This window comes from Trichomycterus rosablanca, chromosome 19, assembly GCF_030014385.1.
Source record: "Trichomycterus rosablanca isolate fTriRos1 chromosome 19, fTriRos1.hap1, whole genome shotgun sequence".
Taxonomy (NCBI): domain Eukaryota; kingdom Metazoa; phylum Chordata; class Actinopteri; order Siluriformes; family Trichomycteridae; genus Trichomycterus; species Trichomycterus rosablanca.
The window spans coordinates 21,718,505-21,790,593 of NC_086006.1; the positions used below are offsets into that span (position 1 = coordinate 21,718,505).

General features: G+C 38.7%; 5 protein-coding genes and 1 long non-coding RNA gene across 6 annotated transcripts in view; 5 read left to right on the forward strand and 1 right to left on the reverse strand.

The window, feature by feature from the left end:
- Nucleotides 1–930: 930 nt before the first annotated feature.
- hnf4a (hepatocyte nuclear factor 4, alpha) lies at nucleotides 931–7,662 on the forward strand. The gene is made up of 10 exons (XM_063015504.1): nucleotides 931–1,070; nucleotides 2,735–2,909; nucleotides 3,032–3,126; nucleotides 3,797–3,903; nucleotides 3,996–4,151; nucleotides 4,881–4,968; nucleotides 5,075–5,227; nucleotides 5,478–5,714; nucleotides 6,287–6,409; nucleotides 6,701–7,662. Exons 1-10 carry the CDS (start codon nucleotides 956–958, stop codon nucleotides 6,841–6,843), a joined length of 1,392 nt encoding a protein of 463 aa, XP_062871574.1. The 5' UTR covers nucleotides 931–955; the 3' UTR covers nucleotides 6,844–7,662.
- Nucleotides 7,663–11,494: 3,832 nt separating this feature from the next.
- On the forward strand, nucleotides 11,495–12,027 carry LOC134333715 (uncharacterized). The gene is made up of 3 exons (XR_010015406.1): nucleotides 11,495–11,561; nucleotides 11,792–11,882; nucleotides 11,975–12,027. It is a non-coding gene; the product is annotated as an uncharacterized LOC134333715 (long non-coding RNA).
- A 7,141-nt stretch (nucleotides 12,028–19,168) lies between these two features.
- On the forward strand, nucleotides 19,169–21,419 carry LOC134333907 (ubiquitin hydrolase B-like). The gene is made up of 8 exons (XM_063016073.1): nucleotides 19,169–19,182; nucleotides 19,289–19,388; nucleotides 19,653–19,735; nucleotides 19,853–19,966; nucleotides 20,187–20,245; nucleotides 20,627–20,667; nucleotides 20,829–20,892; nucleotides 21,041–21,419. The coding sequence occupies exons 1-8, from the start codon at nucleotides 19,169–19,171 to the stop codon at nucleotides 21,181–21,183; spliced, it is 618 nt and encodes a 205-aa protein (XP_062872143.1). The 3' UTR covers nucleotides 21,184–21,419.
- Nucleotides 21,420–31,692: 10,273 nt separating this feature from the next.
- ttpal (tocopherol (alpha) transfer protein-like) lies at nucleotides 31,693–35,153 on the forward strand. The gene is made up of 4 exons (XM_063015564.1): nucleotides 31,693–32,147; nucleotides 32,386–32,579; nucleotides 32,670–32,780; nucleotides 33,438–35,153. The coding sequence occupies exons 1-4, from the start codon at nucleotides 31,706–31,708 to the stop codon at nucleotides 33,702–33,704; spliced, it is 1,014 nt and encodes a 337-aa protein (XP_062871634.1). The 5' UTR covers nucleotides 31,693–31,705; the 3' UTR covers nucleotides 33,705–35,153.
- Nucleotides 35,154–36,795: 1,642 nt separating this feature from the next.
- pkig (protein kinase (cAMP-dependent, catalytic) inhibitor gamma) lies at nucleotides 36,796–58,615 on the forward strand. Its single transcript, XM_063015796.1, has 3 exons — nucleotides 36,796–36,980; nucleotides 55,822–56,003; nucleotides 58,006–58,615. Exons 2-3 carry the CDS (start codon nucleotides 55,850–55,852, stop codon nucleotides 58,083–58,085), a joined length of 234 nt encoding a protein of 77 aa, XP_062871866.1. The 5' UTR covers nucleotides 36,796–36,980; nucleotides 55,822–55,849; the 3' UTR covers nucleotides 58,086–58,615.
- A 6,552-nt stretch (nucleotides 58,616–65,167) lies between these two features.
- ada (adenosine deaminase) overlaps nucleotides 65,168–72,089 on the reverse strand; it is a 23,140-nt gene continuing 16,218 nt past the window's right edge. Inside the window, exons 8-11 of the mRNA XM_063015518.1 lie at nucleotides 71,497–71,598; nucleotides 70,103–70,170; nucleotides 66,083–66,212; nucleotides 65,168–65,906 (exon numbers count right to left, since the gene is read on the reverse strand). Coding sequence (XP_062871588.1) covers nucleotides 65,802–65,906; nucleotides 66,083–66,212; nucleotides 70,103–70,170; nucleotides 71,497–71,598 — 405 coding nt within the window. The 3' untranslated portion in view covers nucleotides 65,168–65,801. The remainder of the gene's footprint in view (nucleotides 65,907–66,082; nucleotides 66,213–70,102; nucleotides 70,171–71,496; nucleotides 71,599–72,089) is intronic.

Below are 72,089 nucleotides of genomic sequence, written 5' to 3' on the forward strand. Positions count from 1 at the left end.
TTATACTTATGAGCAATCAGTGCTGTCTAGAGATTACATACACTGATCCTGGACTGAATTTGATGGGATGCCCAGTCCTGAAAAAAAAACTGCCTTGAAGGTTCTCAGTTTGTTAACAGTTCTTGTCACTGTGGATGATATTGTCACCCACTGCTCTTCATTATTCCACTATCTCTCATGCAGGCGTCTTGATCATATATGCAAGTGGAAAGTTAATGAAACCACAAATCGTCCATAGACAGACATGTGAAAGGTAGCTAACAGAGAAGCCAATAGTCACTTAAAAGAGCTGCAAGTTACCAATCACCTGACCTAAATCCCATTAGAAATTTATGGAGGATTTTAAAATGGTAATTCCATCAAAGGAATCCTTGTAAACTTGAGGAATTTAATGCCATTTGCCAAGAGGTTCAAGCCAAAAGAAAATCACAATGCTGCAAAAAGGAAATTATTTTTTTACCATCTAAGTCTTAATACTATGCACTTTCATAAATGGTTTGTGCTGTCAAAACACTTTATTTTTATGTCAATTATATTCTTGTATATGACTGTATAACACCAGTGTAATTCCCAAGGTTTTAGACCTATTTTGTTTTTTTTATTTTAAAACTGGAATATTCAGCTAGAGTAACATGACAGGGACGAGATGTACCTAGAGAGAGAGAGAGAGAGAGAGTGAGAGAGAGACCTTGTTTGTCCATGTATAAACAACAAATCTGATTTAGCCCTGAAGCTGCTAGGCAATGATTAAGCAAAGGACAACCCCACTCCAGACCTAGGAGGTGAGGTCTGACCTGTCAATCAAAGTCAACCTCATCTTCGCTCCAGAGGACATGACCCATGTCACTTAGAGGTGTCTACCTTTCTAAAGGGGGCGGAGCTTGTTCTTAAAGAAGGGGGGTCCAAACTCCACTGAAGAGCACAAGTCTGTGTCCCCAGTGTCAGGAAGCTGAGAATGCGTTTGTCCAAAGCATTAGCAGACATGGAGATGGCAGACTATACCGAGGCCCTGGACCCGGCCTACACCACACTGGAGTTTGAGAACATGCAAGTGCTCGCCATGAGCACTGGTAAGTCCTCCTCCCAACTGAACTTTGAGGCTTCTGACCTTCTATTGACTAGTGAATGTTTGGTCAAGTGTGGGATAATGAGGATTAATGGGTTTCACTCTGTTTTATAGACTTCTGAGATTCCTTAGGGGATGTCTCAGTCTTCTGTTTGCTTAAGAGGGCCTATTTCAAATATTTTTACAATGATTGTGATGGGACTGTGTGAAGCTTTGGCAGAGATCATCATTGCAAGCTGTGTCTTGTACGCTAACTAGAGTCAGGTTTCATTTCAAGTGTAGCACAGTAGAAATCCTAATGTGATTCCATCCAGATTTTTTTTACCTAATGTTGTCTGTCAGTGGTTGAGGATAATATGTCTGTTCCACTCATGTTTGACAGCAAGATAAATTTAAGTAGTCTGTAGAAGATGTCATTGAACCGTTCAGCGGTTTAGTCTCCCATGACTGGGTTTTATGAGAAACAAAACTGATTCCATCAATACAGTGTCAAACATCTGTACATTCTGATTGAAAGCTGCAAGATGTAACTCTTTGGGTTTGTAAAGATTTAAAGACCTCCCTTGCAGAAATATGTTCTCACAAGCGACTGGCATAAAAATATTTGTTACAAAATGTCAGTTACAAGTGGCAAGTAGGCAGTTGAGGTTTAGAGGTTAAGTTGTTGGACTATTGCTTAGATATTCAGGGTTCAAGCCACATTACTACTACCTTCACTTAACTCTTGCCTACATTTAGGTCCATAAATGTATGCCAAACTCAACCAGACAGCTCCAACTTACATATTTCACTTTTATGGTACCGATTCATTCTGGGTTCTGTAGTGCAAATGTAAATTATCAAATGTCTTACTAAGTGTCAACAAAGCTTTTTACTCATAATTAAATATTTTTGATCAATGTTATTTAGTGTGTAAGTGCTTGAATGTGACATATTCTTTTTAGTTTTCTCTCAGTTCTTTTCAAGTGAAATCAAGTGACAGATCTAATCATCTAACGTGTGTTTCGCTTTGATCAGTTTAAGTAATTTGTTTGCTCTTTCTAAATTTAATGCAATCATTCATTTCTTCTTTCAGTCCAACAATAAAAAAAATCACACCTTGTGCTGGTACTCATTAATATATGTCATTTTTTTCTAGTTAATTATATCAACAGCCTTATAAAGGCTAAAGAATAAATGGTTTAAATTGTCAGTCCACTCCTGCTCATTCTGTCCAGTTTTTTGGTTTATTCACCACCGAACTTGTTATACCTATTAACACCTAATTAATCAAAGCACAAAACCAGCCATTTTAATTCTGTGGCATATCTGCTGCATAACTACCTGATATTTACCTCTATATTGAATTGTTCTCCTTGTTCACATGAGTATAAATTTACATTTACTGCATCTGCAAAAGCAGACACTTTTATCCCAAGCGACTTACAAGTGTAACTGAATTGGTCAGGGGCCCAACAGCAGCAGTGGTAGGGCCTGATTCAGCGACCTTCTGATCACTAGGTTTATCAAGGCTATATACTGGAATTAAAAGTAAATTTTAAACATAGTAATCATATAAATCACATTTTTATATTACAACATTTGATTCCTTCTGTGATCTTATTGGTTTTAATTATTTTTTGTAAAAAAAATTCTGTGTTCTAAAAGCAGAACACTTCTTCATTTCAGACTCCTCACCTGCTGATGGTGCCAGCATGAATGCTGCAAACCACCTGGGCACAGGTACCCTGTGTGCCATTTGTGGTGACCGGGCAACAGGCAAGCACTATGGAGCTTCCAGCTGTGATGGCTGCAAAGGATTCTTCAGACGCAGCGTTCGCAAAAACCACATGTACTCCTGCAGGTTAGAATCGTGTTACAATCTGCGAAACATTGATATATATAGTATAAATATAGTATAAATCTTGTTGTTTAATATTATAGTAGACATCCATAAGAATGCTGTTAAATGTGTTTACTCTACAGGTTCAACAGACAGTGCATAGTGGACAAAGACAAGAGGAACCAGTGTAGATACTGTAGACTAAAGAAATGCTTTCGTGCTGGAATGAAAAAAGAAGGTATGTGTGTGTAGCATTCTTATACAGTATATATAGATATAGTATATCGTGCGGCTGTTCCATATATCCGTGCACTGTAAGACGAAATGACATGCTGTAGGTCGAGGAGAACACACCGTGTGCAGAGATTGGTTGTATTGCAACATCAGAGACAAGCAACTTGTTAATGTTCACTCAATACTGCAGCAAAGTCTTTGGACAACTCTTGCTGAGCAAACAGTTTAGAGGCATTCTTATTGCACACTGATAAACAGGCCAACCACTTCTCCCCTCATAGTCTGTGTTAATAGCAAGCCCCCAAGTCAGGCTGGTTGTTTATGAATGACTTATAGCTGCAATTATGTGATATCTGTGATCACTGATGTTAAACTGTTACTTAGTCTTTTCTATTCTGTGAGCAAATGACTTTTAAATGCGTCGTTTAGATAATGTTAATAATATCATAATTATATCTATGGGTTCCTGGCTATAAGCTACTTGATTTAGCAAACCTATGACTTGCATACATATTTAAAAAATAGAAATAAACTATTATGGTTGGGCTCACCTAAGAAATAGAATGTTAAAAAGTCATGTCTAACGTAAATGGTATTACATTTTTGTAACAATCCCAACTCTGGAAGTTTGTAAACTCACTAATACCAACTGTACCAACTCTTTCTTGGCACAGCTGTACAGAACGAAAGAGACCGAATCAGCACCAGGAGATCCAGCTATGAGGACAGCAGCTTTCCCAACATCAATGCACTAATTCAAGCTGACGTCCTCTCCCGACAGGTCAGAAGTCTTAACAAATACAAATACAAATGATTTTTAACAAATTTGTCTGAATTCAAGATGCATGATAAACATGGTGTGTTATCTTTTAGATTTCCTCTCCAGGCCCCATCCTTAATGGTGACATCAGGACAAAAAAGATGGCCACCATCACGGATGTCTGTGAATCTATGAAGCAACAGCTGCTGGTATTGGTTGAGTGGGCCAAATACATCCCAGCCTTCTGTGACCTTCCCTTAGATGACCAGGTAAGATATTAATGGAAAAAACAGCAAAAGCAACAAGTCTGGTGTGTGTCCAAGGAAAGGATTCTTCTATCATGTCACACTAATGGGTTTACATAGTAACTGAAGGGTTTCATTTTAAGATTTAACCACAGAAATGCATAATTCTCACAGTATTGTGCCGTAGCTTATAGCTATTGTGCTGTCTAGCACTCTAATAGAGATTTTTTCACCAAAAACATACACTATATGACACTTTTTGTAATTATTAAGTTTATGTGTTTTATATATATATATATATATATATATATATATATACATCAGTTGCATAAAACATTTTATGCTTTTTAACTTTTAGTCAAGTGTTCATATACTTTTGGAAGGAATTTGTGAGGAAAGGTGGAGTTGGATGAGTGGTATAGGGGCAGGGGTGTGAAGCGTTAGTGGTTAATGTGTTTTGTCTCAGGTTAGAAAGTGATGAGTATGTTTGAAAGGTAGCTTGCTCCTTAAGACCTCCAGAATCATTAACAATATAAGCACCGGGACATGGTAACTCATTTGTGGATGGTGGTCGTGAATGACAGTGCATCTTTTCACACAGTTTCCAGCATGTGGGAACCTCTGATTTGAACTCTAACCTTTTAAACAGCATATTTACCCCATCCCAGCTTTTTCACATCTACAAGTCTTAAAAAGTGTATTCACAGTGTTTACATGGGACAAGTAAAATAAAAGGTACCTTTCTTTTAACAGGTGGCTCTGCTGCGAGCTCATGCAGGTGAACATCTTCTACTCGGTGCTGCCAAGCGCTCCATGCTCTACAAAGACATGCTGCTATTAGGTAAGAGTCTTTCTAAAATATAAACCATTAACCATTTAGCCCTTATGCTGGACTTGGATTTAAATTTTGCAAGTCTTTTAAACAAATCTCTTCTGATTTTCCCCAGGTAATGACCACATAATTGCCCGGAACTGCCCAGAATTGGAAGTGAGTCGTGTAGCAATAAGGATCCTTGATGAATTGGTCCTTCCTTTCCAGGAGCTCCAAATAGATGACAATGAATATGCCTGCTTGAAGGCTATTGTATTCTTTGATCCAGGTATTTGTCTGAGTACTTTGGTTTTCTCCCAAAATACAACTGTAGGTAGATAGGCTGTAAATTACCACCAGCTGTAATAAAGTAAGGGAATCACTGGGTGTTTATTGGTAGTCAATTTGCTTTTTGTATGGGTATTTTTCCAATCTTGGAAATCAGTAATCATTTATAATATTACACAGCTATAAAAATTCATTAATGATCATTAGGGTAACAAAATACGTCATTTGTGTCCACTTATGGTGTCCAACAGATGCCAAAGGTCTGAGCGATCCAAGCAAGATTAAACGGATGCGGTACCAGGTGCAAGTCAGTTTAGAAGACTACATTAACGATCGACAGTACGACTCGAGAGGAAGATTCGGCGAGCTCCTGCTTCTGTTACCCACACTACAGAGCATCACCTGGCAGATGATTGAGCAAATCCAGTTTGTCAAGCTATTCGGAATGGCCAAGATTGACAACCTGCTCCAGGAGATGCTTCTAGGAGGTAAGGATGGCATTATGAGCCTGTGTGGGTTTTCCTCCCAAAAAACTTGCTATTAGGATTGGCTACTTTAAATTGTGCCTATGTGTGAGTGTCTAAATTGGGACCTGCCACGTGATGGGCTGGCATCATGTCCACAAAGCTTGTGCTTAGAGTTTCCAAAATCTGGATTAAACCCTGAATCGGTTTTAAACCTCACTCCTGATGACTGATTCCTAAAATACAGTATAGCTGTAGTTGGACTTGCTTCTGTAAACTGTAAAAAGTGAGTGTGTGATGGCAAATTTGTAGGATGTAGTCCTGCTTTTACAAAGTGTTTATGGGTAAAGATTAGACCCACTTTCATAACAAATTTTAATAAATGAATAAATGCATTTGCTTTTTGTCCTGGCTAAGTAGATAAAGCCAAAGAGTAGAATGAATGTCTTCTAGCCAACATGATTTCACATCCTCCTTGCAACTTTTTTGATAGTTTTTGGGGTCACCATGTCCCTGATCAGGTTAAAAATATAATGAATAAATAATGACAAAAAATCACAGATTAATGAACTTATCTTGACATGTTCTCTTTATAGGGTCTGCAAACGAGGCCCCCCATGCTCCTCCATCTCTGCACCCACACTTGGTCCACGAGCATCTCAGCAATAATGTCATTGTGACCACCAGTATGGCCACTCCTATTCACAACGGACAGATGTGTAAGTTCTTGACACCAAACATTCTCCAAGGTTGGCTAAAACAGTGCATGCTTTCTTGAGCTGGGCGGAAGGACAAACTGGCTTGCTGAAGTAATCCTTTCTCATGAGCTAATCAGGCTTACGTCTGCCAAAAAGCTCCTTTTATTGTATTTGTAATACCTTCAGAAATTTGACAAGAACTTTAACTAAATGTCAAGCAATAGTTCTTTTCTTTGTTCTTATCAGTGTTTTGCAAAATCTTGGGTGGATTTCCTTTGGTTTAATGAACTTTTTTACTTTCTGTGTCCACAGCAACACCTGAAACTCCAATCCCATCTCCTCCACCAGCTTCCAGCTCTGAGCACTACAAATTGGCCCAAGGCGTCATAGCCACAGTGCCTAAACAGTCAACGGCCATCCCTCAACCCACAATTACCAAGCAAGAAAGCATCTGACTGCTTCCATAAAACTACATTCTGGTCATTTTAAACATACAGCAGCAAACTATTCATGGACAACAGGCTGCTTTAGAGATTTAACTGTCATTTTAAGGCAGTTATTAGCAAAATGCTCACATTTTGGTCTATTTGTAAAATAGCTCTGTACAGGAGCCTAAATAAGTTGCATAGCACATTTTATAGTGAAGAAAAATGAAAATGTCCACATTTTTATTTTTGAATGTTAATGTGACCAACAGATGAAAGCCCACAGTCATAAATAGTGGTTGTAGACCAGAATAACCAACCCTCAGGATTGTACAGTACTGTGGACAAGCCATTTTATGTATTTAATTAACCTCGCTTGTAGGCTATTTTTCTTTACATGCATACATATTTATACTCCCTTAGGAGAAATTCACAAGGAGGATTAGTAACATATCAGTATATTTAATAAAAATATAACATTTAATGAATGTTACAACAAGCTTTTCATCTGGCAAAATCAGATGTGTATGTTGTACAGTATTTTATCAATGAAATGATTTGACAGTACTTAATAATGGACTACATAACCTTGTGCCTTTAAAACCCTGAACATTTGCCCAAACTGTTATTTTAACAGTGAAAACAAGCTACTCTGTGTCTGCAGCTTGTTTTTCCTCAGATGTATCATAGACAAATGTATGTCATAGCTTCTTTTTTCTTGTGAACGTATTATCTATTGTGACATGCTACATAAAACTACTTTGTTGCATAACGCAAAACTCTGAGTATTGACTAATACCAGTGCTTACATGATACTGACATCCTAAAATTAAATTAACTGACTCTCAAGTTTGTACTCTGTTACTCTATGTTACTGGATGATCTGTCATACCAATTGGACTTCACAGTTTAGAATGGAAAATATAAAACAAAACAGAAAAAGACAAAATATTACTATTGTACACCGATCTGGCATAACATTAAAACCACCTCCTTGTTTCTACACTCACTGTCCATTTTATCAGCTCCACTTACCATACAGAAACACTTCGTAGTTCTACAATTACTGACTGTAGTCCATCTGTTTCTCTACAAACCTTTTTAGCCTGCTTTCACCCTGTTCTTCAAAGGTCAGGACCCCCACAGGACCACCACAGAGCAGGTATTATTTAGGTGGTGGATGATTCTCAGCACTGCAGTGACACTGACACGGTGGTGGTGTGTTAGTGTGTGTTGTGCTGGTATGAGTGGATCAGACACAGCAGCGCTGCTGGAGTTTTTAAATACCGTGTCCACTCACTGTCCACTCTATTAGACACTCCTACCTAGTTGGTTCACCTTGTAGATGTAAAGTCAGAGACGATCGCTCATCTATTGCTGCTGTTTGAGTTGGTCATCTTCTAGACCTTCATCAGTGGTCACAGGACGCTGCCCACGGGGCGCTGTTGGCTGGATATTTTTGGTTGGTGGACTATTCTCAGTCCAGCAGTGACAGTGAGGTGTTTAAAAACTCCATTGCTGTGTCTGATCCACTCATACCAGCACAACACACACTAACACACCACCACCATGTCAGTGGCACTGCAGTGCTGAGAATGATCCACCACCAAAATAATACCTGCTCTGTGGTGGTCCTGTGGGGGTCCTGATCATTGAAGAACAGGGTGAAAGCAGGCCACAAAAACATGCAGAGAAACAGATGGACTACAGTCAGTAATTGTAGAACTACAAAGTGCTTCTATATAGTAAGTGGAGCCGATAAAATGGACAGTGAGTGTAGAAACAAGGAGGTGGTCATAATGTTATGCCTAATCAGTGTATATAAGAGCATAACAATATATTACGGAACTAATAATAGTAGGGCCACCTATTGCCTCAGAACAATGCATGGAAGGCGCTTGTTTTCATTTTGGTCTTTATTAAACCACTTATTATTAATTTTGGCAATATAAATGAGGCAATTTTATTCTCAAAAAAAGGATAATCATCAGGAAAGATTGTGTGTATGCCACTACTTGTTCAGAAAATATGTTAGGTCAAAACATTTCTAAATTTTTAATTGAAATTTTAACAAAAACAGGTAGACGTACACAATACACTCTGTTATTTTAAAAGCTATTACAACATTGCAATGTGAATTGATATTTTATGTAAAGGTTTTTTTTACATAGAAATTCATGTATCTACATAAATTATTTTTATTATTCATTGCTGTTTCTTAATTTATTAATCAGACATGTAATTAATACAGGTGAGCTTAAGGTCACAGAAAACAAAGTTACCCTGAAGTTACTAACGAATTTAATCTCATTCCAACAATATTTGTTCTAAAATTATTAATCAGTATTAAAAGCAGCTAACAGTACCTGCACTGATGGCTGATTTTAATCCATTTAAATCTTTAGTTGTACATGTAAAAACTGAGAACCAAATACAAAGTCACAGTGTATCATACATATTTGAATTTTCAAAAATGTTAAGGCAAAGCTTTACTATATTGACATAGGAGGAGTCATCTCATCATCTAATCTTCACAGGCAGTAAAACTGCTTTAAAAAAGACAATAAAATGAGTGGCCTACGTGGCAGATAATGGTCAAGGATTCTAGTGCTGAGGTGTGTGTACAGAAACTGATAAATGTCATAAAACAATTTTAGATATCCCAAGAAAGAAGCAGGCGTCTTCCTTGTTCTGCAGAAACATTCTATGTAAGTGGACGCTTATCTGTCACACATTAATGAGTTCCCACTTTGCCAAGACTAATAGCTTACTGGTGTTTTATCACCATCAGCACAGAACATGCTCACTGGGACAAGAAAAGTTAAAGGGTTGTAGGTCGAGTGTGTTGTGTTCTTACACTCAATGCCACATGCAGAAACATGTGGCAAAGCAATGCATAGTTCACCTGTAATCACAATATATATTCCACTCACTAGCTCCTTGTTAACATTAATTGCTGATATGGCAGTTTTTTTTTTAGGATGGCAGGACCTCCTGCCCCCTTCCTGGCACATTCAGTCCGCGAAAGATCAACTGGTGGCTACAGCCTTCAGCAAAGTATACTGATTGTTTAATATGTCATCTAATGTCATAGCCTTTAAAGTTTGATAAAGAGAGTTTTAAATATTGAAACGACAATATCCAAAAGTATATAGCAACACAGCCGCGTTTAAAGCCTGAGAAAGAGAGTGATTGATTTGTTGCGGTGCAAGTTTGTGTATTAGTGCATTTTCGTGCGCTTCTGTGCGCCACCATGTATGTTTGTGAGTCTTCGTTCGCGTTCGTGTGTCCTTTAGTACTTTCGTGTGTCCTTTAGTACTTTCGTGTGTCCTTTAGTACTTTCGTGTGTCCTTTAGTACTTTCGTGTGTCCTTTCGTGCGTTTTCGTGCGTCTTCGTGCGTTTTTGTGCGCTGTCGTTCGTCTTCTTGTATTTGCGTGTCTTTGTGCTTCTAAAAGTGTTAGTTCACTGTGCATGGTATTAATAATAGAATGATTACAGTATACCTTTTATACAAGATGTATATAAAACCTCACCGATCATCATAAAATGACATTAACATTTAGACACCCCAGTGTTCACCACAAAGAGCTTTGGTATATTTGGTTTGTGGATATGGAGGATCCGATAATAGTTTTGAAAGCGGATCCTGTTTGACACAGCAGTCTAATATGCTAACCCAGTGGCGTAAATTAGGAAGCAATTTATATTTGTAACCCACCTTTAGGCCTACTATATTTTGGGAGTTTGGAAGAAATTGTAGAACTCAGAGAAAATTCATATGGACACAGGGAGAATGTGCCAAAGTCCTTACAGTGTACAAAGAAGAGGCTCAAACCCAAGTCCACAGGACCTTGGTGCTGTACTGCACCCACACTACCTGCAGTGCCACTGTGCCTCATCATATAGTGTCCTTAGTGCCTCATCATATAGTGTCCTTAGACTTTTGCATTTGTATACATTTGAATCCAGTTTTGCTTCCCATTAAATAGTGCACACAAACTTTTATTCAGTTTTATTTTCGTACTGGTATTGCAGTACAGATCTCTTTAATGCCAGTCAGGAAGTTTACATAACGAAGAAGTTCGTTATGTGACGTGTCGAATTTTAATGATATTTTGTATCATTTATTGTATTAATGAAAATAAACGCAGAAGCTAGAAGCACTACTTGATCTGCGTCCACGGTACGCCACACTGCGCATGCGCGACAGTTCGCGCATCTCAGCCTCAGGCTTATTATGACGTAAAACAATTCTAAGCAGCTGTTTCATAATTGGAATCATAACCTGAATCCCTTCAGTTTATCACCTGTTACTACAGTGTGAAGGTCAGCGTGTGGTACCTGCAGAGCTTCACCTAGTTTAATACATTAAATAGTTTAATTAATACTGTGAGACACGATGCCTTGCTTTTCTTGGTGTCGTAAGAGGGTAAGACAAAAAATTATATATTTATATATTATGTATGTATATACATGATTTATTATTTCACTACAAATGATAATTATGACTATTACTGGTGTTTATCTTCTTCCCCCTCTTCTGCTTATCAGTAGTAGTAGTAATAGTTAGTATAGGATAAGGTGTATAATTTATTTACATTTAAAGATAAACATACTGCTTTACAGTTTAATCTATCTGTGTGGTACAATAATAATGCTTAGATTTATTATTTGTGTGGTGTCATGAGCAGAATAATAAAGTATGGCCAGCAGAATATACTGAGAAGACTGTCAGCTCTACAGAAGAGTAAGGAACAAATCAAACTGATATCACACCTTATTGTAGCTGTATGAATAACAAAAATGAAGGTGAAATTATCAATCATGAATCTACATCAAAACAACAGAATGAATCTGTTCAAAACTCTATCCGTCTAGGCCCAATACAAGATAATTCTGTACATGTATCAATATATCGTTTATACTACATACACACTGTGCCAGTTTATACCACATGTTGGTTCTTTTTGCTGATAGGCCGCAAGTAAAGGAGAAACTTAATGATCCCCCAAAGACCTCAAACAGATTCTTCTCAGTGATCAGGCGTTTTTTCAAACGTCTTACTCGGGTAAATAATCTTCAGCATAGTGTTGTTCTAATACAGAAATGTTTTTGTGTGTAAAACTGAACATAGTTGCGTGTTTGTGTTTTTCTAATCAGAAGAAGAAAGTCTCAGGAGGAAAAAAAGAGAACAAAGAATCTGACAGCATTGCAGAAAGGTACTGAAAGTGCCTGGTTTTACTACATTTGTTTTTAGTACAGCTGTATATAAGTGCAGCTTTAACCCTTTGATGCACAACCTGGGTCAAAAGTGACCCAACTGAGTTTTTATTTTCTATATCTTTGCAATAAATTAATTTTGTCATTCAAGCTTCCATGAATTCCTCAATTAACTTGTTTTTGATCATCACAAATCCTTATTTCAGTTTTATATTTTTTACTTTTTTAATGAAAATCATTTTTGTATCACTACGCTTCTAATGCACAACATGGGTCAAAAATGACGCTTATGTATTTAATATGGAATTTGACAGAAACTACTGACATTTGTAAGTGTTTGTAGTCAAAAACATATTTACTGATCTTTTGAAAGACAACCAAAGATTAGGCTCTTGAATCTTGAATATGTCCAATACTATTTGCTTGCTAGCTGTTTACATATTTTAGTATAGATAGCTTTTATTAGCTAAGACAGTAAATACATGAATAACTGACTAATGTGCATATGAAAATATTCTTGAATGGATGAATATGGGCCATTTTCCACCCATGTTGTGCATTAGAAGGGGTTTGCTTAGCTTGTGCATCAAAGGGTTAAAGAAACGTCAGATCTGAATGGGAACACATCCTGAAGAGGGCTTTAATGCACAGATGTCCTGTTCAGGGTGTATTCCCATCCGTGCTCCCAGTTTTTTAAGAAAAGGCTCTAATACTATAATCAGAATCAGAATCAGAATCACTTTATTTCGCCAGGTATGCTACACATACGATTTGCTTTGGTGATACACACAATAATACACACAATATAATGACCCTGACCAGGATAAATTGGTTACTGAAAATAAGTAAATACATACATGTTTGTAATGGTTTTTATGTGGCTTACATAGCAAATAGTATGTGTGGTTTGGGACAAATCCAGAGTGGATTAATGATAATAATTTTTCTCTTTTTTATTCTTTTACTCTCCCCAACCTGCAGTAATGTAACTCCTGAGTCTAGTGTGGAGAAAGAGGATAAATCCCATAATGAAGAGGTTGCAAGACCCACATTCAGTCTCCCCCTGAACAGACTGCAGCAACTATTCAGCAGAGGGTACGATTTGCAACTGTGTGTACATGTGTGTAGTTTTAAAGGCTGAAACAGCACATGAACCCCAACCAGCTTTGTGTTTGTATCTACATGTTTGTTGCAGGTTTATGAATTTTGGAAATAGCTGCTATGTGAATGCCAGTGTTCAGTGTTTGTTCAGTGCAGAGCAGTTCTGCATGCAGCTCCTCTGCCAAATAAATCAGGGGATACAGTATCCATCAGACAAGCTGATCAGGTAGTTAAAGAGAATACATTTTACTATAAATAATATCCAAACTGTGGTGGTGCAAAATACTGATATGCTAGCCCAATCAAGTAAGAATCTCAGCTGCGCTATCGACCTGGCCGGGCGTCCAACAGGCAAAATTAGCAGTGCTTACTGCCATGGCTGGATTACAGACCGGGCCAGTGGGGCCAGCGCCCAGGGGCCCTTGAGGTCAGGGGGCCCCGGGGGGGCCCTGGCCCAAAACATTTTGCCATGCCTATCAACATTTATGATACAATATATTTTTATTTCTGAGGGCCCTCCATTTTAAGGATCCTCTGACTATTAGGGACTTTGACCCCAGGGCCTCTTGGGGGCCCTAGCCATGCTTTTGGGGCCCCTAGCCATGCTTTTGGGCCCTAGCCAAAATACTTCTCTGTTATAGTTGACTCCACTCCAGACCTTGCTCATGTGGACCAACTTACTTTTATTTTCAGGTTTGTTAATAATGACGGACATGTAGTTGAGCGTTTTCTAGCTTTTGAGCCTATTGAAAACCATAGTGGGGACAGTTTGGCAGAGTGTGTCGTTGCTATGGTGGAGAATCTGGGCCTAGACTTATCCAACTGTAGGGGCCAGTCATATGATAATGCAAGTAACATGTCGGGAAAGTACAATGGAGTCCAAGCTCATCTTAAACAAAGAAACCCTTTGATTTGTTATGTCCCCTGTGCAGCACATTCACTGAATTTAGTTGGTGTCAATGCTGTTGACAGTAGCCCAGAAGCTGGACGTTTTTTTGACTTTGTACAGGCAATGTACACATTTTGTGCATCATCTACACACAGGTGGGGAAAGGTTTTCCATGATACTGATATCAAACTTACAGTGAAATCACTGTCAGGTACTCGATGGAGCGCACGAGCTGAGTCAACTAAGGCTCTTTGGAAATATTATGCACAACTGAGAGAGGCATTGAATGATATGTCTAAAGATATGGAGGAGAAATGTGTAACTCGAAGTGAAGCCTCTGCACTCTGTGACAAATTGGACACGTTGGAGATGGCCTTCATGGCATACTTCTGGGACACAATACTACAGAGGTTCCAAGCCACAAGCCTGCAGCTGCAGAAGCATGATATTGACATATGTACAGCTACACAACTTCTCTTGTCTTTACGAGACTTTGTGGCAGCACAGAGAGATAACTTTGAGGTGTTTGAAGGGGCAGCTTTAAATGTCACCACTGCTGTCTCCCAAGAGTACAGGCATGACCTCCAGCGTACAAAGAAGCGCAAAATTATGTCTGATGATAGTGCAGAGCCAGGGGCCCAGACTATCCTTAATCCGTCCTTGGTGCCATACAGTGCGTCTCGTAGAGGAGAGCCCCCTGTGCGGTCCGGGCGAGCTTCTGGCCTTTTGTTCGCGCTGTAACCCTAAAAAACCACTTATGTTCTCCGGAACACTTTGAAAATCTTGACCCCTAAAAGTTACTTCTTAAAACTTTGAGCTAGGAGGACGGGGACAGTGCCATACGGTGCGTCTCGTAGAGGAGAGCCCCCTGTGCGGTCCGGGCGAGCTTCTGGCCTTTTGTTCGAGCTGTAACCCTAAAAAACCACTTATGTTCTCCGGGTCACTTTGAAAATATTGACCCCTAACAGTAATCTTTTTTTTTACTTGGAGCTAGGAGGACGAGGACAGTGCCGTACGGTGCGTCTCGTAGAGGAGAGCCCCCTGTGCGGTCCGGGCGAGCTTCTGGCCTTTTGTTCGCACTGTAACCCTAAAAAACCGCTTATGTTCTCCGGGTCACTTTGAAAATATTGACCCCTAACAGTAATCTTTTTTTTTACTTCAAGCTAGGAGGACGGGGACAGTGCCATACGGTGCGTCTCGTAGAGGAGAGCCCCCTGTGCGGTCCAGGCGAGCTTCTGGCCTTTTGTTCGCGCTGTAACCCTAAAAAAACCACTTATGTTCTCCGGGTCACTTTGAAAATCTTGACCCCTAACAGTAATCTTTTATTTTACTTCAAGCTAGGAGGACGGGGACAGTGCCATACAGTGCGTCTCGTAGAGGAGAGGCTCCTGTGCAGTCTTGGCGAGCTTCTGGCCTTTTGTTCGCGCTGTAACCCTAAAAAACCACTTATGTTCTCCGGGTCACTTTGAAAATATTGACCCCTAACAGTAATCTTTTTTTTTACTTGGAGCTAGGAGGACGAGGACAGTGCCGTACGGTGCGTCTCGTAGAGGAGAGCCCCCTGTGCGGTCCGGGCGAGCTTCTGGCCTTTTGTTCGCACTGTAACCCTAAAAAACCCCTTATGTTCTCCGGGTCACTTTGAAAATCTTGACCCCTAACAGTAATCTTTTATTTTACTTCAAGCTAGGAGGACGGGGACAGTGCCATACAGTGCGTCTCGTAGAGGAGAGGCTCCTGTGCAGTCTTGGCGAGCTTCTGGCCTTTTGTTCGCGCTGTAACCCTAAAAAACCACTTATGTTCTCCGGGTCACTTTGAAAATATTGACCCCTAACAGTAATCTTTTTTTTTACTTCAAGCTAGGAGGACGGGGACAGTGCCATACGGTGCGTCTCGTAGAGGAGAGCCCCCTGTGCGGTCCGGGCAAGCTTCTGGCCTTTTGTTCGCGCTGTAACCCTAAAAAACCACTTATGTTCTCCGGGACACTTTGAAAATATTGACCCCTAACAGTAATCTTTTTTTTAACTTGGAGCTAGGAAGACGGGGACAGTGCCATACGGTGCGTCTCGTAGAGGAGAGCCCCCTGTGCGGTCCAGGCGAGCTTCTGGCCTTTTGTTCGCGCTGTAACCCTAAAAAACCACTCATGTTCTCCGGGTCACTTTGAAAATCTTGACCCCTAACAGTAATCTTTTATTTTACTTCAAGCTAGGAGGACGGGGACAGTGCCATACGGTGCGTCTCGTAGAGGAGAGCCCCCTGTGCGGTCCAGGCGAGCTTCTGGCCTTTTGTTCGCGCTGTAACCCTAAAAAACCACTTATGTTCTCCGGGTCACTTTGAAAATATTGACCCCTAACAGTAATCTTTTTTTTTACTTGGAGCTAGGAGGACGAGGACAGTGCTATACAGTGCGTCTCGTAGAGGAGAGCCCCCTGTGCGGTCCGGGCGAGCTTCTGGCCTTTTGTTCTCCCTGTAACCCTAAAAAAACACTTATGTTCTCCGGGTCACTTTGAAAATATTGACTACTAACAGTAATCTTTTTTTTTACTTGGAGCTAGGAGGATGGGGACAGTGCCATACATGGCTGGATTACTGACTGATGCCTATCAACATTTATGATACAATATATTTTTATTTCCGAGGGCCCTTTATTTTAAGGATCCTCTGACTATTAGGGACTTTGACCCCAGGGCCTCTTGGGGGCTCTAGCCATGCTTTTGGGGCCCCTAGCCATGCTTTTGGGGCCCTTAGCCATGCTTTTGGGCCCTAGCCAAAATACTTCTCTGTTATAGTTGACTCCACTCCAGACCTTGCTCATGTGGACCAACTTACTTTTATTTTCAGGTTTGTTAATAATGACGGACATGTAGTTGAGCGTTTTCTAGCTTTTGAGCCTATTGAAAACCATAGTGGGGACAGTTTGGCAGAGTGTGTCGTTGCTATGGTGGAGAATCTGGGCCTAGACTTATCCAACTGTAGGGGCCAGTCATATGATAATGCAAGTAACATGTCGGGAAAGTACAATGGAGTCCAAGCTCATCTTAAACAAAGAAACCCTTTGATTTGTTATGTCCCCTGTGCAGCACATTCACTGAATTTAGTTGGTGTCAATGCTGTTGACAGTAGCCCAGAAGCTGGACGTTTTTTTGACTTTGTACAGGCAATTTACACATTTTGTGCATCATCTACACACAGGTGGGGAAAGGTTTTCCGTGATACTGATATCAAACTTACAGTGAAATCACTGTCAGGTACTCGATGGAGCGCACGAGCTGAGTCAACTAAGGCTCTTTGGGAATATTATGCACAACTGAGAGAGGCATTGAATGATATGTCTAAAGATATGGAGGAGAAATGTGTAACTCGAAGTGAAGCCTCTGCACTCTGTGACAAATTGGACACGTTGGAGATGGCCTTCATGGCATACTTCTGGGACACAATACTACAGAGGTTCCAAGCCACAAGCCTGCAGCTGCAGAAGCATGATATTGACATATGTACAGCTACACAACTTCTCTTGTCTTTACGAGACTTTGTGGCAGCACAGAGAGATAACTTTGAGGTGTTTGAAGGGGCAGCTTTAAATGTCACCACTGCTGTCTCCCAAGAGTACAGGCATGACCTCCAGCGTACAAAGAAGCGCAAAATCATGTCTGATGATAGTGCAGAGCCAGGTGTAGCATTTAACGGATAGGACAAGTTTCGGATCGAAACTTTCAATGTTGTCATTGACAAACTTGTGTCCTGTCTCAACCACCGTTTGAATGCATACACACACTTAACTGAGCTATTTGATGTTCTTTTCATGCCTGACAATATGTCCAACAGTAAGCTCACTTTAAAGGCTAACTCACTCGCTGCAGCATATCCTTCAGATCTGAACATGAGCCTAGCAGATGAATTGATACAATACAAATCATTCATAACAGAAAAAGAAACAACGCTTTGCCCAGGGGCCCGGACTATCCTTAATCCGTCCTTGCTTACTGCTACTGCAGTTGTGGTCTCAGCTGGCTGGTCAAGGTGCCTGTGCAATAGATGGATGAAGACATCAGTACGTGACACTCCACAGGCAATACTACTCTCTGTGAGACTTTTCCCCTGGTGGGTGAAAAGAAGTGGCCGCAGACTGCATGCTGACTAAGGGGGCATGTGATGGTCTATGTCTCCCCTCAGTCAGGGCAGGGGTAGTGCAGCAGCAGAGGAAGTTACACTTGGTCACACACTGCCCTCCAATGTTCACAATTATTGTCCAGGCACATGTAGGTAGCCACCAGAGTAATGAGAAATCCCTTGGCTCATTCTTGTCAAAAGATACAGCCAATCATGTCTGTGTGCCCTGCTAGCACAGCTGAGATTTGCGTTCAGATCTCAGCAGTGGTGGACCAGTACAGTGGATACAAGATACTATTTCCTTAAAATAATTAGAAAATGATTTGGTTTGCATCTCTGCATTTAGAGGGTAGAATCAGAGATGGTCTCAGGTAAAGTGTGTCTTATGCACTTGCAGGTATTTTGCTGGACTGTGGTTGATGAGAGAGAGCTCCAACTGGAATCTCAAGAACGCTGTCATGTTGAGGTTGATTAATAAAGCTGCTCTCACCAATCCCGAATTCACACCAGACGACCAGAATGTGAGAAAACATTACACATCATACCTATACAGAAAATACTAACAGTGCCTTACAATAGTGTTCACTTTTAAATGTTTTTTCACATAATTTGTCAATATCAAGGGTGTAAATCAATTCATTTAGCAGGTCAATCTGCCAGATCAAAGCTACTATTCAAATGAAATGTGCATGCAATAAATATACAATTAAATACAATCTTTTTTCATTTTTTTATTTGATTTGACATATGGATAATAATGCATAATGTTTCATAACACAAACTTTGAGATAAAATATACAATCCGATACAAAGAATACATTCTTTTTAAGGCACTGTACTGAGCTGGAAACTTCGTGATCTGTTGTACTGTTGTGTGTTGGTACATGTTGTACTTAAATATATGTATAATCTTTGCATGTTTAGGATGCACACCAGTTTATGTTCCACTGTCTGACACAAATAGAGCATGCAGTAAGCTGGGCAGGGGGCAGAGCTTCTGATTGCCCAGTTAAAGCAAACTTTAGCTTTCAGCTTGCATGTATAATCACATGCAAAGGGTAAGAACCACTGACAAAATATTCTCACAGTCTGTCATTTTTATTAACACTATAGATTACATATCTACTTACTGCACGTGTGTGTGTGTGTGTATGCAGGTGTGGAGCTGAGAAAAGAAGAACTGAGGACTACAATCACCTCTCTCTGGCTCTTGTAGAAAATGGATCAGTTAAAGATTGCCTTGAGTTCTTTTTTAGGGTAGGTGACCCACATAGATGTGAAAGTTTCTACATGTACACAGTGGACAGGTTGCTAATGCATCGTACTGTGACACATTAATTCACACCCAATTTAAATATTCAATCTGCATGATTGTGATTTTAAACAGGAGCTGACTTGATACAGTGACACAGAAGTGGATTACAGCATTGCCCCATCACCCTGTAATTGACCCCTACAAAAGATTTTTTATATATGTGTGTGTATCTGCATGTGTGTGTTTGTGGATGGGTGCTTATCTAGGATGAGGAGGAAATTGAATGCAGATGTGTGGTCTGTAACTGCACCTCTGCCAGCTGCAGGTGGACATTTTACTCGCTGCCCAGGTGAGCTGATACACTGTGAGCTCTAATGCTAACAGTGAGCAGCACAAAAACACAACAAAAGCACAAACATACAAACAGCTGGTGAGTAATTATTACTCCCTCTCTTTCTCTCTGCAGGTATCTGGTCTTGCAGCTAAAGAGATTTAAGCTTTCGGCAAAACTTAAACTGAGGAAACAGCTCAACAGTGTCAAGATCGACCGAAAATTACAATTGAGACTGCCTGGGCAGAGGTTACACACACACACTCACACACACACACACACACACACACACACACACACACACACACACACACGTTGTACATCACACATATTGCTGATGTGATATTGTGATAATAGGGTTAACCTGTTTAATTACTGATTGATGGCTGCAAGAATAAATGGTAAAGGTAATGTTTTAGGTTTTAAGTGTAAAAGGAGTTTTATACTGACAGTTTCTTATTTTTTACAGTGATCTTACCCAAGAAGATATAATAAATAAAACCATGGATACGGATTTGACCTCAACAGGTCAGTTACGAACCACTGAATGAACCTCTGTTTGCTAGTTTGGCCACCAAAGTGGACAAAAGCTGGTATCATGTGATGCATAAATGCAATATTGTTCAGTTACAATAGGTACAGTACAGTACTACCTAAGTGCAGGTTGCAAATCCATGTGTCACAAATAGTCCATGGGCCAAAAGAAGAAAACCCATGGATTACAGGTTAAAGGATGTACAAATTTTAATGTGCATCCACTGAAAACACACAATGTAGCATTGCTTAATATCAGCTTATCAATAATTCTGTAAAGTATCACATTTAAAGATTCAAGGCTGTATTACACACTGCTAGAGCAACTTATCTTAGCTACCATTACCTTTCTGTGTTTCATCCATCTTTGTGTAGAATACAGGAAAGCTGAGGAGAGAACAGACAGGCATGAAGTGGTGAGGCAGAGAGAGAGAGAAATATATAAGAGTTATATATCTATGAGAGCTAGAATGTTAAAATCTGTGTAGAAAATAGGACAGAAGCAATCTTAGAGAATATAAACAGAAGGATGTACATTTGCAGGGTGTCTGTATTATATGTGTTTACCTTTTTCCAGGATCAGTGTGCCAGCTATTCATTGATCAGTGTGCTGAATCATTATGGATCTACCATACACTCAGGTAACATCTCTCACACACTAGTACATGTAGTATGGACAAACAAGTGTGCTTAAACATATAGATTTGTTCAAATATTTCTGTCATGGCTTTGTTTACACATTCGGTTTAACACATTAATTCTAATTCAGGCTGTTTCTGTCTCCGTCAGGACATTACACATGTGACTGCTTCAACCAGACCGACCATCTCTGGCTGTCATACGATGATGATGAAGTCTCACTGACAACAGAGGAGTACATTCTTAACAAAAGGCAGAAAAGTGCTTATGTTTTAATCTATGAACTGCTGTGAGCACTTTAATGTTTTACAGATTCAGCAGCTTTCCTGTATTGAAGACCAGAACGAGGAGATGTGCAGTCAGGCCAGCTGGAGCTACTAAAACCTGCCCTAAGTGTGACTGTGTGTGTCTGCCCTGTGATGAACTGGCGACCTGTTCGGGGTGTTTCCTGCCTCTCACCCAGTCAATCAGACCAACTGTGACCCTGACCAGGATAAAGTTCAATAAATAACTTTAATAAATTAGCTTGAACTAGAATTTGTGGAATGTGTTCTTTTATGAATAGACTATAAAAGAAAACACTGCTACATTTCAGTCAAGTTATGACTGCAGTGCCAAGCAAGAACCAGACAAAAATTTATACAAAATAAAAAAATAGCTGTTTATGTCAACCGGTTATAAGCATAACAATCATACAGTCAAGTCAGAAAGTCTGCACACATCTTTCACCTTCTCCACATTATATTACATTATAGATGCATTCTATAATACTGTAGATTGATTTAATTTTTTGTCACAAAATTCTACACAAAATAGCCCACAATGACAAAGTGAAAGCAGGTTTTTGGACATTTTTGCTAATTTATTAAAAATCAAAATGTAAAATATCAATGCCTTTGATATGACACCCAAAAGTGAGCTGATGTGCATTTTGTTTTTACTGATACTGCCCGAGATGTTACTACAATTTAATTGGAGCCCTGGCATGGTGGCTAAGAGGGTAGCACTGGCGCTTCACAGCAAGAAGGTCCTGGGTTTGATCCCCAGGTGGGGTGGTCTGGGTCCTTTCTGTGTGGAGTTTCCCAAAAGGGAAAAACTGTATTATTCCTACAATATCCCCTAATCAACTCTTTATATGTGAATGTGCACTACTTAATGATAAAACTACTAACCTATGTGTTAGAACCATTGTTCAAAGAAATATAATATCTAAACCAGCTGCAATCAATATTCTTTTGGAATCATTTATATTATGATATAGATTGGAAAACAACATGGTTTTTACCAAAGAAATGTTTTATCACAAATAAGGTAAGGGAAGTAACTCTAAGGATTCTGCACAGATGTTACCCACTCAATAAAACTATTGCTAAATGTGAAAAAGATATAAATACTGAATGTTCATTCTGTCACAAATATGAAGAAACCTTTATTCACTTATTTTGGGACTGCTCATTTTGCTCAATCTTTTGGATTGATTTAAATAATTTTATTAATAGAAAAACTAGCTACAACTTTAAATGAAAAAATTGAATTTTTTCTATTTGTAATAGTTGAAAGTGACATTGAATTCAGATGAGACTTATATTGTCAACCTTCTCTTAATATTATCCAGATATCACATTCATTGTTGTAAATTTAAATTAAGAATAGACCAAATTTCAACACTTTAAGGCATCATTTATATCATACATGAATACATTAAAACAAAAAAATGTGAAAACAAGAGGTACTTTACACTGCTAGAAAACTTCTCCATCCCTTAAGGTTAATAGCAATCATTGAATGGTATTATTTATAAATTCCTGCCTTAGCTATTTTAATTTTTATTTCTTTTTTATTAATTGTATTACATCGAGCAATTTTTTGTTAATAATTGTCTAATTTTCACTGTGTACTTTACATTTTGGCTGTGATTGATGTATTCTTATGTAATACACATAATGTTCAATAAAGTTGTTAAAAATACTAATAGTATTTCATTAAAATAATTAAAAATAAGTTCATAAATGAATCTTTTTTATTTATTTACAGTTAATGAAATAAATGTCACACAAATGTGACAGATTGTTTATATAAACATAAATATAATCAACAGTAAGTGGAATGCTGTACACACGGATGTTGTCCACAAGATGGTGATATTAAGCAGCAGTGGTATCTCAGCGAGGCTTTACGTTTGGAAAAAAAATACACAGTACAGGTATACTGTTTATATCAATTTATTTACCAACCGATTCACGAACCTGACCTAGGTTTTTAGCGTAGTTCGAATTTGCGTAAGGTGCGCAAAGTGCGTAAGGTGTGTTCGTACTTTACTTACATATAATTTACATCATCATTTCCATTAAAATTGCCCCTATTTCTGTACGTACAAAGCAAAGAATTCAGAAACTTACAGAAATGAACACTTTTTGTCAGAAATGAAAGAAGAATTAAAAAAAATATTAATTAGATATAAGATAACGTTTAATCGGGAAGATAAATATACAGTACATTTCTGCTAGCTTTAAAAGTGGCAACAAGGAAACAAAGCCATGGACAAACATTAAGCGTGATTTGCATTATTTCTTTTTCTGACAATAATTAGGACTACATGCTGTATGTATTTATAGGCCTGATTGGCATGATGCACTTTTCTAGTAATACCCTTTACCTAATCCAATAATACAACAGACGAATACACTTCATAGCAACATTTCCCTACAACTACCCACTTGCACAAACAGATCGGGCGAATTTTCGCATTCAAGACCCATTTTTGCAAGTGAACCATCATCTAGACTAAAGAATCATTGTGTGAACAAATCAGGACAGTAATCAAATACACTAATGTAAAATTTACATGTATTTTATTTGTACTTGTAAACAGACACAGACAAAAACTAAGTACTCTTTGTGCAAAATAAGCCGCTAAAACTGCTACATGGTCGCTGTTCCACCCGCTCGCAACCAACTTAGCTAATCAATGCTGTTAACATATTTATCCATTTATCCAAATAACGCTCCCTACAATCCTGAATTCTCTATATGGTTTCCTCTTATTTCACTTCTGCTTCTCCAGCTTTCACTGCTATGAAAGAGTAAAAAAGTAAAAAAGTAATGCACGTGTCTCTGCTGATATATCCACAATGGCGCATCGGTGACGTAACGATCACTAAACACACGTGACCTATGAGCAACTAGTAATGAATTACCGAATCACTAAACCGACTCAGGATTCACATCATTCATATTAATGCGTATTATAATATTGCTTATTTATATTTAAATTAAATAATTAATTGCAGTTCCATATATGAAAATAATAATATGTACTCGGTATTTATGAGTTCTGATAATAAACGCAAATGTGACCGAATTAACCGTGTTTTGTGGTGTTTCTGCGCCATCATGTGGATCTTTGCTGAGGTAACTTGTACAGTTACTATACTTCACAGATGTTACCCAGTTAATGCTAGATTAAGTCGATTTATTACCATCTCTGATCGGTCTGTCTTTTGTAAAAAGTTTAGTGAGTCGATTGATCACTTATTCTTTGATTGTGTCTAAACCTTTTCCTTTTGGTTGGATGTGTTCTGGGATTTGGGTAAAAAAAAACTGGTAAAGACATTCCAATTAAAAGCAAATGTATTTTTTATATATTTGATAAACCTCTCTTTCAGCCAATTGAATCTTATATAATTAACCTAATTATATTACTAGCTAAATGCTAAAAAAAATCTTTTATTTCTTTTATAAATTTTGATTTGAATACATATTTGCAAACAGTACATTTCTTGAGCCCCTCTTTAAACAATAAATTAAACAAGACTGCTAACTGTCTTAAAGTACTTTAGATTTATATAAAAAATAACACATTTCTAAGGATTTCAAATGATTTGTAAATCCTCTGGCTTTGTTTTTTTCTTTAATATTTTTATTGTTCTTGAACATATACTGGTTGGACAGTGAGTGGCCACTGTAATTAAAAACTCCAGCAGCGCTGCTGTGTCTGATCCACTCATACCAGCACAACACACTAACACACCACCATGTCATTGTCACTGCAGTGCTGAGAATGACCCACCATCAAAATAATGACCATTGAAGAACAGGGTGGAATACAGTCAGTAATTGTAGAACTACAAAGTGCTTCTATATGGTAAGTGGAGCTGATAAAATGGACAGTGAGTGTAGAACCAAGGAAGTGGTCATAATGTTATGCTGATCGGTGTATATTCCTACATCGTTTTTCTCATTTTATTCTTTTTTTATTATTTTGTGATAAAATGTGATTTGCTTAATGGAAATTTGTTAGTTTCTCTCAAACATTAATTCAATAGCCAGTCAGTCTGGAGAGCTGCTGAAGAGAGATGAGCAATGCCGATGGACTCGGCGTGTGCGATTTCTCACTAGCTTTCTGTCTTATACATCCAGATCAGCCTCCTAATTAATGAGTGAATGTCTGGTACCAGCATCAGCTGTTCTTCAATGGTCAGGACTCTCCCAGGACCACTAAAAACTCTAGCAGCGCTGCTGTGTCTGATCCACTCATACCAGCACAACACACACTAACACACCACCACCACGTCATTGTAACTGCAGTGCTGAGAATCATCCACCACCTAAATAATACTTGCTCTGTAGAGAGTTTTGTGGGGCTCCCCTGACCATTGAAGAGCATGAAAGGGGGCTTACAAAGCATGCAGAGAAACAGATGGACTACAGTCAGTAATTGTAGAACTACAAAGTGCTTCTATATGGTAAGTGGAGCTGATAAAAGGGACAGTGAGTGTAGAAACAAGGAGGTGGTTTTAATGTTATGCCTGATCAGTGTATACATGCTTTTTAGGTCTACAACACATTCCAAAAAGTTGGAGCAGGGCAATTTAGGGCTGGTAATGAGGTAAAAAAAACAATTAAATTTCAATTTCAAACAAGTAATGTCAACAGCTGATTATACTTGTACTTCAAGTACTACTTGTACTAGGGACAGTGGTAGAGCTTTGGGCTATCAACCGGAAGATTGGCGGTTCAAATCCAGGCTCTGCTATGCAGCCACTGTTGGGTCCTTGAGCAAGACCCTTAATGCTGTCTGCTCCAGGGGCGCCGCACGATGGCTGACCCTGCACTCTGACCCCAGCTTCCAACACCAGCTGGGATATGCGAAGAAAGAATGTCATTGTACTGTACAACTGTATATGTATATATGACAAATAAAGTACATCCTTATCCTCCTTCTACTTTTAATACATACATTTAACTACTAATTGCCATGGTGATGGTGGACGCTGGCGCATCTGGCTGCCGCTACCGTTATCGTATTTTATCATATTTTATTGTATTTTTATCGTATTTTCTTTTCATTTTTATCTTTGTACATACTCATGTTATTGCTACCGCTCCTGTTGCTTTATTTCTTTTTCATCGGATAATCTCAGCGCCTGTTGGATACTAAAAGACTGTGGTGTGTGTGTGTTGGATCATTTTAAAAGACGCGGACGCTGGTACGTTTTCTTCACATCCTGAAACGGTCTGGATTACAATTTACAGTTACGTGGTGAACGGTGGGTGAGTTTTCCTGCGATCGGCACAATGTTGAACTATTCTGCTGACCAGCTGATGAAGTTCAACAATTACACTACTCCATCGTGTATTCTAGTCATCAAACAGCTTGGACTCCTTCGCCGGCCTCGTTATATTCACAGGGGCTCCCGGAGAAAGCTTGTCCCAGTGAGAGTAAGGAACTGCTCGGATGGTAGAGTGGGGTTTTCTCGGCATGCGCCGTATACTCCCAATGGAGTATCTCCGTGTAGTCTCGAACCGCGTTACACCTGGCTGGTACCTGTGGTTCCTGATCAGCCCGCTACACACCTCCAGCCACGGCAGAGACTCCGAGCCAGAAACAGAGGAGTTAATACTGTCAATCTCAGAGCACTGGAATACACACCGTTACTGCAGTCTCATTCTGTGTCAGTCCATATGGCACTGATAAATGCGCGCTCTGTCCATAATAAGACGTTTATTTTAAATGACTTTTTCACTTCTCATGGTTTGGACCTGTTGTTTTTAACTGAGACATGGGCTACAGGTGGTGAATCGGCTAGCGACTCCGCCCCCTTCTTGGAACTTTGCCCAGTAGACTGCGGTTTCTTCAGTTTACCTCGGAATACGGGTAGAGGCGGAGGAGTTGCGGTGGTTTTTAAACAGCGTCTGAGATGCCAAATGCTGAATATTGGGACTTTTAAAAGTTTTGAAGCACTGGTTTTTAAATCTCACTCTGTTCTTCCATTACTCTGTGCAGTAGTATACAGACCTCCAAAACAAAACAGCGACTTTATCACTGAGTTTGCTGAATTCCTTGCTATGATTGTACCTATGTCTGACAGCATTCTGCTTCTTGGTGATTTTAATATTCATGTCTGCTGCCCTGATAAATATCAGGTGAATGATTTTAATCAGCTACTGGACTCTTTTGGTTTTATTCAACATATTCATAAGCCCACCCATATGCAAGGTCACACACTTGATTTGGTGTTTTCATCTGGTTTTGATATTGACAAACTAGATATTGAGGAGGCTAGTTTCTCTGATCATATGCCAGTAGTCTTTAGCTCAACTTTAACTGCGCATTTCCCAGCTCCTGTTTTAGGGCACTGGTCAAGGATTATCACTTCGTCCACATCTAACGATTTTTCCAGAGCCTTTTCTGACATGTTAAAATTGCCCAACTATGGTCAGACTCATGCTAATGTGGATGAGTTAGTTACTTCTTTTAATTATAACTGTTCAACTGTTCTGGATTCTCTTGCCCCTATGAAATTTAAACGCTTAAAACCAAAAGTTCAGCCCTGGTTAAATGCATCCACACAGGAAATTAGACAGGCTTGTAGAAGAGCGGAACGGAAATGGAGAAAGGACAGATTGCAAGTAAGTTTGGATATTTTTAAAGGTTGCCTGGAAGACTATCAGCTAGCTGTTAAGTCTGCTAGAGAGGCATACTTTTCAAGCATAATTGCCAAAAATTACAACAGACCTAAAGTACTGTTCAGTACAATAAATTCTTTACTTAAATCATCACCCGAAGTTGGAAATGTTCCTTCTTCTAGAGTATGTGAAGAGTTTTTGAACTTTTTTGTGGAAAAAACTGAAACAATTAGGTCTGGCATTACTTACTTGGGTATAGATTCTCCACTTCCACCGCCGTGCCCAGGTGTGTTTGAAAAGTTTGAGGCTGTTTCAATCTCTGAATTAACAGATTTGGTGCTGAAAACAAAGCCAACAACCTCCCCACTTGATGTGATGCCCCCACAGATAGTTAGGGAGACATTTGATATATTAGGACCTTTTGTCCTGGATATCATTAATACTTCCCTTGCCACTGGTACTGTTCCAGCATGCTTTAAACATGCTGTAGTTACACCTTTGCTCAAAAAGCATAATCTTGATGCTACAGTGGTTAGTAACTATAGGCCGATTTCTAAATTACCATTCTTGGCTAAATTACTGGAAAAGGTTGTATATTCTCAGCTTTTACCATTTTTGAGTAGAGATGGTATTTTTGAGATTTTTCAATCTGGTTTTAAGTCTATGCACAGCACTGAATCTGCTCTTCTGAAGGTGACAAATGACTTACTACTTACTGTTGATGAGGGAAATTGTGCCATCCTCATTTTATTGGACCTTAGTTCTGCTTTTGATACTGTTGACCATGACATACTTGTTGGTCGCCTGGAAAAGTGGGTGGGGTTACAGGGAGAGGCCCTGAATTGGTTCATATCTTATTTTAAGAATAGAACCTTTTCAGTGAATATTAGCAGCTATTTCTCTTCTTCTGCTGATGTCTCTTGTGGTGTTCCACAAGGGTCCATACTAGGGCCCCTCCTTTTTTCTCTCTATATGCTGCCATTGGGTCAAATAATTAGGAAGCACAATGTCAGCTTTCACCTGTATGCTGATGACATACAGCTTTATCTTCCCATTAGACCGAATGACAATGGCTCGTTAACATCTCTTAGCAGTTGTCTTGAGGACATAAAGAGGTGGATGGCTGACAATTTTCTTCAGCTGAATGAAAGCAAGTCAGAGGTTATCGTTTTTGGGGGTCCTCATCACATCAATAGTGTCTCCAATAACCTTGGTCACTTGTCTACATGTGTCAAAACATCTGTGAGAAATCTTGGTGTTATCTTTGACTCTGACCTCCGATTTGATAAACAAATCAACTCTGTGGTAAGGAATAGCTTCTTCCAGCTCAGAAATATTGCGAAGATTAAATCTTTTCTCTGCTATTCTGACCTGGAAAAAGTTATTCATGCATTCATTTCTGCAAGAATTGACTACTGTAATTCTCTGTATATTGGGATTAGTCAGTCTCTGTTGCGGCGCTTGCAGGTAGTCCAGAATGCAGCAGCAAGGTTACTGACTAATACCAAGAAAAGAAACCATATTACACCAGTCCTTGCCTCACTACATTGGCTGCCTGTTCAGCACAGGATTCAGTTTAAAGTGCTTTTATTTGTTTTTAAAGCGCTTAATGGTCAAGCCCCGGCTTATCTCAGTGGTATGCTTTCTCCCGCAACCGCACAGCGATCTTTAAGATCAGCCACTCAGAACTTGTTGACTGTTCCTAGGGCTCGTTTGAAGCTAAAAGGTGATCGTGCATTTGCAGTTTATGCTCCGAGGCTATGGAACACTCTACCTCCTAATATTCGACAAGCACCTTCGGCCGCTGTTTTTAAATCACTCCTAAAAACATACCTTTATAAGCTGGCATTTGAACAGTGAGGAGCTGTGGTAATTATAATTGTTTAGTCTATTTTTATCTGTTTTATTTTGTCTCTTACTCTGTATTTTTATTTGGTTCTTACTTTTTTAATATAATGTTGTGTTATGTATGCTTATTCGATGTACAGCACTTTGGTCAACGTAAGTTGTTTTAAGAGTGCTTTATAAATAAAATTTACTTACTTACTTACTTACTTAATATCAGAAAATTACTTTTGATACTTAAGTACATTAAACATCAGATACTTTAAGTAAAATTTTTAAAAGGTGACTTTTACTTCTATCAAAGTATATTTCTGGTAAGATACTTGTACTTTATACACCACTGTTAATGGATAGTCGGTCATTATCATGTATAGGTCACTCTGCTGTGTATTTATACCCGCTATGGCAACACTCGTTCCAGTGACGTCATTGCTCAGCTGATGCAGTGCAGCCAATGGCAGAGCGCGGTGATTCTGTACACGGAACTGATTGCAGATTTGCTTTAAAGGTGAGTTTTCACAGCATTTATTTTATAATCGGTTTCTTATATTTAAACGGTACTTTGTTCAGAACGGTAGGAATAAGATGAAGTCAAACTCAATTGTATTTCTTTTTAATATGCTACAGCCAAGTAGATGAGCAACCTTGAACCTTGTATACCAAAAAGACTGAGATCCCACACATCTGTGTATCCGCGTCATTTAGAGCATCATATACAGCTGTGGTTCTTCAGCCTTTTAAAGCCAGAGATCCGTTTATGTAAAAACACAAAAGAAAAAGATCCACAGACGCCCACGTGTATGTTAAACATCATGAACCTGGTTTGTCACCCACTCACTCATGTTTAGCAGATAGAAGTTCCTACACAAGAGAAAGATGTTAACTCAGGTTTAACGTATTAATAAGTATTGACATTGGTCCGGGTCCTGGGTTCGATCCCCAGGTGGGACAGTCCGAGTCCTTTCTGTGCAGAGTTTGCATGTTCTCCCCATGTCCGCGTGGGTTTCCTCCGATTGCTCCGGTTTCCTCCCACAGTCCAAAGTGCAAGTGAGGTGAATTGGTGACACTAAATTGTCCATGACTGTGTTCGATATAACCTTGTGTAATGAGTAACTACCATTTCTGTCATGAATGTAACCACAGTGTGTAAAACATGACATTAAAATCCTAATAAATAATAATAAAATAATCATTATTGGCATTGCCCTTAATTCATATTTTTTCAAAATGATGTAAATTAATATGAAATATTTAATATTCGTATAATAACCAAAACAAATAACAATAGGTTATTTTAATTCTTAATTACCAACCTGAAAAATTCAGGTAATGCAGCCATACTGCAAAAACAAGTAAATAAAAAATAAATGCTGCATACAGTATTTAATATTTATAAATACACATGTACATTACTTATGCAGAGTGTAATTTTTTTTAAAGAGTAAATAATTTTTTGTGATTTTTACTGCTACCATTTTTTTCTATACTGCTGCTACTACCTCTACTGGAGAGATGCCATACGAAATTTCATTGTACCTGTGTATAGTGACAATAAAGATTATATTCTATTCTATTTTATTATATTCTAATAAAACATGTGAACATGTGATTTCTGAATAACACATGATCCTCAATTCAATTTCATGCATTTGTATTCCTTTCCTAGCAGTTAGAAATGGAATGTCACTTTTTAAACAGTTCTATTAATTTTACCAACCTGAAAATTCAAGTAGCTCAGTCATACTGTAATAAAACACTTCTGTGTGCCAGTAGTTCCCCATTGTAAAAATTCTTTCACTTCATCCAAAGTTTTGAAGCTCTTAAATGTAAAATCATTACAAGATAATTTGAATTGTATATGACTGCATTTTCTTATTAAAAGTATATGCAGTACAGTTGGAAGGTTGCATCATCTCATATAATTAATTTAATTTTTTGCTTTTTCATTTCAACCACATTGTCCTGGTCAGGGTTGCAGCAGGTCCATCTCCACTGGAAAACACTAGGCACAAGGCAGGAATACCCTTGCCTATCTACCCCCCACACATACACCCACCGGTAATGGCAGATCAGAGTGACCACACTGATCCAGGTCCTCCAACAGACCCAGGGTTGGATGTACGATTTCCCACTGCTCCGCCACCTATCTACTTGTGCACTCTGACACCAGAGCTGGAGGCAAAAGCACGAGAGGAGCTGCAGGAGAAGCCTGAGTGGCGCCTTCGGGATGTGCAAGCTTTGCGTGACATGATTCTAAAGGAGCATCCCAATCTGAGGACACGGTTGGACGACACCTTCCTTTTGCGCTTCCTCCGGGCCAGGAAGTTCGACTACGACAGAGCACTGCAGCTGCTTCTTAACTACCATAGCAGCAGAAGAGCCTGGCCTGAGGTCTTTCAGGACCTTAGGCCCTCCACAGTGAAGCATGTACTCGAGTTGGGTTTCCTCACTGTTCTGCCAAGACCTGATCCTCAAGGCCGCTACATCTTATGCTTACGGCCAGGTAAGTTCATCAAGTCTTTTTCATTAAGACCAAGCTTTATTTTTTAATTTCATTGGTGATATGTATGTTTGATACCTTCATCTTTTAAATGAATGAAATTATGTTTCACAGTTTTATTTTTCTTGTGCTGTGGTCTGTTATATGATCCAAAATGCAAAAAGAGATGCAATTAGAAAGTGGAAAATTAGAAATAACTCATATCTGGTAATTTAACCCTGCATTATTCTTCAATATGCAGGAAAATGGACACCAAATGACTATCCATTTGTGGACAACATACGAGCCATTTATTTGACATTAGAAAAGCTGATCCAACCTGAGGAGACTCAGGTGAATGGAATTGTCATCCTGGTGGATTACACTGGAGTTGGCTTGTCTCAGGCCTCTAATCCAGGCCCGCTTCTAGCTAAGAAAGTTGTTAGCATTCTTCAGGTATGCCTTTGCTATGAGCATATAATATAGTTGTATTTTTTATTGCTAAAAAGGTGAAGTTTAAATTGTGTATTTGATTGTATATTTCAGGACGGATTTCCCATCAGAATAAAGGCAGTCAATATAATAAACGAGCCCAGAATCTTCAAGGGGATATTTGCAATAATAAGGCCGTTTTTAAAAGAGAAGATGGCTGAAAGGGTAACTGACTTTTTTCTAACCATCATGTTGTTCTTATTCAATTACTCAATTACGTGCAATTTAATAATAACGTATTACAATTTAAAGAATGTTTAAACATGTAAAATGTTAAGCTTTAATGGTTTTAACAAGAAAATATTAGTATGAAATGAGCTTACAACAAAAAATAGATAAAGTAACTTATTTGTATGAGAGCTTTTCCTTTAAAAAAAAAAAGACTTTTAGCTGCTTACCAGTACCAGCAGCTGAAAAGACTCCCTAAACCATGACAGCTTTTTGTCTATGCTCAACTGTGGTAGACATGCAGTCATGCAATTGTGGGGTCTTGGACACCCTCCTTCCCCTATGATCCCCAAGATAGTGGGCAAAACAAAACAGGGTCTAACAAGGTTCAGTGGCCTGCACAGAAGCCTGATCTCAACCCAGTTGAACATATTTGAAATGAATTTAAATGTTGATTGCTTGACAGGCATTCTAATCTAAATCAGTAACAGACATCAAAAATACAATTTTAACTAAATGGGCACAATAATAGGATCAGACCTGTAATAATGCCCATGGTTTTGATATGCCCTGTCCAACACACTGCTCAACTGCTTTGGACATATGGTCTACTGTAACGATATACAAAACACATGAACTTTTTCTGTCTTTCAGTATGTCTTGCATGGTTCGGACCTGTCATCTCTTCATCGGGTCATCCCTCGCTCTGTGCTACCACAGGAGTATGGTGGTGTAGATGGGCGGTTGGACATGACAGCCTGGTCTCGCACACTGCTGGAAGCTGAGGAGGAGTTTGTTGTTGAGTTTTGCCAGCCCAGCCCTTTTGAGGGGGCGCTACTGCCTGACTCTGAGCTCCTATATGGCGAACATCCTGAGGACTCTTACAGAGGCTTACGCTCACAACTATACTACTGCTACTAAACCCTGTCTGCTTTAAATGTTGATTTTTTTATTATGATCAACGGTTAAAATATCATTTTTTCTTAAATACTTCATTATGCTAAATGCTGTTAACTTAAAGGTATTTAAAGAGTATTATTTAGTTACAAGCTGCTCACAGCATTTTTTTTTCATTGGAGTTCAAGTTTTTTTTAATGATGAGCATTATTAATGCTTAAAATGTGATATTTCAGGGCTGGTCCTATCAAGGTGATTAATTGGAACGTTGTTTATTAATATCTGAGGGATGCAGATTTGATGTTGTTTGAGATCAAAATATCAGTGTGTTGTTGTGTAAGCTTGTACTGTGTGATTACATGTGCAGATGTTACCTATATACAGTTGAAGTGAAACGTTCACATACACGAATGTGGTCACTTCTCCTAATAATGGTTTAATCAGGTGTTTGAGCCATACTCATTGCTAACAGGTGCATAAAATCAATTCTATACGAGAAATTCATTGCTTCCAATTTCGTGGCATCAACTTTGAAAAGGGCATTTTCCGTTTCAGCATGACTGTATCCCTGGGCACAAAATCTGGTCCATAAATACACAATTTAATGTTTGTTTTGGTTTATTGTTCTGCTGAAAAACCCAGTTGTATCCAAAAAGGGGTTTCTTCATGACTTTGGCAAGTAGATAGACAATTGTTTTGACAGATACCTTCACAAAGAAAGCTTAAAAGTGCCATTCCTGACTTTTTAAGATCTGTATAGAGGTCTGTAGACCTGTTGTAATGCCTGTAGCTCAGTCTGATAGATGCAGTCAAACTAGTCCTATTAATATGGGCACAGAACTCACCAGCATCATAATTACGAACTTAATGACATAAAAGGAACACTTTACACCATACAATTAATATTGTATATTTTTGACCCAGCAGATTTATCAAACTATTTCATAAAATAGACATTTTTTATTGGACAAAATCTTCAATGGACAAACAATTGTTCCAATAGTTGCAGAAATCATTTCAATCCAAAGACATTAATGATATACTTGTCCCTTATGAGTGTATGCCTTCTATCTTCTAATCTATCATGAAGCTTAAAGAATGATTGGGCACAGTTTGACTAATGTGCATTTGCGCTGTTTCTGTTTCATGTTTATGCCTTTTGTTTTCTGTTCAGGCTTGGTGTGTTAGGTTAGGTATGTGTTCAGAACTTGGTTCACAATGGAATTCAGAACTTATTATTTCTTGCCAAATTTATAATGACAGTTTAATGTTCTGTGAATCAATGTGTAGGTTAGCTGATATTATATTTTTATTCTAAATATCAAATACATTTATTTATTGTCCTATGGGGAACTTTATGGTGTTCTAAGTATTGTAACCTAGTAAGGTTTACATTTTTGTAAGTCTATCAATATTATGTTTTGATTTTAAAAAATAAGCTCAATAAACAGTTACCGAATTTTCAGAATGAAACTGTTGTCTGTTGTAGATCTTTGTTCATTGGTACAGCACATTTAATGGGACTAGCATCTCAAATACGTAGTTTCTAGTCTTTCATACATTCCTAGAATAAGCAGTGACTGAATGAAATAATGAAAACCAGATAGACCACATAGATCTCACACGAACTTCAACTTTAGTAACTGGTTTCCACAAACTTGGATCTCTGTTATCATAAACATGTAAAGTCAAAACTTTTCATTTACTTCTACAGATCCTGGATGACATGGCAGTCCTGAGTCCTGACCTATTATAAAGTACTAACAAATGACTCTTAATATGCCTTTAGGTGCCAAAGTGATGGTTTGGTATTTGCCAGTAGATGGAGCCAATAAAACGCGGCCAATTCGGCAGAATTCCACTAATGTTTCGATTCTTTCATAATACCCGTTTAAATGAATCAATTGTGCAAGATTCACTCATTTGATTCACTATTCAGTGACGTCACAAAATTTAGGATAACCATAGTTCTCTTTTTCCTTTTTTTGGGAGTTATTTATTTATTAGGATTTTAACAGCATGTTTTACACACTTTTTGTTACATTCATGGCAGAAACGGTAGTCACTCGTTACACAAGATTAATTAGTTCACAAGTTTAATGTCTAATGTATCTCCATTTCACCTCGCTTGAATGTCTTTGGACTGTGGGAGGAAACCAGAGCTCCCGGAGCAAACTCCACACAGAAAGGACCCGGACCACCACACCTGGGGATCGAACCCAGGACCTTCTTGCTGTGAGGCGACAGTGCTACCCACCGAGCCACCATGCTGGCCTCGTTTGGGAGTTAAGATCATTATTAATCAAAATTTTGTAAAAACAAGCACAAATATAAGCAGTCACAATGATGAAGATGCATTTTTGCATAAGGTATTAAAATGAGCACTGCTTTGGATGTGCAGTTGTAGATTACATTCACCCAAGATAAAGAGCATGTTTGGGACAAACCTTAATCATGGAGTCACTGATGTCTAGGAAAATACTCTGTAGGCAGTCTACATAGGCATCTTATAAATGTACCAGATAAGAAAAATGACACTGCTTACTTGTGAACCAGAATGACTGATGTCAGAAACAGTTGATCTAGGATTTACACAAAAGAATCTAGAGTTGCAAAAAATATATCAAAACATCTAGTGAGCGGCAATTTTGTGGACAGCTTGTTGAGCAGCAGCTTGCTTAATAATACGAGGCCATTGAACTGAAATATCTTGCACAAATATACATTCGCAGTTCAATTAAAAAGACCTCAGTGACCTCCCCATTTGATTTGAACAGAGAGCATACCTGGGATATGCCAGAATGGGAGATCCCCAACAAAGGCGCAGCTATCAGAGCTATACCAACATAAACCAAAATATCACAGGAATCTTTTCAACATCTTATGTAATACATGCATGTAACACAGAATGGAGGTTATTCCCAGGGCTAGTAGGGCTTCTGGTAGTATAAATAAAACTAGCAGAGTGTATTTGATAACCATCAATAGTTTCTTTCTGCTTAGCCCAAAACAGAACGACGTAACAGCAGGATTTCCATTGGAGCGAGTGAGCTAAAGGGAAGCACTATTGGCTGTAAGCACACTCCATTTTGGAAACAGCTGTTTGAGATGTAACCTCGCCCACTGACTTCAATGGGGCTGTCAAAGGAACGTCGGGACTGAAGACGCTGGTGTGTCTGTAATCAGATTCTGCTCGTCGAAAATTACAAATATCTCCGAAATATGGGAGAGGAAATGAGAAATAAAGCTCACTGACTGTCCAGCTGCGGGATCAAGTTCTGGAAATTCGGACGAATGAAGGTAAGTGCTGGATACAGTCTTGCACAGTGTTGCATTGGCTTTGTGTTTAGCCCACACACAAAGGATTATGCGAAAATATAACGGTTATTTCTTCTAAACGTTCAGGTAGAGCAAATATGCAAACATTATTCTTTTTTTGTTGATCGAAAGGACACGACACGGTTAGGTTTTAGGACTCTAAATGCGAACGGCTATTTGGTTTGATGCTTTCTAGAGTAGAGCGGGTTAAGTCCCAAATGACTCCCTTTGGAAAACGTAGTGCACTGAAATGTTGTCGTTTCATTTGTATTGTAGTGCACTTATACAGGGATGTCTGAGTTATTTGGGATGTTTGGTCTGTCTTTGGCGTCCTGCTTTTAACGATAAACAGTTGGTTAAGTTAAAGTTGAAATATCAAGCTACATAATGAGTGGAGTTTATTTAATATATAATTTTACTGCTATTTTAGCAACATTCGTGTAGCCCTAAGTTTTGTAACTTTTGAGCTTGTTATACTACTTTCTAGTATTTTTGTTAATGTATTTTATGTGCCAGTTGTGTCATTGACCGTCCTTATTAAATATAAAATATATTGACATAAAGTTAAAGTCTAAATCCTATAAACACTTGTTAGGGCCAAACGTCTGCCACTGTTCATTTTGTGATTGACTAATTTCTGTTTTGTCTTAATATCTAACATTATGCTTGGTATAGTGCTGTAACATTACTGACTACAGCTGGTGACTTTGCTGTGTCCAGACAAATAGGGCTAGTTTGATTACAACTGGAAAGTCTTGGAAGCTCTATACAGATCATGCACAGCAGTTTAGCAGTTTATAGATTTTCCAAGTCAACTTTATCATTGTAAACAATTGTCTGTAAGTACAAAGTACATAAAACAAGGGGCATCTTGTCAGGGATAGAAACAAACCTAAACTCTTACCTAATGCTAAAACAGATTTGTCCAGAGGTTTAAATTTGATCCAAGAAACACCAAACACAAGCCAGTCATTATTTAAAAGCTGCTTAAAAGCAGGTTTTACTTTCAAAAATAAAGCCTTTTCTACATGGCTTTAGAGACTGTCTTGCAAAGATGCCATTGCTTCAAAAGTGGCACATGAAAGCTTGACTCTAGTTGGTTCTTTGTTAATTATGGATAAAGAAAAAGTGTAGGTAGTTTATCTCAAAATCTGAATTTTCCAGCAGCAAATGCTAAGGCCACAACAAAGCTGGCTTTCCCAAAGTCCTGATCTCAATCCTGCCAAGACTAGGTGGACTGTACTAAAAATCTACTAAATAGGGCTGGGCCAGCAGCTTGTTAACGGCCCACAGTAGGTCCACAGTGCTATGTCATAATTTAATTGCTTTTGCATATATGTCATATTTTAGATCATTAAACAAAGATAAAAAAGTAGTTAAAATACATAATTCCAAAGCACTGTGGATTTAGGACTCAGATGACCCATTGTATCCAGCAGCTGCCACACTGATGAAGTGTCATTAAGCGCTCAGCACTAACTCATCCAAGATCTTACAAAAGATCCCAGGAGGTAGCAGGGAAGAAACCACTGCTAATCAAAAGAAGCCATCAGTGCTTGTCTATCACTTACAAAAAAGCCCTGAATGATCCCTAGATCTTTTGGAATAGTTGAATCAAAATTTTAACTTGGACTGCAAAGACCTTATTATGTCTGGGTTTCATAGTAAAACATTATACAGTGGACGGACTCCTGACCTGAGAAAAATAAATTCCAGTATTCATCAGGAATTGTCTTGAGAATGTTTGCTAGTAATCTGAAAAGTTTTTATAAACAGTCTAAACTTCAGATTTTAATGTAGCTTTATGTGCAGTAGTTATAATGATGGTGATCATATGGATCCTGACTCCTGGTGAGCATATGGATAATGTTTCTCCAGAGCATTCTGTCTTTCTGGCGTCTTCAGAATGTTAATAGCTTGTTCATTGTTTTTTTAAATTGTATCCATCCATATCCTTGCTGGCCATCCTGTTCCTCTTTCACCTTCAACTCTTGCAAGCATTACTGTCTTTTCCAATGAACTGGTTCATCTCATAATGTGTCTTACATCAGGAGAGCTTCAGTGATATTATCTGGGCTTGGGTCTCACACCAAGGGTGCACTGAAAGGTTAAGGAGTTAAATTCACACACTGTCATGCTATTATAAAGAATTCTTTAAGCAACCGAATTCTTTAAGCAGATGTTTTTCTGTCTCTCTAATGTGGAATAGCCAAAACTGGTAGACACATTTATAACATCACACAGTCATATTGCCCAGCTTAAGTGTATAACAGTTGATTAAAACAGTTGTTTGAAAAATTTGTGCTAATCTTAATGCAGTTTAGTGCAAATTGACTATTAAAGTGGGTCACAATTTCAGGATGCTTTAAAAATGGTCCTAAAGTAAAACTACTAAGCATGGAGATCCACTAATGGTCACTGCATCAAGATTCACTGACATTTACATGCTTAGCTAATGCTTGTTGCCTGATTTATACTGATTTATTTTCACTGATTTATAAAATCTACGTGTACTGTTGCCATTAAGAAATCAGCTTTGACAAAGACTATAAATGAAGCTTCCAAATAGCTGGTACACATTAATATCTTGAACTGTCAAACATCATGACTGTAATAATCAGAGCTGGAAGTCATTACTGCATTGTTTAGCATAGTGTCTTTGTGGATTACCATTCATTAGTTAATGTTTTGACATTAGCGAAACAAATACTCATCATGTGTATCTATACTGAGCACAAATTGAATGACTTTACACCCACTGTTTGATCAGTGGGAGAAAGTAGAGCTGGATCTGTGTTGGATACAGTCATTGAAACAGATAGAGAAAGCTCTTCTGAGTCTTTAGTATAAACTTCACATAAAATCTATGGTGCCACATTGGTCTATAGAAAATCCACTATATGGCAAGATGTATGTGGACGCCCTTTCTAATGATTGAGTTCAGTTGTTTCAGCCACACTCCTTGCTAATTGATGTTTAAAATTTATTGACAGAAACTAAATGTTTTATGCTTTCAACTGTGTGGCAACAATTCGAGGAAGGCCCTTTTCCTGCTCCAGTTTGACTGTACCCCTGTGCAAGAGTTAATAAAGAGTTAAGGAAGGAACTTTAGTGGCTTTTATGAAGCCCTGACCTCAATGCTACCGAAGACCCTAGTAAGAAATTGGAACATCTGTTGCAAGTCACATCTTTTTGTCCAGCATCAATTCCATAACCTTACAGATGCTCTTACCTTATAAGCGAAAATATTTACAGACACACTTTAAAATGTGGAAAGCATTTCTAGAATACAATTGGCGTTGACATATGCAAAGTGGGGGGCAGGCTATACTTATGCCCATGGTTTTGGAATGGACTGTCCAACAAGCTCATATGTGTGTACTACAAAAGTGTAGTTTGAATAGCTGAAATGATTGATGTTGCATAGCTGAGCTTTTGTATGAGTCATGCTGTTGTACGAGTTATTTTGGATGTTCATAATTTCCCTGGTAGTTTCCAGTTCATTAAACTAAAGACTTACTTAGACTTATTTTTGAGTGACTTCCTGTGACGTTTTTACAACATCTTCTAAAAGAAACAAGTAGCAAATACCTCCTGTTTATTTCCACTTGAAATAAGAAACATTCAGTACTGTACCAGCCATTTTTACAGGTTAGGACTCTACAATTGTCACAATGCGGAGAATACGGATAAACTTTACATATGATGTAGAAAGTTTAGTTTAGGCTTGACTGCATCCTTTACATGGCACACCAAACTAGCTGGAACACGAGTAACACAAGTTAAGCAGGCTTTACATAGTGTAAAATAGGTTTAGAAGCTGCCATGCAGCTTAAAGATGATTGCCTACTGTGACACTACGGTTCAAATACTTCAGAACACCCACATTCTCATGGTGATATTGATATTTAAGCAGGTTAATTCCAGTGAACATACAAAGGTAGGCAGTAAGCTTCAGGGGTAACTAACAAAAACTTGTTGATGCAAGAAATCCATCCATCAACCTTCTCTTTGACCTTCATCTCCTCCTGCCTGACAGCTCTATCCTTAGCACACCTCTCCAGATGCTCAAACCATCTCAATCTGGCCTCCCTGCTTGTCTCCAAACCTATGATATCTGTGCTGTTCCTCTAATAAACTTGGTCCCAATCTCCATCCTCTTCAATCCCAAAGAGTGGTTGGCTAGCAGGCACCAACCTGTCAATTATGTGCTACAACCCTTACAATTAAACATATTTTGCTAGAATGGCCTAGACTTCCAGCCATCAGAGATGACTTTTATAGGGTTGAGAACAATAAAGACTTGTTCAAGAAGATTCCTCCAATTAAAATTCTTAACTTTTAAGACATACTTGATATAAAACAAATGATCTGAACAAATAATGATCTACAGTTTCAATATCAGTCTGTGCCATAAATATAGCCAGTATGTTGCTGATATGGCAAACAAACAAACACTCCGAAAGAGAATCGCAGCATCTTCATCTCTCCACCTCCAGCTCCCTTTCCTGTGTAGTCCTTAACAGAAAGTCTCCAGACTTGAACCCCATCAAGCTGGTTTAGGTTGAACTGAGCAACCTACAAGTGAGACACCTTTGTTGGAACCTCTGCTACAGTGTTGCGAAGAACTTTCAATATTTGTTTTATGCTGTAATTTAACAGCATGTTGAGACATGAATCTGTGTAAATATGAATAAAAAACTGGAAAAATAGGGGTGTTTTGAAACTTGTGATGGTGTACGTAGATCCAAATCTCCTCTATTACATCATGTATTGAGATTAGGCTGATATATTCATTTTAACACCACATATTAAGTACTGATGCTATAATATTTCTCATTTGATATAATTAAAAAGAGCTTCCTACAGAGAAATAAAAGCTTTTATGAAATACATTTAAATCAGTAGGTTATCATCCATAAAAAAGCTATTTAAAAATTCAAGAAAATAAATAAAGATTTCAAGGCTTTTATCTGCTTAACAGGAAAATGATTTATTTTTGTTTAGCCCAGAGCCGTAACGGTCATTTACTGTAATTCATTTTCTTTTCCTTGTCCGGCTTCTAGTGTTTGGAAGCTAATTGATGGTGGCATTTCCCTAATGCAAGTGTAACTGATTAGCTTTGAGCTTTAAATCCCTACATCAGTGATTGGACTGGTCTCAGATTGACTCTTGCACTGAAACGGTCATTAGTGGTTTTGCTTTATTAACCAGGCTTGTACTGTGGAGAACTTTGTTATTTGATGTAATGGCATCTGGCCTTTTAACAGAATGTGTTATTCGACACATATAGTAAGTGCATTTTTTGTACCGGTGATACAAATAGAAGACAAATGTTATAAAATTGCCTTTTAGCATAATTTTCTTCATCCAACACTATAACCATCCAAACCCTATTAAACTACATTAATTAAAAGTAAATATACCGATCAGCCATAACATTAAAACCACCTCCTTGTTTCTACACTCACTGTCCATTTTATCAGCTCCACTTACCATATAGAAGCACTTTGTAGTTCTACAATTACTGACTGTAGTCTGTCTGTTCCCCTTTCATGCTGTTCTTTAATGGTCAGGACTCTCCCAGGACCACTACAGAGTAGGTATTATTTGGGGGGTGGATCGTTCTCAGCACTGCAGTGACACTGACATGGTGGTGGTGTGTTAGTGTGTGATGTGCTGGTATGAATGGATAAGACACAGCAGCGCTGCTGGAGTTTTTAAACACCTCACTGTCACTGCTGGACTGAGAATAGTCCATCAACCAAAAATATATCCAGCCAACAGCACCCCATAGGCAGCATCCTGTGACCACTGATGAAGGTCTAGAAGATGACCAACTCAAACAGCAGCAATAGATGAGCGATCGTCTCTGACTTTACATCTACAAGGTGGACCGACTAGGTAGGAGTGTCTAATAGTGTGGACAGTGAGTGGACACAGTATTAAAAAAAAACTCCAACAGCGCTGCTGTGTCTGATCCACTCATACCAGCACAACACACACTAACACACCACCACCATGTCATTGTAACTGCAGGGCTGAGAATGATCCACTACCCAAATAATACCTGCTCTGTGGTGGCCCTGTGGGGGTCCTGACCATTGAAGAACAGGGTGAAAGCTACAGGGTGGACTACTGTCAGTAATTGTAGAACTACAAAGTGCTTCTATATGGTAAGTGGAGCTGATAAAATGGACAGTGAGTGTGGAGGAGGTGGGTTTAATGTTGTGGCTGATCGGTGTATATATTTATGTAGATTAATGGGTAAAAATAAATTCCACACCACAAATTGTGCACAAAAGGGGTCTGAATACCTTCTGAATCCACTGTATATGAAGTAATTACCAGGATCAGGTGCACCCTATGGTGCAAACTCTCTAATGTTCTCATATTGCAGGCTGGTAATCCCCCTATACATACTGCTTAAATAGAATAGTGTAAGGATTAACATTAGCATGCAGTCAAATGCCTACCATGGCCTCCCCAGTCACCACATCATTGAAATTCAGGCTTCATACTGTGAAACGTCAGTATTTCAGGATGAATTTATAACCTTGCTCCACATCACACACATCTCCACATACAGTGTATCTCTCTGTATTCACTGTGTTTGATATTTAAACATAAGGGGAATTTGCATTGCAGACAGTTATGTACAAGTTGTGCATGTAAAATGATAATTTTTGAAATCCTGTTGATGTGGCCCATCAACGAGATTAAGCCTGACAAAATTGCCTTCAGGATGCTTGTACTTCCTGTTGCATCCTTATTATTTAATAATTAATGTGTGATATTAAAACGTTTGCTAGGCTGTGCTTTCCAGTGTGAACTATCTTGTGCATTAGTGAAAGGGTGACTTTCATGGGCTTTTATTCTCCTCCTGCTTTTTTTGTCAAATTGTCGAAAACTTAGTAGCATGACGCAGACTCTGTCTCACTGTGAAATGGCCCTTTTAGCTAAGAAGTCAATTATCACACCACTTTTTGCTGCACAGTCAGAACAGTCAAAAAAGTCACCAAGAAACCAGATTTCTCCCTGGGAGATCTGAAGCTCTGCTCCTGATTAAATCATTAACTGCAACTTCTAAGAAATCATTTGCAACAACCTTTTAACTTCTACAAACAATTAGACAAAAAATGACTTGGTTTAATTACACCACCCCACCACTGCTGGAACCCAGGACTCAAATCCCCAGCACTGATTTTGGTAAGTCAGGTGTCTACATACATACAGGGTTGGCTGGCACCCAGTGAATCCAAGAGACACAGTGTGACCCAGACCAGCAGCAAGCATTGCTGAATGTTTTTGGAATGTGGTAGAAAAAGTCATTCAGAAGAAATCAGGCCAGACCTAAAAAATGCTGAACAGATAATCAGTTTATAGTTAGAATTATGCTCTGTGAGAACCATATCTTTGGTTGCAGCCATTGCTGCTGAAAGTGCTGCAGCGATTCACAACAGAGATGGTTGTATGGATGTTGGATAACTTATATAATAACAATGGCAATCAAAAATAAGACAATTGGCTTTTCAAGCAGCTGCCTACAAAAATGCTTTTTTAGGACAAAATGAGAACATCTGGATTCAGAAACACTTCTGCTAAGCTGGTGGGTTTTCAGATGATCATCAAAAATACTGAGGAGACTAGTCTAGGGAGGAAGTTGGTAAAAATTGCTGCCACTTTAACGTCAAGCGAGAAAGGACTACACACACGTGATGTAACTATTTAAAATTGTATCTTAAAAAAAGGAAGTATATGCATTGGTCATGCAAGTTTTGCAGCCACTGCTGCTTATTTTATGTCTTTAGAAAAATCCATGCAGAACAACAGTGCTGGTTACCCAAACCACACTAGTTTATCCATAAAATGAACTGTTTTAGAATTAGAAGAACAGTTTTCAACAAAGTATTTTCTTACAACTACCAAGTGAGAACATCATTCTTTCTCACTGGCAAGCTTTTGATGGGCAATTTGGATCTAAATCATGGGCTGTAATGAATGTACTGAACCACTAATCACTAGCTTGGATTGAGCCCCACCAGCTTGAAGTTGCCATTGTTGGGCCCCACTGTTGTTAGTTTTGCGTTTACATCTACATTTTCTGCATTTAGCAGACACTTTTATCCAAAGCGACTTTCAGTACTGTGACAGTATATTTTCTAAGCAATTTAGGGGTTTTTTTATGCATTTTCTCCCCATTTTCCTCTTGATTTAGTGCATTCAATTTGTCTTCCGCTGATGCGGGATACCCGATTGCATCCGAGGAGAGCACGTCGCTGTACACGCCCCTTCTGACACATGTACAGCCCTCCTCTTCCCACCCCTGCATTCTGCACAGGTGTCTCTTCCACCAATCAGGGTCCTTACACCAGCGTATGAAGATCCACCCCACACATAGTCCGGCCCCCACCCTGCAGATATGGTGGCCAATTAGTATCTGCTGCAGGCACTGCCAATTGTGCCTGCCAGATGGCGCCCAGCCGATTGGTGGCAACGCTGAGTTACTAACTGATTGGTTCAGAATCTCTGCAGTGGTGTGCTAGCGGAATATCCTGCTGCGGTATGTGAACTGAAAGAGCACTGAACTTTGGGTGGTGTGTCCTGCTATTCCAAAACATTTATGTCATTTGAACAACTGATTGGAACATTTACAAATCCCAACATTATGCAAAGCTAGTGAGTGGAATGTGTTTATCATTTTAAATCAGTATATTGGGGGGCATTTCCAGCGTATCTGTACATTGCAGGGGGCATATCTCCTCCCAATAAATATTGTGAGTATGGCCTTGATGACAGTTAAAGTTTTTAGCCTGAAAAGCCATTCATGTCTTGAGATTCTTGTACGAGTCACAGCTTGCAGAGCTCTCAGTCTCATGACTCAGCTGTGATGCTGTTGGGATTGAGTTCATCTTAAGTCTCTTAGAAACTACTGTATCATCTTACCCCGGGCAGTCATCCCTCACATCCAGTGTCTCATTAAGTAGGAGAAACAATTTTCTGCTTTGCCAATGGTGTTTAGAAATAGTAGCTGCAGCAATACTGTGTAATTAAAATGCTTAATTTTGGTAGTTCTTGGCTCCTTTGAGTGACTAACCTAAACAAAAAGCACTTCATATATTACTTATATTATATATTATAAATATATTATAAAATTATATTACTTAATATAATTTTGCAAGACACTTTATGGACGTCTGTGCAAATCTTTTAACAGTACTTTGGTACATGCTATGACCAAGTGACTACATTTACAGTCACATGGCTTCAGAGTTCTTGCTCCAAATGATTACTGCTAATGTGCTGTGTTTTACCACACTGATTAATGGAAGCAGCCATGCTTACTTAGCCGAGAAAGAAAGCAGAGGCTCTTTCAATCCATTATGACCAGAAAATGGAGCCTGGAAAAAGTGCTTTTCTATAAACACAGAGTAGATCCTATTCTATAAATCACAGTTGCCTAGTTGTATTTCTCCTCTACTGCTGCAGACCCCTACCCTGACCAAGGAGGGCTGTACCTAACACACAGACCCTCTAACACAGGTGTAGTAGCCAGTCACTTCTTTTCACCTGCAGAATGTGGGTTTACACGGTGATCAGTATCTCATACAGAATATCCAGCACTGACCACTATTATTCCCTGTCGCAATTAACCAGCCAACAGAGGCCATAATTGCAAAAGCAGGAATCCCTTTGGCTTTCCCACCCTCAGACATAGCTCCTGGACACCTAGACAGATATGATTGGCTGGGGTGGTGGGTTAAAATAGGTGACCACTGTGTCATCTAAGCAACATTTGATTTATTTTCATGCAACCTTTACATTTATACATATTAATATTGTAACAAATATGAAATAACACAAACCAACAAGTGGTTAAATACTGTGGCTGCACCTTTTTTTAATTTAAATCATTCACATACCCTGGTCAGGGTTGTGGCAGGTTTGGTTCCATGGATGCAAGGCTGGATTACACTGGACAGGATACCAATCCATCGTAGGGCTTTCCCTCAGACATAGCCAGTCGTATTTGTGTAGATTTTCCTTTGATTGGCTGTGTCTTAAGGAAGGGGTGGTGTTGTAGAACAGCAAAGTCATTTGGAGGACAGTGCGCCCACAGTGCTGGTTCCAAGCCCGGATAAAACTGCCAGTTCTGACCAGAATGGCACGCTTTGTTGACCCCTTAATATCAAAGCAGCAGGAAATAAGTGCAGAAGTTTGTGTGGTGGACTAGTGCAATAGACTTACTGTGTCACTTGGGTGCCTGGCTGAATATTTTAATGAATGTTTTTAATATTTAATATGTTTCAAAATAGTAATTCCAGGGCGCTCAGGTGGCTTAGTGATACAACATGCTTGCTCACCAGAGCTGACATTTCGAACCCATCAGTTTGAAACTCAGCTCTGCCATCCGGGAGGCTGGGTGCTTACATGAAAAATGATTGGCTGTTGTTCAAGGCCAGGGTGCCGGAGGTTACACTTTGGTTACATTCATGACAGGAACGGTAGTTACTCATCACACAAGGTTCATCAGTTTACAAGGTTATATCAAACACAGTCATGGACAATTTAGTATCTCCAATTCACCTCCAATTCATCCGGAGGAAACCCACACGGACACGGGGAGAACATGCAAACTCCACACAGAAAGAACCCGGACCGCCCCACCTGGGGATCGAACCCAGGACCTTCTTGCTGTGAGGCGACAGTGCTACCCACTTAGCCACCATGCCGCCCCCAACTCACCTCGTGCAGGTAAAAAGATGCAGTTGGCTACTGCACACGTGTCGGAGGGGTCGTGTGTTAGTCACGACTCTAAACAGTCAGAGTGGAGGTAAACATCAGTAGAAAGGAAGCGAAACGCAATCGGGTAATTGGATACAACCAGATTGGAAGAAAAATTCAGGGAAAATGCAAAAAAAAAGTAATTCCAGTAAATATCCCAAAGATAAACATACAAAACTAATATAATGTACTAAAATTACACTAAAATTACATTAAAAAAGTAAACAAACACAGGAAATATTTCCTCTAAGACGCAGGCAAAAAGTTCTAATAAAAAATCTGCTTTTAATACTATATTTGAAATAAAAACTGAGGAGTGTTTTTCTCCCCCAGCTGAGCCATGCCCTAGGAGCTGGTGTATTTTAGCTCACTGATGGAGGATCCATCATTTTCCCTTTTATGGAGCTAACCGATGGCTCTGAGCGGGTCGTACGTCCCACACTTACAGGGCTTTGTCCTCTCAGTTTAGCTCTGCTTATATTAAAACATTTCAAGTGGCTGTAACATTTCACATTCTCTGTTATTATTGTATCCTGTTAGTGACTGCAGTGAGCTCTGTGCTAATAGTTCTTTAATTTCCTTCGGGATCAATAAAGTATCTGTCTGTCTGTCTGTCTTTCTATCTATCCGTCTATCCATCTATCTGTCCATCCATCTATCTATCTATCTATCTATCTATCTATCTATCTATCTATCTATCTATCTATCTATCTATCTATCTATCTATCTGTCAGTCTGTCTATCCATCTATCCATCCATCCATTCATCTATCTCTCTGTCTATCTGTCCATCTGTCTATCTATCTATCTATCTATCTATCTATCTATCTATCTATCTATCTATCTATCTATCTATCTATCTATCTATCTATCTATCTATCTAATAAGTCACGTTTTGTGTTTGTATCATCCTCTGTCCCATGATGGAAGCAAAAAGTCCCTGGCGTCTGTCATTAGCGCTGCAGCTTTTCCTCGGTAAATTAGCTGTTGTTGTCAGGACTGAAATAAACACCTGAGCCATCAGGCTTCTGGAGCTGCTTACAGCTGAGGTTGTCTCATTTTTTTCATTGTTTCATCAAGTGAAACTTATCAAATCATCTACAGCAAGATATGCTTGTTCTGTTAAAATCTCTGAAGTGTAGTGTAGTGGAGCCAATGAAAACAGGAACAGCCCTGCCTGATGTCAGCGTAGGAGGAATTGATTTAAAATAAAGAACATGTCATCAGAAACATCTAACAATGCAGACACTGTTGTTAAGAGTTTCACAATTTCTGATGAATGACGTTGATGAACCACAAATATCCCGAGGCTGACGTCAGAATTTAAACAGGATTACTGAGAATTCTGAGTGGGAAACACTGTACTCAATATTTTAAAGTGTTTTGTATTATTATTATTTATTAGGATTTTAACGTCTTTAGGATTTTAACACTTTTGGTTACATTCATGACAGAAACGGTAGTTACTCGTTACACAAGATTCATCAGTTTACAAGGTTATATCAAAGACAGTCATGAACAATTTAGTATCTTCAGTTCACCTCACTTGAATGTCTTTGGACTGTGGGAGGGAACCGGAGCTCCCGGAGGAAACCCACACAGACATGGGGAGAACATGCAAACACAACACAGAAAAGACCTGCCTGTGGATCGAACCCAGGACCTACTTGCTGTGAAGCGACAGTGCTACCCACTGAATCACCGTGCCGCCCTTTAAAGTGGCAGATGTAACACCTAAGCCGGATATGATAGTATAAAATACCTGGTTTAAAATGAGATTTTTTAGCTAATTAAAATAAAGTAAATTAAAATTAACATTTAAATGAAATAAAATTCTACACTTTTTATTTCTTCTTCTTTTGATTGCTCTTGTATTTAGGGGTCTCCACTGTATTAGTTTTTTTGCCTGATACACCTGAATCAACCCTCCTTATTTTTATTCGGGTTTGGCAGCTAAGAGCCACTGAGAGCGCACTGAGAGCATTAGCAAACATTTCATTATGAGTACTAAATAACGTTCTAATCAAATTATAAAGATCAGGGGTGCCCACATTTTCATGGCTTGAGATCTACTATTTAAGTCGACGGGTCTTCACGATCTACTTTTTAAGGTTGTTCACTTTGAAGCTTTTTTTAAATGCCCTTCAGTTGCATATATTGATATTCAGCATTACAGAGCAAGCAACTAAAAAAATCACACTAACCTTATTCTGATGATTTGCACTGAATGGTGTCAGACAGGTTTATGTAGTCTGGACAATAGCTGCTGATGCCAATTCCCAAGCAGGTACAACATCAAGTATTCATCAAGGATGGACCGATATTTAGACTTAATTATTTTCATGTTGAAAAAGGCTGATTCACACAAGTAGGTTGATCCAAAAATGCTGTAAAATAAGTGGCCACATCTTATGTTTGGATATTTTTCCTTAGCCAGCAAGTTCCAAAATTGTCCACCAGAGGCCCTTGACCATGTCAGATTGTAGGTAGAGATGGGACGATCGATCGGCTATGAATCGGTATCGGCTGATTTTTAATCAAAATATGCTATCGGCGATCGGCGATATTTCCTAAAAGTAGCCGATCCGAACGTGTGATATATAAAGACCATGTTAAGTTAACAGCTCAGTGGATTGATCCAGACTTTGAGCTACGAAGCACCAACCATCACATCACCATTCATCAACAATCGTACAGAAACCATCGTGAAAGCTCTTACGATGTAATATTGCTGATTGTAATATTTACTTTAAAAAGATAATTCAACCCGGTCACATCTGAGTCGATTCTATCAGCACGTTATATAAACTCCTGGTTCACTTTGGTAAATCGTAAGCGGTTCTTACTTGTGATGTAGATGAGAACAGAAGACGTTACAGAGCCAATCCGAGGCAAAAGTTTATTCATTACCAAATTCGTTAGTTCAGGATCATCTGCTGAACTTTTAGAAAACTTTTAGCTCCTTAGACGGAACGAGTCTGACTCGGTTACAGATCTGTGATAATAGCAGTTTAATTAAGCTTTTTAATGTAAGAGAGTCACACAAAATGTTCTGTAGTAGCTGGTGTTTATTTAAAACCACGACATTTAATTAATAACAGTAAACACGGAGAGATAACTGAGAAGAGAAACTTACGCTTCACATAAAAACGAATCAACTCATGAATCAATGAATCACTTATAGCGATACTGTGAAAAAGCGTCTCTTCTAAAGGCACAAACACACACACGCGCGCGCTGCTCCGGTTTATCTTTACTGTGAGGCTCTTTTTAAGTTTATTTACTGGTCTTGCCCGAATCAAATCGTTTTTGGTTTCTTTGTGCTTGGTTGCGCACTTATCTTTACAAACAGCACAGGTTTGTGGAGGAAAAATGCAAAAATGGCTCAAACTGGTGAATGAAAACTTTCTAGATTTACAGTGCTTTAGGTGGGCTGAGATGTGGTTATGGTAACAAACCGCAAATTAAAGAAACGGTGGCCATATTTTATGTCAATCACATTGACCTGTTTGAATGAGGTGCGATATACCAGCGGGCATTGTGCGATCAACTGGTAGATACGATTGGCGTATTGGGCACCCCTGATTAAGATGCAGTCTGTATCTTAAAGCTTTTTTTGATAACTTGAGTTTAGTTATGATAAAAAGATAAGAAGAGTTTTACCTTCATACTGGGACAAATAAACAATGCAAAGCAGCTCCCCTGTTTTTGTGATTTAGCTGTTATTTGTAGACCATAGTCAATTTAATTCTAATAGACTGTGGTGCATTTTAAACACTATTTACAAATCCTAGAAGGTAAAGTAGAACTGATTTGTCACTTTCTGGATGTTTTTCGTATTTGTAAATGTGCAGCTTATTATTAAATCTAAACGTGCTTAATTTCTTGAAGTGGGAATAGTAATGTGTATATAGCGAGGATGCTGACTGAAAGAAAAATACCCATGAAGTGCTAAATTCAGCAAAATATTAGCCAGCAGAAGGTATCCAGCCTAGCTCTTCATATAATAACACCCACAATGCTTCACGCAAACTGTTTCAGCCTCGCACTCAAAACCCTTTATTTTAAAGCAGCTGGCTGTTTCACTGAAGATACTTCTCTCTCGTCTACACACACACACACACACACACACACACACACACAGCCCCTGCAATTCCAGGAAATGAATGACTACCCAGTCTAACAGGATGGAATCAAATCCATGCAGAATTGCTAGTGAATCAGAGCCCCGGCCGTGGACAAATAATTAAAACTGAATTGTTGTTGAACAGGTGAATCTTTTTATTTTCTTTGCTTCAACCAGCTGTATGATTACCTGTGATGAGTAATGGTGAGAGTCTTATCTAATTTAATGGATTAGTCACAGTACAAACCCAAAAAGTCATTCCCTTAGGTAGAACTCATTTTCTCACTATAATGCTGATCTGTCAATGTTGGTATACCACCTCTTAACATCTAGATGCAAATACATCAATTTTACAGTTGTTTGAATAGGGGTTATAATAGGATGTCAGATTAGACCAGATGTGCTCTGTGCAGAGAACCCACTTGCCCTTTACATATGCAGCCCTAAAGGCTTTAAATAAAGAACTATGGGGATGACTGACACCTTGTTGATGCATTGTTGAGCACAGTATATACACCGATGAGGCATAACATTATGACCACCTCCCTAATATTCTGTTGGTTCCCCTTTTGCTGCCCCATACACAACAAACTGTGATGCACTGTGTATTCTGTCACCTTTCTATCAGAACCAGCATTAACTTCTTCAGCAATTTGAGCTACAGTAGCTCGTCTGTTGGATCGGATCACAGGGGCCAGCCTTCGCTTCCCACGTGCATCAATGAGCCTTGGACGCCCATGAACCTGTCGCCGGTTTACCATGGTTCTTTCTTCAGACCACTTTTAATAGATACTGACCACTGCAGACCGGGAACACCCCACAAGAGCTGCAGTTTTGGAGATGCTCTGACCCAGTCATCTAGCCATCACAATTTGGCCCTTGTCAAACTTGCTCAAATCCTTACGATTGTCCATTTTTCCTGCTTCTAACATCAACTTTGAGGATAAAATGTTCACTTGCTGCCTAATATATCCCACCCACTAACAGGTGCCATGATGAAGAGATAATTTTTTTTTTGCTTAGTAAATGTGTATTTTATTTATTTTGCTTAGATTTTCTATATTCTTATTGTACAGTGTCCTTGGGTGTCATGAAAGGCGCTTTTCAAATAAAATAAATTATTATTTATTATTATTATAATCAGTGTTATTCACCTTGGTCTCCGATTGAAATAAATCTTTGCATGTAAACATAGCCACTGTTATCTATTTGGATATAATCCCTTACACACTGGTTTGGTGGAGTCCTAGACCCTTATCTATTTAATCTTTACCTGTATGGGTGAACAAGAGTGGGTCGTGGACTGTAAATGTATGGGAGAAAGCATGTGTCAGGCAAATATACCCTCCTCGGGCACAATCGACGCCGCGTCATCAGCGTTGGAATACTGATTGGCTATGCTACACTGGGAGAAAATATATTGGTTTAAATAAAAAAGCTGCTTGATTTTGATGGTTGGTTTAAGATGACTATGCTCAGTTATCCAGATCAGTCTAAATTTGGAAAACTTGTGGATTGTGTCTTGCATTGGAAAAGGTCACTCGTATATCGTAATATGGTAAAGAATGCAGGATGTACTAGCACTGTGGTATTTCTGCTCCCATGTACCCATTCCATTCTGATTTCGTCCAACAGAACAGGCATTCCTCTCAACAGGGGAGAATAGACTGTGTTCTTCATTATTGATTTATTTCGAATACCCCAGTCTTGCCTTTTATTTACTTCCGCGGTTCCCTCTGCTTGGCCTGGCGCAGTCCTGTAGCCTCCAGAATCCATGACCCACTTAAACAGACTGAAAAGAGAAAGCACAAAAGATGAATAGCTTCTCTCTTTCTTGCTCTCTCTCTCTCTCTTGGAGTGTTTGTGTATGTGCACTGCATTCTTTAAATACACTGCATCCCACACTATCATCTTGAAAGCAGCTTGATGCACTCTGGCAGTAATAAGGGTGCTGCAACTTTTAGCTCCCACGTTTGACGGCCTACACGCTAAACTTGCGTGCAGCTCATACAAAATAGCCAGTAAAACGAGGACGAGATGAAGACGGTGGTCATTATTGTGTGACGCTACATGGTCTCAGAGGAACATTTGTCTTCTGGTTAAATTTAGGCTATGAAATGAGTGCAAGAGCTGACTTCATTACCTCCAGTGTGGAAATAGAAGCTCTGCTGCAGTAATTATTGCTAATGCATTCTGCCGTTTATATTAAAGAACTGAGGGTACAAGGCCAATTATTCACATTAAATTATTAATCTATTCAATTAACACACACAGCTATTTCTCTGTTTCTCAGCTCATCATTTTCTGTCTTATTTTCCATCCTGATCCTCATTTCTTTTCCCCTTTTTTACCCCTAATTTTCTCCCATTGTGTCCCATTCTTTTTTTATGCATTTTCTCCCCTTTTTCTCTCTTTTAGCGCGTCCAAGTGCCCGATTGTGTCATGCTTCCTCTCCACCAATACCGATCCCTGTTCTGATTGAGGAGAACGAAGCTAATCCACGCCCCCGCCGACACGTGGGCAGCATGCTGTATGCATCTTATTACCTACACTTTGACTGAACGGAGATACACACCCTGAGAGCACTCTTTTCTAATCTCTGTGCAGGCGCCATCAGTCAGCCAGCAGAGGTCATAATTTCACCAGTCATGAGAGAGAGACCCCATCCGGCTTAGTCCTGCCCATATCTGAACAACAGGCCAATCGTTGTTCATGTGGCCACTCATCCTAGCCGGCAGGCAGAGCTGAGATTCGATACGATGCATTCGAGATCCCAGCTCTGGTTCCAGCGTGTGTTTTTACCGCTGCACCACCTGAGCGGCCTTTTTTTTTCTTCTTTTTTTTCTTTTTTAAATGTTTAAATCTTTTTTTTGTTTTAATTCCTCTTTTTTGTCACTATTAATTTTCCATTTTGCTGTTTTCCTTTTTTAATATTTTATTTTCCTTTCCATTTAATAATTTTGTAGAATTTCATATTGATTTTCTTTTTTATTTTCCTTTTTTATTTTTATTTTTTTCATGATTCTCTACTTTGTACTTTCATCCCTCTTTCCCTTTTTACTAGTTTCTTTCTTTTACTTAAATTATTTTTCCCCATTTACTTACCCCTTAATTTTTCATTTTTTTATTTATTCTACAGTTTCTTGATTAAAAATCCCTACTTTTTCCTTCCATTTCTCCCTTTCTTAAACTTGGCATGAAACTCACTGAAAACGGGAGTGGCTGACTGTGCATATCTAGGAGAAAGCTTGTGCTAGGCTTAACACTTCCAGATATATTACACTTCAAACATATTACATCTCGTAGAGAAGACTCTGGTGGGAGTGTGCATATTTATGTGCATATTTAAACCAGGGGACAAAATTCGGATGGGTAAAGCCAGGGACAGTGGTAGCCTAATGGGTAGGGCTTTGTGCTATCAACTGAAAGGTTGAGAGTTTGAATCCCAGCTCTGCCATGCAGCCCTGCGCTCTGACCGTGTAACACCAAAAAAAGTGTTTCCTGATTTCTTTGGAATACCCTAGTCTTGCCTTTTATTTACTGCTGCAGTTCCCTCTCCTCCAATCTCCATTGGAGTGTTTGTGTGTGCACTGCATTCTTTAAATGCACTGCATCCCACACAATAATCTTAAAAGCAGCTTAATGCACTCTGTCAGTAATCAGGTAATAACTTGTACAAAAATTTAATAAGCAGTATTTTCTGTGTTTTGGTATATGCTTATTATTGAAAGACATATAACTGAGGTAATATTTAGTGGTTATGCAAATCACCCATCTCATCTAAATATCTAACCCAGTGTCTGATCAGTACAAAATTCACTGACATGCTGTTTGTGTTTTGCACATATTTTGACAATGTATGTAGAAGTAATAATAATGGTTCATTCCTCTTTTACTCCATTGTATCTCACAGGTGGAATGAGAAGGCAGGTCATGGGCAGATGATGGACGTTGAGTCATCATACTCGGATTTTATTAATTGTGACCGCACGGGCCGCAGGAACGCAGTGCCAGACATTAAGGGAGAAGAAGGGGCAGTGGTGAGCACCAGTGAACTGACCAAAGACGTGGCTCAGATGGACCTGAATGCAGGAGGTAATATCTATATGTTTGCTGGGTCAGTCTGTCATCATGTGAGAGCAGCTTGTCCGGTCAGCTTTGACTTATCATGGTGCTGGCAGATAATAGTAAAGTGTAAGAAAAATGGGTTTATAAGCTTTGGTGGGTGGCATGTACTCAAGTGTGTAGCTGTTATTTACTTCTCTAAAAAATCTGATGCACATCTGGATCATTGTGTACTGCCTGGCCACAAAGCTTACATATAATGCTTTTAACTCAATCAATACTTTAAGCCTTCTACACTGACAGCATGACATTATAGATTTAATATAGATATCAGGCACATTGTCCCTAAGTTTAAAGTACTGAATAATTTATTTTTTTACTATTTAAAAGTTTAACATTTCTCGTTTTTGTGAATGCCATGAGAGCATCTCTACTCATGTAGATGTCCAGCAAGCTAGCCTTCGGGTGTCCACATACTTTTGGCATGTAGTGTATAAATGCATGTTTACATTGTATGCACTTATCCAAACTCACACTTGTTTCTGATTCCATTTAGAGCAATTGAGGCTTGAGGGCCTTGAACAAGGGCTCAACAGTGGCAGACTAGTGGAGGTCTGGCTTGAATGTGTGACCTTTTCGACCATTTAGACCTTTAGGACCTTAGCTGCTAAGCTACCACTGCCCACATAAATGCAATTTACAAAAGAAACCACAGGCTGTATTTAGCCATTGTGCCTGACTTTGGACATGTCTGACCTATCCAGAGAAAATACTATGCTAACCAGACCACCTGTGCTAAGCACATACTTCCCTTTCAGATTTCTTATGTTAGTGCAGCCTTTGTTTAAGGTCAGATGTGCTTGTTTGTGTGTCTGAAACACAAAGGGGTGAAGGAAAGGTTGAATCGATGCTGTCACCACGAACACTCTCAGCACTGTTGTTAACACTGGAAGTCCCCCTTCCTTAAGTGTTTCCTCCCCATTTAGGAACATTTCCACTTCTCTGAATAATAAATTGCTTCACAAAAGCACATGAACGGATCCAGTACATTTCATTATTTTGTTAACCCTGTCTATGAGAAACTTTTTGGCACACATTATTATACGGGGAAGTTGGACTCAATAATGGCTTCATGCCAAGCTTTGATAGCCTTCATAGTGAGGGAATAATGATTTCTTTCCCACGTTGCATTGTATCCTGACAGAGATTGCCCAGAAACTCCACCAGATATGGAGTTTGAGAAGGCGATGAGTACTACATTGTTTGTGGTTATTGTTTTTCTGCAAGACCAGATGTTTACTCACTGGCCTCAATGATTACATTACGCAATGCTGCAAATATCCCATTCTATTACTTATTACAATATGCTTTATTGGATTCAGATCTGGTGACGGGGGAGGTTATTAAAGTACTCTAAACTGTCATGTTCTCAAAACCAGTGTGACATGACTTGTGCTTTGTAACATGATGCTTTATTATGCTGGACTTAGCTATTACATAATAAAATAGAAAAAAGAGGCACGCACAATATTAAAAGTAATAGAAATAGTACTCAGATAGGGTGGCACAGTGGCTCGGTGGGTAGCACTGATGCCTCACAGCCTCCTGGGTTCGATTCCTAGGTGGGGCGGTCTGGGTATTTTCTCTGTGGAGTTTACATGTTCTCCCCGTGTCTGCGTGGGGTTTCAATTGGAGATACAAAATTGTCCATGACTGTGTTTGACAATAAACTTGTGAACTGATGAATCTTGTGTAACCAGTAATTAACGTTTCTGTCATGAATGTAACCAGTGTGTAAAACATGACGTTAAAATCCTAATAAATATATAAATAAAGTACTCAGATAGGCTGTGGATTTCCTTGATACCTTGATACCACCACTACCAGCCCAACTGGTTGACTCAACATCATATCATCTGTTTTGATGAGCCTGCCAACACAGTTTGTGGCATTCTCCTCATGTTTGGGCTCATCAGTGCATATTCTACGCCACACCCCGTTACTCACTTGACAATATTTTTATGCTTTTCAGAAGCAGATGCTGCCGCTGCTCCAGCTGTAGAAGGAGAAGCATCAGGAAGTCAAGAGCAAAGCAAAGAAGGAGCATCTTAAAGATGAAGAAGAAAAAAAAGGAGCACAACCTCCTCTATCATCCCCCATTTTTTTTACACTGCCAGTGATGAGCTGCTCACAGAGGGGGCGAGCATGCACACTGTTACCTGCCCATGAGACTCGAATCTAAATCCACAATGGATTAACTATGATTAACTGTGCTTTGTGTTTTCACCATTTCAGAGAGGAAGCACAGACCTTTTGATGCCTTTTTTATTCTTAACTGTAAGTTTGAACTGAAACGATGAAAAGTATTAAGAACTTTGGTTCAGAACTATGATATTAGACAAGGAAGTACCAAATACACCTGTTAAAATGTGCACATGATTGAGTCAAAGGTTTTTTTGTTAGTTTTTTTTGTTTTGTTTGTTTGATTAGTTTTTTTTTAATCAACAAGTATAGTTGTAACTGAATGGGTAGTAGGAAAGTATGTATTTCCTATTATTCCCTGAGGTCAATATAGTTTGGTTTCTGTATTACATATATCTTATATTGTATGTAACATAATTAAAACTTTCTGTTTGCTGAAACAGCTTTTGTTTTTTCTTTCTATTGGTCATATCTCTAAGTGAATTGGAAAAATGTTAGTTGGGTGCTCAGGTTGCGGTAAAACAAGCTAGCACACCAGAGCTGACATCTCAAACTCGCAAGTTTAAATCTCAGCTCTGCTACTGGCAGGCCGGGTGGCTGTCTTCATGCGTCTGTCAGGAGGGGATTTCTCAAAACTGCTGCAGTTATGACCTCAGATGGCTGACGACGCCTGTATGGAGATGGCGGAAAATAGAGATCAGCGCATCACTCTCTGTACTTGATTCGAACCTCCTAGGACTTAACAAACAGGTGAAAAGAAGCAGTTGGCTGCTGCACCTGTGTTTTAGTCCTGGCTCTCTTCATTTAGAAGCGGAGGTCAGCAGCAATAGAGGAAGCAAAATGTGATCAAGTAACTTGATAGGACTAGATTTAAAACACTTACAAATCGTCTTTTTCACTTTACATTATTAGTTTGTTTGGAGTTTGGAGTTGTTTTTGGCTGAATCTCTGTGAGAGATAACTTTAGAATCCATTTGCATTCAGCTTCTGTGATCTGAAATTTAGGCACAGAGCATCGAGCAGCCATGTAATTATGCTGAAATCCACCATGTCAAACTGTGGGCTGTTTTAGAGAGAGCTTAGTGTTTATCTTTCCGGCCCACTGCTAAAATGGGCATTAAAATGTCATGTTTTCCAACCAGCTCGGTACAAAAGAAGTCCACAATAAGTGTGTACCTGCCACAGTGACACTGAACCACTGGCCATTTATGTTAGCCATTTTTACAATATACACTACAGATACAAAGCCTAAAATATTCTATTTTTACTGATGCTTCTGTGTGGAATAAACTGTGTAGTTTATTTTCTCTGCAGATTCACTTACAACCTCAAGCAACATCTGAAAACACTTAAAAGAAATACTCTACAGATCTTCAACCAAAAAATGCTCCACCAAAAAATGCTCCAAAGTAAACGTGAATATACAACAGAAAATTATTAAAACATGTTTTCAATATTAAAAACAGAACTGAGTGTTTTTGTTCAAGACCAATTTTTTTATTTCTGGTAATCTAAAAATGTGTGTTTCCAAAACAAAAACCATTACACTTCTCAAATTAGGTTTATAAAACAAGAAAAACATTACAGATTGTGTTACCAAAGCTGTAATATAAACCAAAAGAGCATTTGCAACATTGGGCAAAAAACAATGTTTTAGTTCATTCTAAAAGTGTTTGGCTGGGTTAAGTTCAAGGCATCACTGTGTTTCTGATTTCAGTGATTGAAGAAAACAGTTAACAAAAGCGCATAACGGAGAACAAAGGGGCACGAAATTGTACGAAAAAACACGAAGATGCACGCAAGCGCACAAAGGCGCACGAAAGTGAACGAAGACGCACGAAGGAGCTCAAACGCACACGACACGAAAGCTAACTAAGACGCATGAACTTGCTCGAAGGAACTCAGAAGCCCCGAAAACGCACAAATACACCAACATGCACAGCAACGAATTAGGCAGGCTTGCAGTACGCTATTTTCTGGTTCGGATTTTGTAATTTTAATATTCAAAACTCTTTCTCAAGCTCCAAGCGCGGCTGAGAGACAGGACGCTGTTTTAACTTGCAGTCTGGTGGGCTGTGTTTCAATCCACGCATGAAATTGTAGCTACCTGAACTCACTGCATCAGGCTGCATTTGAAAGAGAAGACTAACCAAGCGAGTTTTGGATATTTTACCTAATATTTATGTTAAGTTATTTGATTCGCCTCTATAAAAAGTCTCCACTCTTTATATATTCGACTACTTTGTTGATAATTTGGTGACTTACACGTTGCACTAATTTTGCTGCATGCTCCAATATACAGGGCTCCCTTTATTTATTTGTTAATTACATGTTTTAAGGCCTGTTATTCAAACAATACAGTGTGTGGTGCGATGGGATGGATTGGGACCATGTCTGGGATGTACCTGTGCCCAATGACAGCTGGGGTGGAACTGAAATAAACAGCCCAAACAAGCCACTATTAGTGACTAAGTCACTACCTCAGTCTTCCCTCTGCTGTTCAAATAGAAACCTACAACGTAATTTTTTAATTCACGTTCAAGCTAACTTCTGATCATGATCAAGGTCACGGTGGGCCAGGTACTTGGGAACACTACTCCCTGGAGATGGTGCCATTTGTTTGCAGGACGCCACACGCTTGTCAATTTACTTAGAAAAGTGGACTTAGATGGTTCTAGAACAGACCTGGGCATTGTACGGCCCGCGGGCCACATCCGGCCCGCGTGAGGGTCGTGGCAATTAAAAATGAGATGTAAATAAATGTACTGTACATCAAACATGCAATATAACAGGATTGATTTTGACGAGAGCGCTGTGTCTTTAAATATCCGTACGTTTCGATTTGCGTATGCGCGTGTGTGTGCGAGTGTATCAGCTTCACTGTAATGCGAACAGAACTGAGTGTGACTGACGGTGGAGTTTTTAACAAGACACGAACTTCTGAATTGTTTATTTACTAAAGTCAGATGTAACGCTGGTTAAGGATCAGAATTTAGGCCCTAAATCGCTGTTACGGTACTAAACAGAAATACAAGAACATGATCGATGCGGAGCGTCACACCTGAAGCTAATCTAACTAAACTGCAAACGCAACAAAGACTGTTTTATAAAGTTTAACACATCCAGAACTGAAGCAGTCAGGACCAGCTTTTTAAAATGATTTTAAAAATAATATTAAACAATAACAAAGGACTGATAAACAAATGAGGTAATTAGACTCAAAACAAAATAGTGTAAAGTTTAAAAACCTGCACATTTTGTTCACATTTGTTTTTGCATTTGTTTGTTTAAACAGTAAAATAATGTTGATGTTTTTACTCTGCCTACTTCTAATTTTCTAAATGTAACATCTTATTAGAACTGTACAATTCACTGCTTTTCATGAAGAGTGAGCAGTCGTAGCTTAGTGGTTAAGGTACTGGACTAGTAATCAGAAGGTTGCTGGTTCAAGCCCCACCACTGCCAGGTTGCTGCTGTTGGGCCCTTAATCAAGTCCCATAACCCTTAACTGCTCAGACTGTATACTGTAACTGTATTGTAAATTGCTTTGGATAAATGCATCTGCTAAATGCTGAAAATGTAATGTAAATGTAAATAAAAAGATACAATTAATATTGAGCAGAATTAAGTTCACCTTATTGGTCCGGCCCTCCACAACAGTCCAAGTTTCTTATGTGGCCCCTTGGAAAATTTAATTGCCCACCCCTGTTCTAGAACAATGGATTTATTTAAAACATACCAAAGTCTGAACAGGTCTTGACTGATAGTGAAATCTGACACCTGGATCCTCACCCACTCTGGCTGCTATTATTAATAACATTCGGGTTACACTCTGCCGTAAAACAGCAAATCAACAATTATGTAAACAGAAGTGGGAGGAGAAGTACTGTAGCTTTATTTCCTTACCCATGTAAAGACAGCCAGCATTGTGGCATCAGCACAGACACGAGTCAAGAGCTTTAGGAATTCCTCACCATGTGCATTCATTTATGGACACAATTTACACATATTATAATAGGTACTTCCAGAATGATAATGTGCCTTGTCAAAGTACAAGTTTCTTTTTTTAATAAATGCTGTCATGTGAGTTACCCTGATTGCTGTCTCTCAACCAGAGTCAAAGCTCATGGAGGCAGAAATAATATTATTTTAGGCCTGAGCAGGTGAGGAATTTGTTAACCACTGTTTACAGTATCTTGTCTATAATTATGATGATTCACACAGTACTGTTCTGCAGAGGCTGCCATAACACAGACACATATACTGGATTTATTGGTACATAGATGTCGACATGGATTTGCCATTTTTGGACAAGCATATGTCAATACACTGCCTTCCTGTGCTCATGCTTCCATGCTTGGTTTGGTTTCGGTAAATTCAAAACTTTAAGCTTTACTTCATAAATAATGGGAAGCAGGCAGCATGGCAAAAGTGCAACCGGACACATACTACCCAAGTATGGGGTAATAATGATACTTTCTGCTCATACCTTTGGGGTCTGAAACAATGAACGTTCGTATAAATGTATAACCAGCATTCTTATGTTAGTGAAATTATGTTTTACCCATGCTCCCATTGTACAGTGTCATATTTTTAGTAAAATGATCTGAACACATTTAATAATAGAGACAATATTATACAATTACAGGAGTAATAAACAAGCCATTGAGAAGGCCGAAGACCCAAACAGAGAGAATGTTCTGGAGAAACACCATCCACATCTTCGCCAGGAGTCAGAATCCACTTGATGGCACTTAATAATAATAAATAAAATGTGGCACTGTACACAAAATACACAAATAATGCTTTTTTTCTGTCCAAAGCCTAGTTTTAAGCTGTCTAGTTATGAGGAAGAATTAGTCCAAAATGCAACCAGGTTCATTTAAATAATTTCAACAAAACAGGTGCACAGGTTCAAGGTGAAATGAAAAGCCAAAAAGTGAAACTGTCAGGAACAGTAGATGAAAATACATTTAGCAAAACAGCTTATCAAAGCCCAGTTTATGTAATTCTTCCTTCATGGTATGAGACCACATTTTGATTTTGAACTTCTCAATGTTCATTAAAATTTCATTACAATATTATTAGTCTCTATTTGCTGTCCAATATCACTGTCCTAATATTTTAAACATGTCATCTCTCAGAATCACCCAGTGCTAAATATACACTGTGTACTTTGATAAATTAGGTCTGACTACAGGGCTGGTATGAAATACATTCCTATTTTATGTACATGAATTATTTAAAGACTGACATTTCAAAACTTTCTGGGTCAGGCTGTGGCAAAAACATTTAATATAGATCAACACACATGAATTTAAGAAAGGCATAGAAAACATTAACAGTCATGACCCTGCCTGATTTCAAAACCAGGGCATGTGTATTCACAACACGCTGAAGTAAACATGAAAAATCATTTAAACACCAATACCAGTTATCAACAAACTTCATTATGCACCTGTAAAAAAAACAAAGAAACACCCAACCAACCCAATCCCAACCCCTGAAATATGCATTTATATTGAACATAGTCTTTTTGTAAAATCTTTCAGAACTAATACATAATATGGCAAAAAGTATGTGGACACCTGGCCATGAGCTTAACAAAACACAAGATTTTGAAGTGTGTCTGTGTGATTCTGTGTCCAGTCAGTCGAAAGAACACTTGTGAGGTCAGACACTGGTGTTGGACATAAAGGCCGAACTTGCACTGTTTCACCCAAATGGTGTTCAGTAAGGCTGAAATCAGAGTTCTGTGGAAAGAACAAAAATCCTCCACAACAATACAGGAACAGCAAAGGGCCTCACCCAAATTATAATATTATTATAATATTATTTTAGTCCACATACTTTTGGCCATATAGTGTATGATCTCTGCAGCAATAGCACACACATCATGACCAAACATGGAATGCTTATGTATGTGTATAAATCACATTTAAAACTACAGGCATGTGGATTTGAATTTGATCTGCTTTTGCTGTTTTAACTGCTTTTTAGGAAAAATGTTTTACTAGATTTTGGAACATGACGGAGATGATTTACTTCCCTTAGGAGTAGGTTTGGCTGACAAATAAACTTAATAATAAGGATATGTATTCACATACTTTAGGCCATACAGCATATTAATCGGTTCACGTCACAAAGATGACAGATTCTGACAGATGGGTAAAAGACACAGAGTAAAAGTCACAGTTTTGTTTTATTTAAAAGAGACTTCCTGAGTACTCATGAAGAAGAAAAACATTTGGGGAGTGAGATGTTTTAGTACAATGGTCATTGTTTGAGCTTCGCAACATCTGAATTTGAAATTATAAGTGGATGATCGGGTCCCTGCAAATGTGTAAGTTTCATATTTGAAGCTAATCAACTAACTTCAATGCTTTAAAATTAGGCTATATACCATGCTAAACACTATAGGCTACTGCAAAGGGCTAAAGGTTATAACAGTAATAAACACTAAAGCTTTATATGATGTTGCTGTCCAAGCAAATATGAAGGAAGGATAAGTATCTTGGTTCTCATATTATTCCAACAAGTCGTTTATAATAGTGGAAACATAAATGTTTAGTGACTAGCATTAAGTACATACTGTAGTTAAAATATGATAGGGAAAATGAGGTTTAAGATCCTGAAATCCTCCTCATGTCTAGCTGCAACATATGTGAGGCCTGCAATTAAGAAATACAAAATGCAGAAAATTCAAAATCCTGATTTTCTTTTTTGAGGGTAAAGATGAAGAGACGTTTCTAGCGAGTTTTTGGCATTTAACAAATTTAAAATGCACCTTTAATAATCAAGGCTGTTAAAATTTTAAAATAATAGCTAATATCATTGTACTGTATTATACATGATTTAGTGCTGTAATAAACTATCCACAATATGATGAATTATTACCAAGAGCCATTAACCAGAATTATGCTATTATAATTGTGAATGCAACAATCATAAAACACATCAGAAAATATATTGGCAAACAATCATGTATTAAATAATTTAAAAATTAAAAACAGCACATAGCTTGGAGGTGACAATTCCTTTAAAAATAATTCACAGGGGTATGATCAATAATAATAATAATAAACTATTTTCTAATTAACCTGCTTGGAAAAGCAATATCATGTATATCATGAAAATCAGCAGGGGTCTTTTTTAAATGATTACAGGTAGCTCAAATAATTGTAAGTAGACAATTACGTAACAATTAGGGCAGGTCTAATTTAGAGATACTTTAAAGAAATACTAAACACACAGCTTTCTTTTTTGGTTTTAAAGACATAAGATGCACTTGTTCTGCACATTCTTAAATGTGTAACAGTGACTGCACTGCAGTCACAAGGCAGAATGATTTGCATTGAAGCATTTATGGATTTTATAAGGCTATCATCCAAAGCTCATTAATTTACATATGCCAATATTAATTATTGTTTTCATATCTTTGCTGCCCTTTTTTTTAATTCACTACAAAGACTACTGATAAAAAATGAGGTTCACTTGTATTTTAAGGTAAACTCAGAATAAGAAGCAGGTATCTGAGTACAGGCTCAGTGGAGGTCTATTATTTCTGTGGCGGTGTACTGAAAAGGCTTGATCTGTTATGGAGAACTGGTCTTCGCTTATCTGCTTCTAGAAGCACGTGTTGTTAATCATGCCATAGGCCTCATAAAGCTGATTCAGTAGGTCCTTCTTCTCCTTTTCAGGCAGGAAGCATGACTTGGCTGCATTTAAGTTCTGCAATACAAATGACACAAAAAAGGGGAAGTGTCACATAATAAAACTAATACTACTACTACAACTACTGCTGCTACTAGTACTACTGCTACTACTAATAATAATAATACTAATAAAGTGTATGTAAATGACTGAGCTCATGATGTGTAGAATTAAAAACAAAAAGCATCCCTCACCAGACGTATAAATTCATCCTCAGTAAAGCCCATGTGTTTCTTCACAACCTTATAGTCTGATTCCAGGCTTGAGTTGAAAATCATTGGGTCGTCTGTGTTCAGAGAGTAGTTTGCCTTGTCTTCCCTGAACCTACATACACACACAAACACACACACACAGGTAAGTAATATCTAGAAGGCTACAGAAAAGAGTGATGCCATTTGAAATCAATGCTTTACTATAAAACATGCTATACATCAACATTTTACATGATAAAAACACTAATGTCCAACATGTGTTCAAAAATATGTGGACACCTGACTGTAAACTAATGTCCCCCTGTTCTGGGAAGACTTTTCACAAGATTTTGGAGTGTATTTGTGGGAATTTATGGACCAATTATTAAGATTAACTGAAGGTGTTCAGTAGAGTTGACACATCAGCGCTGTGTCAACCACTGCAGTTCTTCCATACTAAATGATAGCAAAGTGTGTGGGTTAAACATTTAAAGTTAATACATAACTTAATAATTAGAAGCCATATATATACAGTGTATCACAAAAGTGAGTACACCCCTCACATTTCTGCAGATATTTAAGTATATATTTTCATGGGACAACACTGACAAAATGACACTTTGACACAATGAAAAGTAGTCTGTGTGCAGCTTATATAACAGTGTAAATTTATTCTTCCCTCAAAATAACTCAATATACAGCCATTAATGTCTAAACCACCGGCAACAAAAGTGAGTACACCCCTAAGAGACTACACCCCTAAATGTCCAAATTGAGCACTGCTTGTCATTTTCCCTCCAAAATGTCATGTGATTTGTTAGTGTTACTAGGTCTCAGGTGTGCATAGGGAGCAGGTGTGTTCAAATTAGTAGTACAGCTCTCACACTCTCTCATACTGGTCACTGAAAGTTCCAGCATGGCACCTCATGGCAAAGAACTCTCTGAGGATCTTAAAAGACGAATTGTTGCGCTACATGAAGATGGCCAAGGCTACAAGAAGATTGCCAACACCCTGAAACTGAGCTGCAGCACAGTGGCCAAGATCATCCAGCGTTTTAAAAGAGCAGGGTCCACTCAGAACAGACCTCGCGTTGGTCGTCCAAAGAAGCTGAGTGCACGTGCTCAGCGTCACATCCAACTGCTGTCTTTGAAAGATAGGCGCAGGAGTGCTGTCAGCATTGCTGCAGAGATTGAAAAGGTGGGGGGTCAGCCTGTCAGTGCTCAGACCATACGCCGCACACTACATCAAATTGGTCTGCATGGCTGTCACCCCAGAAGGAAGCCTCTTCTGAAGTCTCTACACAAGAAAGCCCGCAAACAGTTTGCTGAAGACATGTCAACAAAGGACATGGATTACTGGAACCACGTCCTATGGTCTGATGAGACCAAGATTAATTTGTTTGGTTCAGATGGTCTCAAGCATGTGTGGCAGCATCAGGTGAGGAGTACAAAGATAAGTGTGTCATGCCTACAGTCAAGCATGGTGGTGGGAATGCCATGGTCTGGGGCTGCATGAGTGCAGCAGGTGTTGGGGAGTTACATTTCATTGAGGGACACATGAACTCCAATATGTACTGTGAAATACTGAAGCAGAGCATGATCCCCTCCCTCCGGAAACTGGGTCGCAGGGCAGTGTTCCAGCATGATAATGACCCCAAACACACCTCTAAGACGACCACTGCTTTATTGAAGAGGCTGAGGGTAAAGGTGATGGACTGGCCAAGCATGTCTCCAGACCTAAACCCAATAGAACATCTTTGGGGCATCCTCAAGCGGAAGGTGGAGGAGCGCAAAGTCTCGAATATCCGCCAGCTCCGTGATGTCGTCATGGAGGAGTGGAAAAGCATTCCAGTGGCAACCTGTGAAGCTCTGGTAAACTCCATGCCCAGGAGAGTTAAGGCAGTTCTGGGAAATAATGGTGGCCACACAAAATATTGACACTTCAGGAACTTTCACTAAGGGGTGTACTCACTTTTGTTGCCGGTGGTTTAGACATTAATGGCTGTATATTGAGTTATTTTGAGGGAGGAATAAATTTACACTGTTATATAAGCTGCACACAGACTACTTTTCATTGCGTCAAAGTGTCATTTTGTCAGTGTTGTCCCATGAAAAGATATACTTAAATATCTGCAGAAATGTGAGGGGTGTACTCACTTTTGAGATACACTGTATATAGTATATTCATTAAGTAATCATTATCAGTAATAATCCAAAATGATTAACAAAACATAGATTATTAATGCCACTATAACTGGGAGTAAGAGCTTATCTGAGGTTCTACTACTGATCTACTGCTTAGTTAGAGTTCTCCTCTGTGCATTTATAACAGATACATGTTAATAATTCATCTCAGAGGAGCATGTTCACATCCCTAATGATGTCTGTCATTTTGCTAAGCTATGAACTTTTGAACTGTACCTGTGGACTTTCTATATGCAATAATCATAAGCCAGGAAAATTACCAAGCTGATAAATGCATGACTTAGTAGCTCCTGCATCTGGTAACATCTATGACTTTGTATTTTATTGTGGTTTAGTCTTGATCGATCAGTCCTGTATATAGAGCTTTGGAACTACTATTGAATCACTATAGTTACATAAAATTATAGAATTGTTATGTTGTAGTGATTTTTAAAGTTTCTAAAGATAAAAACTGGGAATGATTTAACTAGATAACAATTAAACCTTATTAAAATGAACTGCAACATGCTAACAACCATTATCAAATTATTGCTTTATTTAATCAATTACATTTATTGGTTTATTTTTAGTTTATCACCCACTGCAATATAACCATTAACTTCTATAAACTCTATAAAATAATTTGTGGGACTAATAAAGGATTATCTTATCTTATAGGTTTGCAAATCAATGGTATGAAACCCTAATGTAAGAAACATAGAAACAAGTTAATACCTGCTATGATTGTTTTCTGCTATTTAAAAGTTATCTTGGTTAAAATCTTCTGCTAATTAATAAATGTTAATGTAATTAATTTTGTTATAAATGTTAAATATTTGACTAAAATCTGATCAAAACCCCTCTGGAGGAGAGGGCTGAGGTCATAAAGTTTGTTTTATTTATTTAGTGGATTTATGCCGTGTTTACACAGTGATTTGTGGTCAGAAAAAACAGAGACTGAGTTATAATGTATACCTAACAACATGGTACCTGCTGTTAAGCACAGTGGTAGTATTATGGTCTGGGAATTTTAAGGTGTATTGAAAAAAAAAATGGAGGCATCTAACGCACTAGGGCCACCTGCAGATTTCTTAAGCTCTCAAGTTTAAATTTCAGTGATGCTAGCTGGGCATCCAACAAGGCATCCAACGGGCCCACTTGGCAGTGTCTCAAGGAGTTCAACAGGGTGTCATTGCTGCTGCCAAAATGTGTCCTCTGCTGCCTGTCAAGGCACCTGCATGAGTATTGGATGATTCACAAGGGGCAAAGCATGGCTCAGTATAGCTCCCTATGAGGCTCCACTGCTGAAACGTGAAAGAAACTGGCCAGTGACTACATGCATGTTGGAGGGGGTTTCTGATGGTCTACCAGCTCTCATTGGGGTGTTGCAAGCAGTAAGGGAAGTGCAATAGCAGGGGTGTCGTAAGCACCAAGGGAAATGCAATAGCAGGGTTGTTGTAAGCAGCAAGGGGATTGCAATAGCAGGGGCGTTGCCAATGGACTGGAGAGATACCCCCCACAAAAAGTGAATGGAATACTGAAGAATATTTGAAGCCCTGACCTCAACATTTTTCAATGTTGGACGCAAATAAGTGTTCCAGCAGGACAATGACCCAAAACACAAGTAGAAACTGGTTGTTGTAGAGGCTAAAGCATACAAAAAATGTTTGTATAGCCTTTCCAATCCTGTTCTCAACCCTAAAGCATATGTGAACTGAACTGCTTCTGGCTTATAAATAGTTTTTGATGTAATAGTGCTGGATCTGTAGTTTGTTCATGGCTGATTTTGTAAGTCAGTTATTTGTGATGGGGATGAGTGAAAGTGAGTTGGATCTTTACCTGATAAGTGGGTGCTTAGTAAAGTCTGGGTCACAGGCTCCTGTCAGGTTACTGGAGACTGGACAGGCCTGAAACAGCACACACATACAACACACATACACAACTGAGTCATCTTCTTCTTCTTCTTCTTCCGGCTTTTCCCTTTTCAGGGGTCGCCACAGCGAGTCATCCTCCTCCATCTCACTGAGTCATATGGCACCATAAATGTATACTTCTTAGTGGCTGAATCAGCTCTATTAAATGTCACGACAGTGTTTTTATGAACACTCTGTCCCTTTTAGGGGAAAACAAAAGGAAAAAGTCCATAGAACAAATGAGAGGACTTTCTATAACACCTAATTATTCATCAGAGTTGCTTTCTGTATAATTAGAACCCATCAAATATTCAAAACACCCCCACCTCAACACAAATCTATACATCAAGTCATTTTTAATTTGTATGAATAAAAAAAGTCTACGTTATGTTGTATCCTGGTCATACATTACCAGTACTGGGAATCGTTTTGATCATGTGTGTTCAATTCATTCTTATGGACAGTTTTTAGTCTGCAAACTACATATTTGGGTGAAGATAAAACATTAAACATCACAACACATTAGTGGAGAACAAAATGTTCAAAAACATCTGGATTATTTGACTCTCATACAGAACATTATGTTTGTACATTCCTACTTCTGCTCACTCAAAATAACACTGCTGGTATAGACTGATCACATGGGGAAAAAAATCAGCTCACACAATCTCACAGTTTTACACACTTCAGCCATTTTGCTTCAACGCTTGCATTCATCCACACAGTAAAATACTGCAACTTGTGTGCTGCAAACCTGGCATGTACGGTATCAGTCCCCACTCTATTAAAAAAGCTTAATAATTTGTCGACAATGACCCACAGTGTTATACTTAGACTCCAATAAGTGCTTTTTGCACACTTTTGGCGATTACTAATGTGAAACTTGAGAAGCTTCCAAAATCACCAGCTGTTGGCTAATGTTTAAAAGTAGTGTTTATATTACGTGATCAGGATCATTTGAAATCAAACCCACTAGTCATAAACCTCACATTAGTAGTATTATTTTGCACATAAGCATTTAATGTTCAAGGGCATAGGAGAGAGACCAAATTCAACTCAAACATAAGCAAGCAAATTAGGACCTGAAATGGTTGTTTTGATGCTGATACCTCTGAATCAGTGCAGCATTCATTCCAAACAGCTGATTAAATGACGACTTTTTTAAATCAACATGTTGAAAAACAACATAAAATCATGAAAACGATGACCTCAGCATCATTACAGTTACCATTATGCCACAAAAGTTTTCTTATTCATTCATCATTCCCATCTATTAACTTAGTTGTTGCTTTTTCAAGAAAGATCTGGTCTATGTTGTACCTCAAAGTGCATGTTCCGCTCGAGCAATTCTTTGTACAGAGCTTCATCTTGGACTGTGCGGTAGCCATGCCCAATGCGCTCTGCTTTCAGCACCTCCACAGCCTGTGCAACGAACAAGAAGAAACACCAACTTTAGCTCATTTAAGACTTTCTATTACCAATCTGTTGTGTTAATTTCTCTACTGCACGCTATGCACTTCTTTAAATTGTTAACTGCATTTCCCCACTTCCTCCCAGTCTAATCGTGTCAAATTCCTTAACTATAACTCCCTCTGCCACTTGACGCACCCTCTCCAACATGCACAGCGTCATAGAACACTCTTTTCACCTGCCAGAGATGGAGTCTCACAAAGAGCAGTGTCACATATGGATAGTCACACACTACTGTCCATAAATTCCACCCACACATCTCAGACACATCACCCCTGAGACTCTAATCGTGTTTGTCTGGGCGCCTGCCTGGTCTAAAGCACTGCTGATATTTAAGCCAGAGAGTTTGGGACTAGCTTTATAAAACAATATATAGAACAAGTTTATGAATATCTGTCGAGTGTTAGCACTTATTAACTGCACTATTTATAGACAACTTTTCA

Excerpts from the sequence above, each read along its gene's own strand:
- hnf4a (XM_063015504.1), top strand. The coding sequence starts at position 956 with ATGCGTTTGTCCAAAGCATTAGCAGACATGGAGATGGCAGACTATACC. Across the intron at positions 3,904-3,995 it reads CTGACGTCCTCTCCCGACAG|ATTTCCTCTCCAGGCCCCAT; the intron begins GTCAGAAGTCTT and ends GTTATCTTTTAG. Across the intron at positions 4,152-4,880 it reads ACCTTCCCTTAGATGACCAG|GTGGCTCTGCTGCGAGCTCA; the intron begins GTAAGATATTAA and ends TTCTTTTAACAG.
- LOC134333907 (XM_063016073.1), top strand. Across the intron at positions 19,967-20,186 it reads TTGAGACTGCCTGGGCAGAG|TGATCTTACCCAAGAAGATA; the intron begins GTTACACACACA and ends TATTTTTTACAG. Across the intron at positions 20,668-20,828 it reads GAACAGACAGGCATGAAGTG|GATCAGTGTGCCAGCTATTC; the intron begins GTGAGGCAGAGA and ends ACCTTTTTCCAG.
- ttpal (XM_063015564.1), top strand. The coding sequence starts at position 31,706 with ATGGCAGATCAGAGTGACCACACTGATCCAGGTCCTCCAACAGACCCA. Across the intron at positions 32,148-32,385 it reads CATCTTATGCTTACGGCCAG|GAAAATGGACACCAAATGAC; the intron begins GTAAGTTCATCA and ends TTCAATATGCAG. Across the intron at positions 32,580-32,669 it reads AAGTTGTTAGCATTCTTCAG|GACGGATTTCCCATCAGAAT; the intron begins GTATGCCTTTGC and ends TGTATATTTCAG.
- pkig (XM_063015796.1), top strand. The coding sequence starts at position 55,850 with ATGATGGACGTTGAGTCATCATACTCGGATTTTATTAATTGTGACCGC. Across the intron at positions 56,004-58,005 it reads GATGGACCTGAATGCAGGAG|AAGCAGATGCTGCCGCTGCT; the intron begins GTAATATCTATA and ends TATGCTTTTCAG.